The 72,089-nt window shown below is 34.1% G+C and overlaps 1 non-coding gene and 1 pseudogene across 1 annotated transcript; both read right to left on the bottom strand.

Annotated features, from left to right (window-relative positions):
* Positions 1–3,019: 3,019 nt before the first annotated feature.
* Positions 3,020–57,013, bottom strand: LOC141718494 (L-Ala-D/L-amino acid epimerase-like; annotated as a pseudogene).
* LOC141722019 (small nucleolar RNA R71) lies at positions 26,925–27,029 on the bottom strand. The gene has a single exon (XR_012575056.1). It is a non-coding gene; the product is annotated as a small nucleolar RNA R71 (small nucleolar RNA).
* Positions 57,014–72,089: the final 15,076 nt, after the last annotated feature.

The raw sequence follows: 72,089 nt of genomic DNA on the forward strand, positions 1-72,089 counted from the left end.
CTTAATATTATTAATTAAAGGATTTAATTTTTGGAAATTAAATCAAGAGAGAGAATTATTTCTGAAGTGTTTAGAAAAAGGATTAATAATTAAAAGATGTTTTAATTATTAATGAGAATAATAAATGGGTTAATAATAATAATATTTTATGGGAAAATTTCAGCTGAAAATTTTGCCTATAAATATACTATTATAAACCCTATTTTTATTCTAACCCAGAACCACGATTTATATGCTTTTATTTGGATTTTGTATGTGTAAAAGTGTTTTACCATGCCTCCGCTGCGATTAAATTCCAACATCTTCATCTTGCAACTCATCTTCAAACAACAAAGTGTCTTCCTGCACCATCTTTCCTTGGGCTAAATCTTTTAGATGTTTCCACCTTCTCTGAGCAGGATTAGAATCTTGGAGTCTTTTCCATCCAAGTCTTTTGCAATATTTATTTGTTCTATCAATATTGGCACTAGAAAGGTAGTATATCAGCAATCCACTGAAAAATATCACATTATCATCAAATTACAGTTACACTGAGTTGACTTGCTTTGTAAAATTACGAGCTATTGAAGGTGTTTACAGTAATACAGCACAACCATAACTAGTCACTCCACCTACGCCACCATACTGCCCCACCGCACCTGATCCGTGCACCACACCCGACCCCTGGACCACACCCGCTTGCTGCGCCCAAACTCCATTCCCTTATACATCACCCTGACCAACTTAAACACAAATTGTACACTAAATATATGATCCCTTTTCTTTAAGCCAAAGAGAATTATGAGAAAAACATATAATTGTATAACAAACAAGAAGAAAGGAGTAATTAAGAACTTATACACTAAATTCCACTTAAACACAACTTGTAGACTAAATTTGAAGATTATAGATAACAAGAAACCAATTAAATTGAAAAGTGAGGAAGCGAGGAAAAAGGGATGTTGCTTACCAATCCTAATCCAGAATCGCATGTTTGAAGGACTCATGCCTCCCATCTACTTGATCTGTGAAAATGAATATCAAAGGGTCCCAATACTTTCAGTTAACAAAGGTTATACCATATACGAGCTCGAAAACACAAAATAACCTAAGATTAACACTAAAAATATAGAAAATCCGCAAATTACAAATAAATAAAAATAATAAAAAAATTAAGGGAAAATAGAAAGAGTACCTTCGGATCTTATTACCCTGGCCGACCCCATACATACCCCAAGAGAAGGTACCAAAAGCAGTGAAGAAGATTTGAATTAGATTTGCAACAATACTCGGACCTTTACTAGGGATCCGACGAGCGTAACGAACCAGAGCGAACGTAAATTTTCACTTGACACAAACATAAGGGCCGCATCTACAATTAAGAAACAAAAAAACAGTAATTAATAGTAATCCCGCAAAGTTTAAGCCCTAATTGAAAAACCAAAGTCCTAGTTGACAAAACCCTAATTCAATTGAACCCTAATTTGGAAAGTAAATCCTTAATTATACAACATACATTACTGGTAGAGACTAAGAGATCAGAAAGAGATACAAAAAAAGAATAGAGATTAGCCAGAGAGAATATGGAGATAGAAATCTAAAATGTTGGGAGGGAGAGAGGAATTGCAAGAGAGGGACAGGAAATGAGAGTGTTTGAAGTTTTCAAAATTTCTGAGAAAATTGAGCGGCCGTTTGCTAAACTTTTACCCACTTGAGCCCAAATATTCCCCCTTCGGATTGACCAGTAATATACATATAATTATCATTATTATTTTAATAAATTAATAAAATTTAACTTAATATTTTTAAAAAAATTAATTATTTATATTTATAAAATTTATAATTCTTAATTTTATATTTTTGATTTTTAAAACTTGTATAGTTGTATATTAGTGCTCATATCAAAAGCAGGGGAATTTATATTATTTAATTTTTTATTACTTTTAAAATTTCTATCTCAAATTTTTTGAAATTTATTATTTTAAAAAAATTGTTATATAAAAGATTTGTGTATCATGTATCTCATTTATTAAATTGGTATATCAGCTTATATCTTTGAAAAATAAATTTAAATTAATATTTAATTTTAAAAAAATAGAATATATATTTTAATACTCTAAGGTAACACTTTGACAAAAGTGTTACAAGCTGCAACACTGTCTACCTAATGCAATGCCACATTTCTGGCTAAGGTAACACAAAAAACACAATGTTAAATTAGCTCCTAAGTATCATATCTAGGGTAATATTTTAAGTAACATTTCTTGAGGGGGCGGTTGCGATAGGCCATCTATGACGTAGTGTGAATTGCCTTGCCAATGTTTTTTGGGAAATTTTAATAAATTCCTTCAAACCCGTTGCCGAACTCGCATACTTATCAAAGAAAGAATTCATCCCCTCACTCCTCGATGTACTATTTTGAAATGCCGAAAATGTGTTTCTAGTATATGCAAGAATCCACTTGCGCTTCAACTCATATAACCCATTTAACAATTTATGCTCTTGCAAGTGATACTTTTCCACAAACGATGCCCATCTAGCCTCAAAAATACATTCAGTGAGATATTTATAAATACAATTGTTGCAGTCTATCTTGAATTCCGGAAAAGCTGAATAATAAGGAGCTAATTTCTCGGGGAATTTTTGACTTATGTGCCAAGAATACAATAAATGGGTAGTATTCGGGAGTACAGCTGCAATAGCGCTTGCCATGGCTTGATCTTGATCCGTGATTATAGTCAATGGAGGCTTATTTTCCACACCTTCAATCCAAGTACAAAGAATCCACTCAAAAGTCAATGCGTGTTCATCCCGCATCAATGCAAACCCAAAAATCACCAATCGATAATGATGATTGACTCCGGTAAATGGGACAAATGGCATTGCATATCTATTTGTCCGGTAAGTGGTATCAAAAGCCGGAACATCGCCAAAATTTTGGTAGGCCATTAAACATCTCGGATCAATCCATACTAGACACTTAAACAATTCTCTTCATCAATTTCGGTCCTAATAAAATATTTAGAACCACTTTCTTCATTCAACCTATGCAGTTCAATCCCGCTTGGGCGTCACTAATCTCAAACCTTTTCTTCCTCTCGCCTCTTAACATATTCCTAACATGTTGAACATTGAAACCAACTTTATCGTTACCTCTATGAATGTTACCAATCAAATTCATCACTTGACAATTACGAACCCCCGAACCATAAAGCGTTTTAATCAAACTGCGGGTAGCGTTGTTGACATGTCTTTCGCGTTGTACCAAACTCATCTTACTAGGGGAAACAAGACCGTGGTTGTGTACCAATTCAAGCCTAGTTAACCCCCAAAGACGTTTTTTCTTTTGATAATTGACATACATCCTCACCTTGCACTCACTTTTAGGAAGAACCTCTCTACGCCGTTTACTTTTACTACTCTCGGTGATGACATTTTTTCCATAAAGCATACAAACATATAAACGACCATATATCTCGTTGTCTTTATTACGATGGCTCGCTTGAATTTTAATAGCAAATCCATTTCGTAAAGCATAAGCCCTAAAAAAATGATCGGCCTCATCCACACTTCGAAAATTTGATTCAAATATGGAACTCCCCCTCCATCAACATTTTCATACATACACTACACCATAAGTGGGCTATTGTAATACCTAAATGGTGTTACAATAGGCCCAAAAAGCATTACATTAAGTCTATTATAACACCAATGAGCGTTACGTATACGAGAATTACAATAGACACCCTAATATAACACTTCACTGATCTATTATAACAGAGAAGAAAACATTACAATAGGCAACTATTGTAGCACTAAAAGGCTCAAATGTAACGCAAAATGAGTGATACGTTAGGTTTGATCAAGATTTCAAAAGTGAGCCCCGCTGGTAGGTCCCATTTTTTTGTGGGGCCCACATAGCCTATTTTAATAATTAGTTCTATCAATTATAACACCAGTTTGTTATAATTAAGCAACAATAGTATATATTATGTAACACTGTATATAATCATAAATTACACTTGAATAGGCAAATAGCACGGTTAATTTTAAAATACTTAAATTACATGCTCTTGTTAAAAATAACAATCTAACAACAATCCCAGTAGCAACATGACATCAAAGTAATAATACATAATAGTCTCATCTCTAAGCCATACTAGTACATCATAATCTAATCTCCAAGCCATATTACTAGTGTTAATCATAACCGAGCAGAGCTGCCATCTCTTAATTCTTTCCTTGGAGCGGAGTGGAGCTGTCCAACATATCATCAAACATAAATATTTATAAATATACATTTTATATCTACAACATGCTAACATCACTAGAATTTTTTTGAAAAGAGTAGAATTAATTATTTTATAGTTCGATACAAGTATAACTAACAATCCCTATTTAGTTATCAGAAAGAGTCGTACCCAATAGTTAGACATAATTTGTGCCTGTATTTCATCTTCTTTTTTATCTGTAAAATGGCAATACATAAATTTCAAACCTCGTTCAAAATATATGCAAGTAGAAAGATATCTCACATAAAATACATCAAAAGTAAAGACAGTAAAATGTAATGTTTTAAAATAGACATGCATCAAAGTGCACTTGTAATTAAATAGAATATAAGCTTCTAGGCATGCTAGAATACAAGTAAGTCTCTGCATATATTTAAAGTAAATATATGTATGCATGTTTTATATAATTTATTATGTCATTCTTATTATCTAAATAATATTCGAGTGAGACACAAAATTTGATCAAAAGAATCAACCTTTTATATTCCAGCTTTTGAATAACTATACCATTTAGCAGTAGCTCAGAACTGTAAATCGAAGCTCCTGCAACATTGAATAATACATAGATAAAATAAATAGAAACTTTTTTTTAGAGTAGTTTCATTGTATCAAATTCAAAGTAATTCCATGATATAATAATGTATGAGAACCATTAGGTTCTTGAAACTAAAGCACTTCCAACAATATAATTAATTAACAACATACCCTGCCCTAAAGAACTAAGAACACATGAATAACTAAAAAAGAATTATGTCAGTTTTCTGTGATATAAACGATTTAAATAACCCATATAAATATTTCAATGTTGCGTAAATTTAGGATTAGAAGATCTTATTCCAGACTGCTGATTTTATTAGCTAATTGCGTGGATTCCTGATGGGGTGTCCATGGATTTGTTTGAATTTTGAAGAAATTAAGGATTAAAAATCCACTGGTATAAAATAGATAGTTCTTAAATATGGCTTAACTAATCAAAGGACTATGTTGGTATGTCTAAACAATTATTATCCACACTTTGCTTATTGGCCCTCATCATATTTTCATGATTTTCTACTCTTATACCACTCTTATACCAGCTCTGAGAATAGAGAGTAAATAATATTGTTACAGGCATGGCACATCATTAACAAATAAATATAGTTAGGAATTGGTCTTACACCCCTGACCTTTTCATCCACATAAAAAGTTCAGGACTTTTACCTGGATCTATTCTTATAGAGAAATTGGCCGGAGCTAGATCATCCCAGTCTTTCCAAGAAGTGAGTTGTACTTTGTTAATCAAGCTCCCATCAATTCCAAGTTTCCCACCGGGCAACCAAGTATATGTAGGATAGTCAAAGCTCTGCCATATCACAATGCGTTCATCACTCAAAACAAAATTTTCATCGTCATGAATTATGCCCTTTTTAGGAATTGAACTTAAAAAACAGAAATATTTTGAGCCTAAAGTGTCTCATTCAAATCACTAAAGATTATCAAACTTCCATCCGCGTCTAGTACCAGTCTGGGGTTGGAATTTTTGCGGATAGCCTGTGTTAAAAAGGTATGAGACTCTGAAATCAACAAATAGCTTGACTAAGTCCTATGTAACAAAGTACTCTGTACTCTTTCGTGATAAGACAGACAATTTACAAAGCAAAGCCTCAATACCTAAATACCATCTCAACTACCCCTAAAATTGATAATATAAAACCATGAGATCCAAATACCCAAATATTTTGTAAAGGAAATCAAGCACAGATATACAGAAGGATTAGGAAGTTACTCAACTGCAATAATGTAAAAGTGTAATTCTACATTGTAACTATTATTAATGTTTCAGTCTTGAGGTGTTATAAATTACAGTATATGAAAAACTCCAATATAAGAATTGAAGTGTAATAAGTTATTTTGAGTCTAGCTTTTTATTTTATTTATAACCTTGCGATTGCCTTGATGAGTAGTGAATCATGATTATTGATCTAGTTGCGATAGTATATCTGCAGCATCTTCACACACGCACGTCTCTAGTTTATAAGTTGATTTGTATGATTTGATTGATCTTCATGCGAGTAACTGCATTTGTTGATATGTTGCTTGTTGATTGGTTGAGTTATTCTATTGGGATCGTTGCATTCATATAGTTGCATTCATACATTTTTGTTTCTTGTTATTTGAGTCTGTTTATTCTTGAGGACAAGCATCGATTCAAGTTTGGGGGTATATTGAGTGGCATTTATGACACTTATTTATGCTCTAATAAGCTTTGAATTGATGCATTTGTACTCAAGTTGTTAAGTGTTTTAATGTGTTTTCTAGTGTTTTTGCATTTCAGGCATTATTCAGGTAATTAGGTGAATTAATATTATTTTGGTGCTAATTTGGTGTCCAGGTGATGTTGGAATAAAAGCTCGTGGAAAGCCGGCTCGAAGCAGCAAGATTTAAGAAGAAATCTGAGTTTTTCCCAGAAGGACGTCGTGCCCGCGCTGTGATAGCGCGCGGCCGCGCCAATGCCGAATTCAAGAATCCTGTTTCTAATACAATTCTAAAAGGGAAGGCTTCCATATTGTTGAGGGCTTCTATATATATTATATATATTCATATTAGGTCATTTTAATAAAGAGACTTACCAGAGCGCAAGGAGAAGACGACAAGAGACCTTTAGCTCAATTCAACAAAGGCGAAGACGATCTAGTTTATTCTTGTGAATCTTTGTTTTGAGTTGTAATTTAGATGCTTGTTTCTTATTTTACTGAACATATACTCTTTATTGTACTTGGTTTAATTATGCGTATAAAGACTATGTTTTATATATCATGATTTCATCGGAACCCACGTTGATGATGAGTCTGATTATGGGCTAATTGTTATCGTGGGATCTAACGGATTTATTTATGGATTTTTTTAGTTAAATTGTTTTGATACTTTAGTATGTGGTGATTGTATGATATCCTAGTAATGGTTTTGCGTATTCATCTTATGAGCGTCGTGAACTTATAAGATAGTGTTTTAATTGTTAATGAAGCGAAAGTGAATTTAAGGATTTAGAACTTGCAATGCTAGCATAGGTTCATGTATTTGTCATGCATGATTCGTAGGTAATTTTAACCATCTTACTTTTCCTATGTAATCAAGATAGATAACTTGTGGTATGTTGTCAAATTCTATAGACATATAGGGTCTCAATATAATTGGTGCCTATTCAGCTTCTATCTCTTTTGTGGATGTCTCGTAGAATGGTACTCGTGCAACGAAAGTTGGTGTTTATCAGTTTCGTGTTATCTAATTAGTATCATCATTATTGTATAATAAGGTTAAGAATAATAAGGCTATTGAATGAAGTATTTAATGAAGTTAGAATCTCATGTTTGTCATAAATATTAATTCAGTCAATCTTATTATCCTAGTTATAATTATTAGTTAATTCTTAGTTATAAACAATCTCAATTTGTTATCGTCTTAGCATTGGATAATAACCATACATTGTTGCTTAGGTGCATAAATTAAACAGTTAACCAATACAGTCTTTGTGGGAATGAACTAGAAAAGATTCTATACTACTTGCGAACTCGTATACTTGCGTGTATTATTAGCGCGTGTTTAGCGACTAACAAGTTTTTGGCGCCGCTGCCGGGGACTGCAGTGTTAATTTAGAGTTTATGTGCTTTCCATCGGTGGTTGTTAAAGTTCATTGACTCGGATATTGTTACTTATTTGTTCCTTGTCTGGTTTCAGGTACTCTAGCGGGGGTGTATGCATACGCGTTCACGTACTCGTAAGAGAACACTGGATAAAGCCGAGGAAGAACTTGTGGTAGTTTGGAGGGAAGTTTTTAAGGATAAACAGAAGTTAAAGGAAGAAGAAAAAGTTGAAGAGCCAATTGTAGTAGTTATGGGTGATCAAGCAGAAAATCCGAAGACTTTGATGGACTATTTTATGCCTAAGATTAATGACATTCAGTCTAGCATTATCAGACCAGCCATCAGGGCTAACACTTTTGAGATCAAGTCAAGCACGATCCAGATGATACATGACTCAGTTCAGTTTAGGGGTTCTCCAACAAGACCCCAACATGCACATCAGGGATTTCGTCGAGATCTGCGACACTTTCAAGTTCAATGATGTGACTGAAGAAGTGACGACCTCAATCTCGGGGTTAGGAAATGAGGACTCACACACCTCTAATCTACTAATTAAATATGCATAAACCCCGATTAACTACTAACAGGATCAACAGGATAAAGTATGAGACAAGATTACAACTACCAATCACCGAATATAACTTACAAACCCAAAATATTATTAAATAATCAATATCGATTCTGGCTGGGAACCGACAGATAACCCATTGTATCTTTAAACACCTCTTTACTAGGCGCGAGCTCACTCATAACCTGTACTACCTGCTCTGGCAACTGGAAGCCCTCAACACGGTAGGGACCACCAGGTACGCTCTTACGAGCAGTGCGCCTAAGCCTGGCCATCTTCTTGCTTAACTGCCATGGTTAGATTAAGACAAAACAATGAGTATAAAACTCAGCAAGTAACTAAATAGCAGTTCTACAATAACAATTCTCAATATGCTTTGAACAAACTAGGGCATTCTATTTTAGCCAAACTAGGTGGCAGATTTCCGTATATTCATTTTTTTTTTACTTTCTTTGAGATAAGGAAAGGTATCTGAAGAATAGCTGGGCTTTCAAGAAACAAGGCTCGAAACAGGATGAAAGCCGACATTCAACACAAATCATTATAGGATCAAAATAGATCTTTCGGTAGAGGAAAACAACAGTATTTCAAGATATAGAATCATTCATATGATCAACAATTTCAGGAATCAGGGTTCTGAGATCTAAGCTCCATAATAACATAATCAACTCTTTTCAAAACAGAATAAACCATTTTCATTTCCAAAAATCAATTTACTGAATAAAAGTTTCAGTTCCTTTTCTTAAATAATCATTTAGAACCCTTGATTGGATCACTTATCTTTCCATTTCATTATATACGGGTGATCAGCCCGTATCGACCTCCATTCCGGTCTTTAAGGTACCATTCGGCATAATTTCAGCCTTAAATTGGACTAGTCCCACTAGCCTCTTACCATGACTGGACTAGTCCCACTAGCCTCTTACGTCTCAATCCAATCCATCAGGAATTCATTTGGAAAACCTTGAGTTGGAAAACAATAGGTTTTCTAAAATTCATTTTATCATTACCAAGCCTTTGAAATCATTCGGACTCTTTCAAGTCGAAACTCATTCTTAATTCAGATTTTTAAAGAAACAAAGTTCAGGGAGTGAATCAAAGATACGCAAGGAACAATTCTCAAGAATTCTGTATCAAGGTTAATAAGGTACTAAATTTGAAGGATCAGAAATAACTTAGGGATCATTAGGGCGATCAAGAGAAACAGGGAATCATTAAACAGAGTTAACCAAGATAATTAAAGGTTCAATATGATCATGGCATTATAGGAAACTTGAACAGAAAGGCAGATTATCAACGGGTGAAATCAATAGGATTATCAATAACAGGTTATCAAGAACAAAGGGTACTTCAAATCAATATCAGGGTTTCATAAAGCAAGGGTTTCATACTTTAACAGTTCAATACTCTACATGGTATGAACAACATTTCCTTATAATCATTTACACAAGTAATCAGAGTTACTTGCCTGAAATTGCTTTCCTGAGGGTTGAACTACTGCCACCTAGTATACTTTTCCCTTTCCTAGCCTGAATGCCCTCACGGTCCGAATCTACAATAAAAACCAAAATCTTAATGAGATTCCCAACTCTCATTCCCGGAACGATCACTCTATACGATAACTCGATTATATTCTCGAACATACGAATATAGCTTATACAAATAAGCACACAACACGTAGCACATAGCACAATTCTGTCTCATAGTTTTCATATCCTTATATACCTAGCAATCAAAGCATACTCGCTTGACCTAGGCTATTTCTCAAATCAAAATAACACGACTCTTTTACGAGTACTAGACCCATTTACAACCAAACATTTACGTGGATACTATCACTTATATCAATCGACTTCATTCCCTTTTTTTTTCTTAAATTCGAACCACATAATACAATCAACTAAACAATCCATAGATATTCACATATACGCATCCAATCATTTCATATTTGATTATCAAAAACCAAGTTTTGACCTTAAGTTCATATGGCCTATTCGGCCTAATTGCAAATACCACAATAAAATCAATCAAATACTCACTTTAATTCACATAAACACGTATCTCAATTAACAACCTTTAAAGAACCACTCTCCTTTCTTTTAATCATAGAAATCCGAACCATAATTATACATATACAATCAAATTTCTCAAAACTTACACCATACAACTTTAGTTCTAGCATGATCCAACATTTAAACTAGCACCATTTTCTTTATTAACAAATTTCGAACATAAACACCACTCAATCATGGTCATGCAAGCAAGTTCTCATTAGTCACTAAGATTTTTAGCAAAAATCAACTCAATTCTCTTTTTAAGCCTAAGACCCATTCGGGTTTATCAAGAAAACACACATGCAAAGATCAATCTTGACATGCAAAGTCTTATATCACATTTTCGACTTGATTTAAACCTTAACTTAGTCATTTAACTCATTCTCATCAAGATTTCTGAAGCACAAAGCCAAACATCACCTAATGACTCAACTTTAATCAAATTATTCAATCATCATGCATGCATTCACTTAATCACAAATTAATCTCTTTTAAACCCATTTTCTATTCGGCAAAAATTCACAATCCAAGAACCAAACAAGGACATGCACATCTTGATCCTTTTTAAAACTAACATGCAATCACGTTTAAGCCACATAAACTTAGTATTCAACAAGATTAACCCGCAAAAACCGATTCCCTCTTCTTTATTAACAAAAGCCGAAGCAAAAGTCCACAAAACCCGAAGCAAAGATTCACATGTAACCTCAATTTTTGATTTTTCTAAACACAATCATATGCACACATTCATTTACAATCAAAGGAATCATTTAATCAAACACCCGCTCGATTTTTATCAAAGAAGCCAAAAACCCTTTTCCAAATTTTCAAGAAATCTTAACATGCATGCATCATTTCAAGTTTATAAATTTCAACCTTTTTATTAACAACTATCCACTATTGATTTCATGGTCAAAAACCAACTTGATCACTTTAAGAACATAAACCCATTCGGTTATATAGAAAAGCACCACATGCATCTACTAAAATTAAAGTGTATTTTGTGTAGAGTTCAGTTTTCACATCACAACTCACCACCGGTTCACCGGAGTTCATCACCGGTGGCGGTGGCTTCACGGTGGTGCCCTCATTCGAGGGTGTCCAACCATGAGCCCCCGATTTCTTAACCAAAACCAATGCAACAACACCACATGCAATCTAAGTTCAGCATGTTAATCACATAACATGAACTAATCAAGCAAGCCCTCGGTTCTTGGCTTGAAACCGAACCCAAAACACACACACTTCGGCATGCAAGCATCAATATACACATGCACATACTTCTACCTACACATAAGTGTTTATCATGAAGAATTAAGGATAATTGATGAGTTTGATCAAGGAAAATGGAAGGATACCGAGAGAAATTGATGAGAGAGCCGAGAGAGAGTTGTTCGAGTGAGAGAGAGAGAGTGAAAGAAAAAGAGGAGAGAAAAGAGTGAGTGCACGGCAAGAAGAAGAAAATGGGGGGAAGAAAGGAGTGTTTTATACTCCACCAAATAAGGGTAAAATAGTAATCTACTAACCCCCTTTCTAATTTGCATTTTGTTTCTCGTTTTACTCAAATGTAACAAAATTCAAAATAAAAATATTTCTCTCTCGGATAGTCGAGAATTATTGAAAATGACATTTTTAACGCGTAGGTCTCGAAATTAGCTTTTCATCCATTACTCATAATAAGAATTTGAGCGAGCGGTTGATTTTATATGAATTTCGCAAACTCGCTTTAATAAATACCTTTTCCACATAAAAATCAATTTAAAAATGCAAAGACCCACAATTAAATTCACTTATCATTTTTAAAAAGTCTCTAAGACCTCTACGAAGATAACAGAACAAATCCCATGTTTTAATCTATCTCAGATGATTTTATAAAAATGCATGAAGGTTAAATAAACCCTTATATAAATCACATAATTCCTTTAAAATTCACAAAAATTATCACAGAACATATAATCATGCACACAGTCTAGCAATCACACGCATATAGTCACAAAACGACTCAGGTCTGATCATAGAATCTATTCCTCTTTAATCTTTATTCCCTTTTTACGCGTACCGGGTCACGTTCAGCCTGACGGCCCGACGCTCAGCGTTTCGAATACGCTTCTCATTACCTTTGTCAATCAACACGTCTCTTAAGACGAAATACTTCATTCATTTACTTCACATATAATTCACATTTTTATATTATTTAATTTCCATTTTAGGACGGGTTCCGTTCTACCTGACGGCCCGAAACCACAGCTTGACTTCTAAGCTGACTCTTTAAATTGGAATGTTTTTATCCACGCTCCTTAACTCTAGTATACAGATAAAACAAATAATCACCACTTAATCACATAATCTCATCACATAACACATACTTTACTTTCTTAATTACGACGCAAAATTCTCGGTCGTTACAATCTACCCTCCTTAAAAGGATTCTGTCCCCAGAATCTAATCTAAGCAAATAGATGGGGATACTTTTCTTTCATTTCGCTTTCTAATTCCCAGGTCGATTCCTCGACTAGTGGATTTCTCCACAACACTCTAACTAGAGGTACAACTTTATTTCTATGCGTCCTTTCTTTTCGATCCAAAATTCGCACTGGTTGTTCCACATAGGACAAATCTGGTTGGATTTCTACCGGTTCCAACTCGATCACATGGCTCGCATCAGCATTATACTTCTTCAGGAGAGATACATGAAATACATTGTGCAGATGTTGCATTTGCGGCGGTAGCGCTAATTCATACGCCACTTTCCCAACTTGTCGCAATACTTGAAATGGTCCAATGTACCTTGGACTTAGCTTTCCTTTCTTTCCAAATCGAGTTAAACCTTTCCAAGGAGATATCTTCAACAAGACCTTGTCTCCAGTTTTGAATTGCACATCTTTCCGCTCTTGATTCGCGTACTTTGCCTGTCGGTCTTGAGCTGCAATTAATCTCTTTCGTATCATTTCAACTTTTTCCTTCATTTGCTGCACTAGCTCGGGACCAATTAACTTGCGCTCACCAACTTCATCCCAATAAGTAGGGGATCTACACTTTCTTCCATACAACGCTTCATAAGGCGGCATGCCAATACTTGCGTGATAACCGTTGTTGTAGGAAAACTCAACTAAGGGCAAATGATCGTCCCAATTTCCTTTGAAATCTATTGTGCAGGTTCGCAACATGTCCTCAATTGTCTGAATTGTCCTTTCACTTTGTCCGTCTGTCTGCGGATGATATGCCGTACTCATTTTCAATTTTGTTCCCAAATGATCGTGGAATTGTCGCCAAAATCTCGAATTAAACCTTGGATCTCTATCAGACACGATAGATACAGGAACTCCATGACGCATCACGATTTCATCCAGATACATTTTGACCAGCTTCTCTAATGAAAACCTTTCGTTTATCGGCAAGAAATGTGCTGACTTTGTCAGTCGATCAATTACCACCCAAATCGCATCATGATTAGACTTGGTTTTAGGTAATCCTACCACGAAATCCATTGTGATATGTTCCCATTTCCATTCAGGTATGTCCAGTGGCAGAGGCAGTCCACTTGGCCTTTGATGTTCCGCTTTAACTCTTTGGCACGTGTAACATTTGCTTATCCATTCCGCAATTTCCTTTTTCATGTTTGGCCACCAAAAATTTTCTTTCAAATCCCGGTACATCTTCGTACTTCCAGGGTGAATTGAAAATCTCGAGTTATGCGCTTCTTGCAAAATCTCGTGCTTTAGTTCCACAACATCAGGTATCCAAATACGTGAGTTAACACGATATATCCCTTTTCCATCCTTTTGAGCTTTAATTTCTTCTCCCGTCAACTTATTCCTTTCGTGATTCATCACTTGCACTTGATAGCATCTAATTTTTTCCAAAATTTCAGGTTGAAACAGCATTGCATAAATGGCTTCACCTCCACATTCTGGAGTCTGCACCACTATTTCCATCTTTTCAAAGTCCTTGATTAATTCTTCTGATGACGTTAACATATTCAACTTTTCCTTTCGACTTAAAGCATCGGCTACCACATTTGCCTTTCCAGGATGATAGTTTATCGCACAATCATAATCTTTGATCAATTCCAACTACCTTCTTTGTCGCATATTCAGTTCTTTCTGAGTAAATATATACTTTAAGCTCTTATGGTCCGTATAAATCTCGCACTTTTCCCCGTACAAATAATGCCTCCAAATCTTAAGGGCAAACACTATTGCTGCCAATTCCAAATCGTGCGTTGGATACTTTTGCTCGTGCGGTTTGAGTTGCCTTGACGCGTATGTTATCACCTTCCCGTGTTGCATTAACACGCATCCAAGTCCTTTATAGGAAGCATCACTGAATATCACAAATTCACCTTTATCATCTGGTAATACCAACACAGGGGCGGTTACCAATCTCTTCTTTAACTCTTGAAAACTTTCCTCACACTTTTCTGTCCAAACAAACTTCTCATTCTTTCTCGTCAATTTTGTCAATGGAACGGCAATCTTTGAGAAATCTTGCACAAATCTTCTATAGTATCCGGCTAATCCCAGAAAACTTCTGACTTCCGTCGGAGTCTTGGGTCTTTCCCAATTCATTACAGCTTCTATCTTAGCTGGGTCCACTTTAATTCCTTCTTTATTAACTACATGACCAAGAAATTGCACTTCTTTTAGCCAAAATTCACACTTTGAAAACTTTGCATACAACTTCTCTTTTCGCAGAATTTCCAAGGAAATCCTCAATTGCTCCTTATGATCTTCCTCCGTTTTGGAATAAATAAGTATATCGTCAATAAACACAATCACGAACTTGTCCAAATACTGCTTGAACACTCTGTTCATAAGATCCATAAATGCAGCTGGCGCATTCGTCAAGCCAAATGCCATCACCAAAAACTCATAATGTCCGTATCTTGTTCGGAACGCTGTCTTGGGTATATCTTCCGCTTTGATCTTTAGTTGATGATACCCAGATCTTAAATCAATCTTTGAGAAACACGAAGCTCCTTTCAATTGGTCAAATAAGTCATCGATCCGCGGTAGAGGGTACTTATTCTTGATCGTCAACTTATTCAGTTCACGGTAATCGATACATAATCGCATACTTCCATCCTTCTTCTTTACAAACAACACCGGTGCGCCCCACGGGGATACACTCGGTCGGATTACTCCTTTGTCCAACAATTCTTGCAACTGGGCTGCCAATTCCTTCATTTCAACCGGCGCCATGCGATAAGGAGCTTTCGACACTGGTTCCGTACCAGGAGCCAATTCAATCGTAAACTCAATCTCTCTGTCTGGTTCCGTACCAGGAGCCAATTCAATCGTAAACTCGATCTCTCTGTCTGGAGGTAGTCGAGGCAATTCATCAGGAAACACGTCCGGAAAATCTCTTACTACCGGAATATCATCGATCCTTACAGAATCTTTCTCCACGTCTACGACATGAGCCAAATAAACTTTGCATCCCTGATGCATTAATCTTCTTGCCTCAATAACCGTCAGAAATTTCTTCCCTTGCCTCTTTCCTTTAAATATCACTTCCTCACCATCCTTGGTTTTTAACTTCACTTTCTTACTTTTACACTCTATTTGCGCCTCATGATTTGACAACCAATCCATTCCTAGAATAACCTCAAATTCTCCTAACTTAAAAGGAATTAAGTAAGCAGAAAAATGCCGACCTTCTATAGACACATCACAATCGGGACAAATCTTATTAACAACAACTTTCTCTTGATTTTCTACCTCTATAATCAAATTAGGCTCTAGAGGGTACGCAACACAATTTAACTTATCAAGAATGCTTTCAGAAATAAAAGATCTGGTCGCTCCAGAATCCATCAAAACTTTTACTTCTACTGAGTTTAAGACAAGCATACCTGCTACCACATCCACATCTTGCACCGCATCTTTCATTGACATGTTAAAGGTCCTAGCTCTGGGTTGAGCTGATGGTGCTGGGAGAGACGATGGTCCAGCAATTCTGAGAACATTAGCCTTCTGCACAGGCTCCTTGCAATTCCTAGCCATATGGCCTACCTTACCATACTTGAAACAAGCCAAATCAGGCTTCCTTATTTCATTTGAACATTCTGAAGAATAATGCCCCTTCTGGTTGCACTTAAAACATGTTATATCCAGCTTATTAAACCTCCCCGGGTGTCTCTTTCCACAGTTCCTGCATTCTTGCATCTGGGGCCTGCTATCCTTTCCCGGTTGTCCAGCTTTCTGGAAACGGTTCTTCTGAGCTCCATTCCCGGGTCTAAACTTCTGAAACTTTTTGTTTTGACCTCCACCATTCTTTCCAAACTTTCCTCTGAACTTTGAACTTCCTTGCTCTTGCTCAGAGCTTCCAAACTTCCTCTTTCTTCCTTCATTTTCTCTTCGAGCAGCTTCCCGCTCACCTTCCACTATCATTGCCTTTTGAACCAAGGCAGCATAGTTCTTGATCTCCAACATTGCTATTTGACTCCTAATCCACGGCTTAAGTCCCTGCTGGAACCTCTTAGCCTTCTTTGCTTCAGAATTCACGTACTCTGGCATGAACCTTGCCAACTCCGAAAACTTCACCTCATATTCTGCTACCGACATTTCCTCCTGTCTAAGATCCAAAAATTTCATCTCCAACTGATCTTGCATATAACTTGGCAAATATTTTTCCAAAAACATCTCAGTAAACTTCTCCCAAGATAAGTTTTTACCTTCCAACAACGCCTTAGAAGAATCCCACCAGAAACTTGCTTCATCCCTCAAGTAATAACTTGCATACTGAGCTTTCTTATCGTCCTTAACTTCGGCTAGCTCAAAGGCTTTTTCCATCTCTCTCAACCACGACTGTGCTTTAATCGGATCTGGCAAACCTAAGAACTCTGGAGGGTGAACAGATTGAAAGTGCTTGAAATTTCCAACTTTTGGGGCCACAGGTTGTTGCAAAAGCTGAGCAAGTCTGCTCATCAAAGTGGTTTCTGGGTTTATTTCTGGGTCTTGGGTGGGAATTTCTTCTTCTTGGTGATCTGGTGAGTTGGCCATTTTTTACAAACCTGATTGAGCAATTATTTAGCAATACGATAGCATGACATACATATAACAACAATTTTTATGAAATCTCTTTTGTGGGTTTTAAGTTTTACCCAATTTGCACATGCAATCCTATTACTACATAATTCTCATATCAGTGTTGTTTTATCATGGCACGGAATAGGGTTTTACGATCTTTAGACATGGTTGTACGAAAAACATGGTTGTATTTAAAACATGGCATTGAGATCAGTTTATAAGATAAACAAGGTGCACAAAGGAAAGCAAGATAATAGATTTATTTAAATCAAGGGTTACATAGGAAATATTCTGGATTTTAAGGTTCTGAAACAAGGTACAATAAATAGCAGGGTTAAACAGAGGAAAAACTGGAAAACATCCCCCTATCTACCCCTAACTTCCAACTACTACTACTACTACTACACTGGTCTGAGATACAACAAGGTAAATGAAAAAGGGATCCCGACATCTAACCAAGTATCCCAAAGCCTACCGGCGCTGAAAACAACAACAACAATCTACGGGCTCAACCAACAGTCCCGTCTAATCATCTAGGATCTCTCTCAACACAACCAACATCCAGTGAATGATCTTATGCAGCCTCCGGGCCTCAGCATCAGCATCACTAGTGGATGGTCCCTCATCCAATCTCCTCCTGGCAACCTGCTCCACCAACTGAATCCTAGCTCTCCATTCCTCCACCACCACGGAGGTCCTCTGCCTAGAGTCTCGAATCAACCTATCTACCAAAGCTCCCAACTCAGGAATGCGGGAGTACACAAAGTCTCGATCCTGGGCTAACTTGCCACCAACACTGACAGGAACAGTCTTAGGCATCTCCGACTCTGGCTCAGGGGCAGGGGTCTCTGAATCAAGCCTCAAGGGTGAAATCTGCATGGGGATCTCACTACTCTCAGAAGGGTCCTCCTCTGGGTCTGAACTAACATATACAGGCTCCTCTGGAGAGGGTGGAATAGGATCCACAGGGGTACCAGTCAAGCTAATCTCTGAGTCTGAATCACTACCACTACTAGGATCCTGAGAGAAAACATAAAACAGCAACCAAGAAACAACGTTAGGGTCAAATAAAGCTTCCAGCTAACTCACACCCTAACTCTAGTTTCTGCTTTACCAATCAGACACTTTCCTTAGACTATACCTAATAGTCTAACTCAACTCTACATGAGTCGAACTCTCTCGCGATATAGATATATTCCCAAAATACCCCTTTTTTTAAAAACCTAACTTGTCTCAGGGACTAGATCCTGTAGCTCTGATACCAACTTGTGACGACCTCAATCTCGGGGTTAGGAAATGAGGACTCACACACCTCTAATCTACTAATTAAATATGCATAAACCCCGATTAACTACTAACAGGATCAACAGGATAAAGTATGAGACAAGATTACAACTACCAATAACCGAATATAACTTACAAACCCAAAATATTATTAAATAATCAATATCGATTCCGGCTGGGAACCGACAGATAACCCATTGTATCTTTAAACACCTCTTTACTAGGCGCGAGCTCACTCATAACCTGTACTACCTGCTCTGGCAACTGGAAGCCCTCAACACGGTAGGGACCACCAGGTACGCTCTTACGAGCAGTGCACCTAAGCCTGGCCATCTTCTTGCTTAACTGCCATGGTTAGATTAAGACAAAACAATGAGTATAAAACTCAGCAAGTAACTAAATAGCAGTTCTACAATAACAATTCTCAATATGCTTTGAACAAACTAGGGCATTCTATTTTAGCTAAACTAGGTGGCAGATTTCTGTATATTCATTTTTTTTTTTGCTTTCTTTGAGATAAGGAAAGGTATCTGAAGAATAGCTGGGCTTTCAAGAAACAAGGCTCGAAACATGATGAAAGCCGACATTCAACATAAATCATTATAAGATCAAAATAGATCTTTCGGTAGAGGAAAGCAACAGTATTTCAAGATATAGAATCATTCATATGATCAACAATTTCAGGAATCAGGGTTCTGAGCTCTAAGCTCCACAATAACATAATCAACTCTTTTCAAAACAGAATAAACCATTTTCATTTCCAAAAATCAATTTACTGGATAAAAGTTTTAGTTCCTTTTCTTAAATAATCATTTGGAACCCTTGATTGGATCACTTATCTTTCCATTTCATTATATACGTGTGATCAGCCCGTATCGACCTCCATTCCGGTCTTTAAGGTACCATTCGACATAATTTCAGCCTTAAATTGGACTAGTCCCACTAGCCTCTTACCATGACTGGACTAGTCCCACTAGCCTCTTACGTCTCAATCCAATCCATCAGGATTTCATTTGGAAAACCTTGAGTTGGAAAACAATAGGTTTTCTAAAATTCATTTTATCATTACCAAGCCTTTGAAATCATTCAGACTCTTTCAAGTCGAAACTCATTCTTAATTCAGATTTTTAAAGAAACAAAGTTCAGGGAGTGAATCAAAGATACGCAAGGAACAATTCTCAAGAATTCTGTATCAAGGTTAATAAGGTACTAAATTTGAAGGATCAGAAATAACTTAGGGATCATTAGGGCGATCAAGAGAAACAGGGAATCATTAAACAGAGTTAACCAAGATAATTAAAGGTTCAATATGATCATGGCATTATAGGAAACTTGAACAGAAAGGCAGATTATCAACGGGTGAAATCAATAGGATTATCAATAACAGGTTATCAAGAACAAAGGGTACTTCAAATCAATATCAGGGTTTCATAAAGCAAGGGTTTCATACTTTAACAGTTCAATACTCTACATGGTATGAACAACATTTCCTTATAATCATTTACACAAGTAATCAGAGTTACTTGCCTGAAATTGCTTTCCTGAGGGTTGAACTACTGCCACCTAGTATACTTTTCCCTTTCCTAGCCCGAATGCCCTCATGCTCCGAATCTACAATAAAAACCAAAATCTTAATGAGATTCCCAACTCTCGTTCCCGGAACGATCACTCTATACGATAACTCAATTATATTCTCGAACATACGAATATAGCTTATACAAATAAGCACACAACACGTAGCACATAGCACAATTCTGTCTCATAGTTTTCATATCCTTATATACCTAGCAATCAAAGCATACTCGCTTGACCTAGGCTATTTCTCAAATCAAAATAACACGACTCTTTTACGAGTACTAGACCCATTTACAACCAAACATTTACGTGCATACTATCACTTATATCAATCGACTTCATTCCCTTTTTTTTTTCTTAAATTCGAACCACATAATACAATCAACTAAACAATCCATAGATATTCACATATACGCATCCAATCATTTCATATTTGATTATCAAAAACCAAGTTTTGACCTTAAGTTCATATGGCCTATTCGGACTAATTGCAAATACCACCATAAAATCAATCAAATACTCACTTTAATTCACATAAACACGTATGTCAATTAACAACCTTTAAAGAACCACTCTCCTTTCTTTTAATCATAGAAATCCGAACCATAATTATACATATACAATCAAATTTCTCAAAAATCACACCATACAACTTTAGTTCTAGCATGATCCAACATTTAAACTAGCACCATTTTCTTTATTAACAAATTTCGAACATAAACACCACTCAATCATGGTCATGCAAGCAAGTTCTCATTAGTCACTAAGATTTTTAGCAAAAATCAACTCAATTCTCTTTTTAAGCCTAAGACCCATTCGGGTTTATCAAGAAAACACACATGCAAAGATCAATCTTGACATGCAAAGTCTTATATCACATTTTCGACTTGATTTAAACCTTAACTTAGTCATTTAACTCATTCTCATCAAGATTTCCGAAGCACAAAGCCAAACATCACCTAATGACTCAACTTTAATCAAATTATTCAATCATCATGCATGCATTCACTTAATCACAAATTAATCTCTTTTAAACCCATTTTCTATTCGGCAAAAAATCAAATTTCACAATCCAAGAACCAAACAAGGACATGCACATCTTGATCCTTTTTAAAACTAACATGCAATCACGTTTAAGCCATATAAACTTAGTATTCAACAAGATTAACCCGCAAAAACCGATTCCCTCTTCTTTATTAACAAAAGCCGAAGCAAAAGTCCACAAAACCCGAAGCAAAGATTCACATGCAACCTCAATTTTTGATTTTTCTAAACACAATCATATGCACACATTCATTTACAATCAAAGGAATCATTTAATCAAACACCCACTCGATTTTTATCAAAGAAGCCAAAAACCCTTTTCCAAATTTTCAAGAAATCTTAACATGCATGCATCATTTCAAGTTTATAAATTTCAACCTTTTTATTAACAACTATCCACTATTGATTTCATGGTCAAAAACCAACTTGATCACTTTAAGAACATAAACCCATTCGGTTATATAGAAAAGCACCACATGCATCTACTAAAATTAAAGTGTATTTTGTGTAGAGTTCAGTTTTCACATCACAACTCACCACCGGTTCACCGGAGTTCATCACCGGTGGCGGTGGCTTCACGGTGGTGTCCTCATTCGAGGGTGTCCAACCATGAGCCCCCGATTTCTTAACCAAAACCAATGCAACAACACCACATGCAATCTAATTTCAGCACGTTAATCACAGAACATAAACTAATCAAGCAAGCCCTCGGTTCTTGGCTTGAAACCGAACCCAAAACACACACACTTCGGCATGCAAGCACCAATACACACATGCACATACTTCTACCTACACATAAGTGTTTATCATGAAGAATTAAGGATAATTGATGAGTTTGATCAAGGAAAATGGAAGGATACCGAGAGAAATTGATGAGAGAGCCGAGAGAGAGTTGTTCGAGTGAGAGAGAGAGAGTGAAAGAAAAAGAGGAGAGAAAAGAGTGAGTGCACGGCAAGAAGAAGAAAATGGGGGGAAGAAAGGAGTGTTTTATACTCCACCAAATAAGGGTAAAATAGTAATCTACTAACCTCCTTTCTAATTTGCATTTTGTTTCTCTTTTTACTCAAATGTAACAAAATTCAAAATAAAAATATTTCTCTCTCGGAAAGTCAAGAATTATTGAAAATGACATTTTTAACGCGTAGGTCTCGAAATTAGCTTTTCATCCATTACTCATAATAAGAATTTGAGCGAGCGGTTGATTTTATATGAATTTCGCAAACTCGCTTTAATAAATACCTTTTCCACATAAAAATCAATTTAAAAATGCAAAGACCCACAATTAAATTCACTTATCATTTTTAAAAAGTCTCTAAGACCTCTACGAAGATAACAGAACAAATCCCATGTTTTTATCTATCTCAGATGATTTTATAAAAATGCACGAAGGTTAAATAAACCATTATGTAAATCACATAATTCCTTTAAAATTCACAGAAATTATCACAGAACATATAATCATGCACACAGTCTAGCAATCACACGCATATAGTCACAAAACGACTCAGGTCTGATCATAGAATCTATTCCTCTTTAATCTTTATTCCCTTTTTACGCGTACCGGGTCACGTTCAGCCTGACGGCCCGACGCTCAGCATTTCGAATACGCTTCTCATTACCTTTGTCAATCAACACGTCTCTTAAGACGAAATACTTCATTCATTTACTTCACATATAATTCACATTTTTATATTATTTAATTTCCATTTTAGGACGGGTTCCGTTCTACCTGACGGCCCGAAACCACAGCTTGACTTCTAAGCTGACTCTTTAAATTGGAACGTTTTTATCCACGCTCCTTAACTCTAGTATACAGATAAAACAAATAATCACCACTTAATCATATAATCTCATCACATAACACATACTTTACTTTCTTAATTACGACGCAAAATTCTCGGTCGTTATAGAAGATCCTATCAAGGTGCGACTCTTCCCATTCTATCTGAGGGACAAAGCTAAGTGCTGGTTGCATTCTCTACCAGCAGGGTCTATCACTGTAATGTCTGGGATATATCGTGTAACTATTTTTGATAATAAATAAATATTATGCATATCCGATATTTATTCTGTGAATTATCTGTTAAGTGGTATATGTGTTTGGATGTTTAAAAATAATATTAATTGAGTATTTTGATTTTTATATGTCCAAAATAAAATATAGATAATTGTCATATCTTCCTATTTATTTTTATGTTGAATTATGATTTTATAGGAAATTTATGGATTTTATAAAATCTTTTTCCGAGTATCTATAAACTATTTGATATAATCGGGAACCAACCGATGTCACCCGTTTTTACGTTTTTATAACCCCAAATTCTTCCGAGAACTCCTTTCAAACCTAATTGCAATATTCCGAGCATTTTCCATGTTTCGACTTTTTCGATCCGGCGTACGATTTGTCCTGCGCGGGTCCCGGCGTAATATTTTCGATACATTATTTGTTTCGGTAAATCAATAAAACTTGTATTTTCGATAAACGGGATCTTTTTATTAAACTATTATAATTATCACCTCGTAATACGTGTAACCAGGCGCTGAGACCAAGACCGCAGTATAAATTGTACTGATTTGGATAATTATCCCGAAAACCGGTACCGTTTGGATCTGTTTTTATAAATAAATGTACCATTTTATATCCGGAATGATCCAACGGGATACTAATTTTCCGTAATTATAAATAGCCTTTACCGTATTTTATTTCGTACCGAAAATTATTTGCAAACAGTAATTATATAATTTTACAGAGAAAATCTATATATTCATATAAACTTTCAATAATCAAACAGCAATTCGGAGGTGTTATTGAAATCCGTTTGGAAAGCTTGAGTAACCAAAACGAAGGGTTTGAAGAGTACTATCGGATTATACAAGTTCCAGAACTGCAGAATCAAAGGTTTATTTTCTATATTTTTATTTATTTTTGAATTATTTTGATTAAAAATATGAATTTTTGTTCGGATGATTATTTGAATGCTTTGATGATTGCATGTTGTAGAGCTTGTTTTCCTGATGATTTTCATATGTCATATGACTGATTTGGAGTTCAATAACATGTTCAATATTAAGTTTAATCTTCGAATTTTAAAATTAGGGTTTATAACCCGTATGAATGTTCTTAATTGAAATTTAGGGCTTTTTGTTCTAGGGGTTATTAACTGTTGAAATAAAGTGGGTTCTGGTCCTTATGAAATTTGCAATCGATTGGTGTATAGCTCGTTAACAGAGGATTCCTGAATCGAAGGGAGTTGTGTTTTTAAAGTTACGCCGAGCTCGCCGGAAATCGGCGAACTTCCCGGCCAACTCAGGGGTTATTGATGTGTTTTGATTGCATGAATAGATTCCTGGTGATGTATAGATCATATCTGGAGGAGTTGGTGGTGTGAAGATATCGGGAACGTGTTCTCCGGCCATCCCCGTAATTTTTCGGCGACTGAACTGCAAAATTGCAGTTTAGTCCCTGTACTTTTGAAGATGGTGAAATTTAGTCCCTGAAGTTTCTGGAAATTGCAGAAATAGGATTCCTGTTTTAAAAATGTTTAAAAATTATATTTCTATTTATTTTAATTATAAAAATTCATTTTTAATTTCTGAAAATCCCAAAAATTATTATTTTAATTTCAAAAATTATTTTTTAATTCAAAAATAAATCTGAATTAATTAGTTAATTAATTTTAGTTAATAATTAATTGATTAATTGGTCAATTAATTCAAAAATTAATTGATTGATTTAACTAATTATTAATTAATTTTAAGCAATTATTTAATTAGATTTAATTATTTAAAAATGATTTAAAAAATCTGAAAAATAGTTTTGAGCTTTAAAATATTATTTTAAATTATTTTCAAGGCTCGATAATTATTAGAAAATTATTTTGAACCCAGATGTGGCCAACCGAACCCTGTTTATTGCTTTAAAATGGATCCAACGACCCGTGTTAATTCTGAAAAATGTTTTAAAAATCATATTAAATACCCGAAAGCTTGTTTATGACCCAAGACTCCTTTATAAATGATATATCATTGAATGTTTGACTTGTTACGTGTTATATGTAACTTGTTGTTTGACTGTCGGTCTTTATGTTCGGTGTTTACTTGTTTATAGCATAACTTTCAATCCGTTAGTCGGATTTGGGTAAAACGAAGGGTAGATAGAAGTGTATATCAAATAGAATCGTATGGGTTGAGTATTGATAGATTCTTATGATATGTGAGCAAAAGAGGAAAGGCTTAGGAAAGGAAAGCAGATAGTCGAGGAGTAAGACGGTTGTAATTGAAAGGTAGTGAAGTATATCAAGCTAGTATCAGGCAAGTGTTCTGAACTTTCTCGAGATATATTATAGTTGATTAATAGTCTTGTTATATATTGCAAGTGCTTTAAAGCACTGAACCCTAAACCTAGATTCCAGTTATTGATCTTTGAGCCGTAAACCTTATTCTTTATGAACCATTGATTGTTGCATACCCGAATACGAACCACAGATATACGATACTACTCCACAAATGCATACAAACTAAATGCCAAACACGGAATCAAATTTCTTACATATTCAAACCATTGTACCTTATGCCTTGAAAGACCAAATCCTTGTAACCTTGAAACGTTGATTCCTTTGTTATCTAATTATTTCATTACATAACAGCCATTCTTTGAAATTGACATATTGATCCTTTATGAAGACTGAAACCATTTCAGTGTTGAATATCCAATGTTGCTTATGATTTTGTTTATTTCTTTACATTGTTTATTCTGTTATTATGTTTGAATTGGATTATTTTATAAAATTATGGACCAGATTCGTGGTCAAGTTAGGCCAATGTGTGCCTTGGATCCAGTAATTAGAGCAGAGCTGTGTGCCTTGCTCGGGGTTAGTGCTTAACTAATCAGCATCCTAACCTTGGTTTTTAAAAAGAAAATATAATATCCAATTCTAAATCATTATTCATTGTTCACTTGATATCATAACCCTTTTCACTTGATGATCATTATTCTCAGTCTTGTCATTGTGACTTGTTGAGCTAGTTAGCTCATTTATGCGATGTTGTTTATGTTCTTTTCCAGTTAAGAAGGAACCAGTTGGTAGTGAGGATCCCCAATCCAGTGCGAGAGCTAGGGGTCCAGGTTGATCGAGTTAAGCTAGCTGGAAGCTTTTGAGATAGTTTAAGTTTTAAAAGTTTGTAATAATGTTTAATGTTCAGTTCTAATTTTGAATAGTTGGGATTTGGACATTATAATATAAAGTGTGTGTGTGGCTTGTGTGCATACTTTAACCTATTGCGATCCGTGGTAGTTGATAAGTAGGGTCACTGCATATTATTATTATCTTTATTATTGTTATAGGCAGGTTATAAATAAGGTGTGTGTATGTAGACCCCAAACTTCTGACCCGGGTTTGGAGGGCGCCATAATCACCACTTGGGAAGATCTTGCTCAAAAGTTTCTCACTAAATTCTTCCCCATGGCGAAGACTGCTGCAATCAGGAATGCTCTTACCCAGTTTGCGCAGCAAACTGGCGAATCTCTGTGTGAGGCTTGGGATCGATATAAGGAGATGCTAAGAAGTGCCCACACATGGCATGCCTAATTGGATGATTATCAACTATTTCAACAATGGATTGGGTGCTACTTCTAGACCCATGCTTGATGCAGCATCAGGAGGAGCCTAGTAGGCTAAGAGCTATGATGAAGCTTATGAACTTATTGAACTGATGGCTCCTAATGAGTACCAGAATCCTTCTCAGAGACCGACTTAGGGAAAAGTAGCAGGAATTTTGGAGTTGGATGCAGCAAGTGCTATCGCTGCCCAACTTAAGGCTTTGATGATGAAGGTAGACACATTGGCGAATTATGGAGTTAATCAAATCACTAGTGTTTATGAGCTTTTTACTGGTACCCATAAGACTGATCAGTGTGCAATTTCTAGTGAATCAACTCAGTTTGTGAGCAACTTCCAGCGATCGCAGCAACCTGTGCCATCCACCTATCATCCTAATAACCGCAGTCATCCTAATTTCAGCTGGAGCAACGCTCAAAATGCGGTTCAACAACCTTTTCCGCAGTATCCAGTTAAGCAGTACAACCCCTCTGGTTTTCAGCAACCGTAGTATGCACCAAGACAACAACTCCAGCTGCAACAAGCTATGAAAAATTTGAATTAGACGAGTTGAAGCTTATGTACAAGAGTCAAGTTGTTTCTATCAAGACCTTGGAAAATCAAATAGGGCAAATTGCCAATGCCTTGCTAAATCGTCAACCTGGTACATTGCCTAGTGACACTGAAGTTCCAGGAAAGAGGGAAGCTAAGGAGCAGGTAAAGGCAATCACTTTGAGGTTTGGGAAGGTTGCGAATCCCGAACAAACTCAAGAGTTAACTGAAGAAGCTGGGGCTGAGAAAATGCAAAGCAACAGGATGAAGAAGTGGAACCAAGGAAGACTACTGTTGAGCACACTCCGCCTGAGGGTAATATAGGGGAGAAACAGATCTATCCTCCACCACCTTTTCCTAAGCGGTTGTAGAAGAAAAAGCTGGAAAAGCAATTTGAGAAGTTTCTGGAGGTGTTCAAGAAACTTCATATCAATATACCTTTTGTCGAGGCTCTCGAGTAGATGCCTAGTTATGCAAGGTTTATGAAAGGTATTCTCTCTTAGAAGGTGAAGCTAGATGATTTAGAGACTGTCGCTCTCACGGAGGAATGCAGTACTGTGCTGCAGCAGAAGTTACTTCCGAAGCTTAAAGATCCAGGAAGCTTCACTATTCCATGTACTATTGGAAAAGTGTCTTTTGACAGATGCTTATGTGACTTGGGAGCTAGCATCAATCTGATTCCCTTGTCAATCTTCAAGCAGTTGGACTTACCTGATCCTAAACCAACTTAAATGACCTTGCAGTTGGCCGACCGTTCTATTATATATCCGCAAGGTATTGTGGAAGATGTCTTCGTCAAGGTTGATAAAATCATCTTTCTTACTGATTATGTAATTCTTGATTTCGAGGAGGATAAAAAGATTCCCATAATCTTGGGAAAACCTTTCTTGGCCACTAGCTGGACCTTGATAGATGTGTAGAAGGGTGAGCTTATAATGCGAGTGCTGGATCAGGATGTGACTTTTAATGAGGAGTGCTTAAAAGTGGAGTTGGTCGATGCGGTGGTCACATCGAAACTTGATCAATTGCTAAGGTCTAATGCCTTAGAAAAAGCCTTATTGGGGAATTCAGATAGTGAAGATGACGAAGGTGAAGAGCAATTGCTGTATTTGAATGCTTTTCCCTGGAAGAGGAAGATTGATATGACTTTGAATCTCTTGGAATGGAGGAATTGAACAAAGCTCCTAAACACCTCAAGCCTTTTATTGAGGAAGCCCCCTCTCTTGAGCTTAAGCCTTTACCTGAGCATTTGAGGTATGCGTTTTTAGGTGATGCATCTACTCTACCTGTTATTATTGCATCTGACCTTTCAGGTAATGATGAGGAAAAACTTTTGAGGATTCTGAGAGAGTTCAAATCGACAATTGGATGGACTATAGCAGATATCAAGGGGATCAACCCTTCTTAATGTATGCATAAAATTCTGCTAGAGGAAGGTAGCAAGCCTACAGTCGAGCAGCAAAGAAGACTTAATCCTATCATGAAGGAAGTAGTGAAGAAGGAAATTCTGAAGTGGCTAGATGCAGGGATCATCTATCCTATCTCTGACAGTTTATGGGTAAGCCCGGTTCAATGTGTACCAAAGAAAGGTGGAATTACTGTGGTAGCAAATGAGAAGAAGGAGCTTATTCCGACAAGGACAGTCATGGGGTGGAGAGTCTAAATGGACTATCGGAAGCTAAACAAAGCCACTAGGAAGGACCACTTCCCATTTCCCTTCATTGATCATATGCTTGACAGGTTGGCCGGTCATGAGTATTACTGTCTTCTGGATGGCTATTTGGGTTACAATCTGATTTGTATCGCTCCAAAAGATCAGGAGAAGACTACCTTCACTTGTCCATTTGGTACTTTTGCCTTCAGACGAGTTTCTTTTGGTCTATGTGGTGCACCATCCATATTTTAGAGATGTATGATGGCCATCTTTTCTGACATAATTGGCCAGAATGTGGAGGTGTTCATGGACGACTTCTCAATCTTTGGCGATTCTTTTCATGAATGCTTGCAGAATCTGGGACACGTTCTCAAGGGGTGTGTTGAGACTAATCTGGTTTTCAATTGGGAGAAATGTCATTTTATGGTGCATCAGGGCATTATTCTCGGGCACAAGGTTTCTAATAAAGGCCTAAAGGTGGACAAGGCCAAGGTGGGGGTCATTGAGAATCTTCCCCCACCAATTTCTGTTAAGGAAATTCATAGTTTTCTTGGTCATGTGGGTTTCTACAGGCGTTTCATCAAAGATTTCTCAAAAATTTCAAAGCCTTTGTACAGTCTGTTAGAGAAAGATATTCCTTTTAAATTTGATGACGAGTGCCTTGCAGCTTTTAAGACATTGAAGAAGAGTTTAATCACGGCACCTGTCATAACTGTACCTGATTGGAATGAGCCGTTTGAGATGATGTGTGATGCAAGTGACTACGTAGTTGGAGAAGTTCTTGGGCAGAGAAAGAACAACATATTTCATGTGGTCTACTATGCTAGTAAGACTCTAAATGGTGCTAAACTGAATTACACTACTATGGAGAAAGAACTTTTAGCTATTGCCTATAGTTTTGAGAAATTTCGTTCTTATCTACTTGGGACTAAGGGGATAGTTTTCAGTGATCACGCTTCCATTCGATATCTCGTCTTAAAGAAGGACTCGAAGCCTAGATTGATTCAATGGGTTCTTTTGCTCCAAGAATTTGAACTAGAGATCAAGGACAGAAAAGGAACTGAAAATCAAGTTGCTGATTATCTCTTGCGTTTAGAGAATCCTAATGCTACTTCATTGGATAAGACATTGATAAATGAGTCTTTTCCCGATGAGCAGCTGTTTGGAGTGCAAGAAGAAGAGCCATGGTTTGCAGACATTGTGAACTACCTTGTGAGTAATATCATGCCTCCCGACTTATCTTATGCTCAAAGGAAGAAGTTTCTTCATGAAGTGAAATGGTATATGTGGGATGAGCCATTTCTTTTTCACCAAGGAGCTGACCAAATCATCAGGAGATGTATTTCTTACAGCGAAACGGGGGGAATCTTACAATATTACCACTCAATGGCTTATAGAGGACATTATAGTGGAGAAAAGACAGCAGCTCGTGTTCTTCAAGCAGGATTCTTTTCGCCAACATTATTTAAAGATGCTCATCAGTTCGTTTTAAAATGTGATCGATGTCAACCTGTGGGTAATATGTCTAAGAGGGATGGGATGCCTCTTAATGTGCTTCTCGAGGTTGAGGTCTTTGATGTTTGGGGAATTGAATTCATGGGGCCATTTGTCTCATCTTGTAACAATCAGTATATCTTGTTGGCGGTTGATTATGTGTCGAAATGGGTTGAAGTTAAGGAATTACCAACAAACGATGCAAAAGTGATGCTTAATTTTCTTCACAAACAAATATTCACAAGGTTTGGAACACTAAGAGTCATAATCAGTGATGAGGGGTCGCATTTTTTCAATCGCAAGTTCACTTTAATGATAAAAAGGTATAATATAAATCATCGCATTGCTACGGCTTATCATCCTCAGACAAATGGTCAAGCTAAGGTATCTAACAGAGAGATGAAGCACATTTTGGAGAAAGTGGTATGTCCATCAAGGAAGGATTGGTCTTTGAAACTTGATGAAGCTGTTTGGGCATATAGAACAACATATAAGACTCCATTGGGAATGTCTTCATTTCAGTTGGTGTATGGTAAGGGGTGTCATTTTCCTGTGGAGCTCGAGCATAAAGCATATTAGGCTTTGAAGAAATTGAATCTGGACTTGGATGCAGCTGGAAAGAAGAGGATGCTTCAGTTGAATGAACTTGACGAATTTCGACTTCAAGCTTATGAGAACAACAAGATATATAAAGAGAAAGTCAAGAGGTGGCACGATCGGGGTCTAGTGCTCAAGAAATTTGTTCCAGGGCAACAAGTTCTTTTATTTAACTCTCGTCTCCGTCTTTTTCCTGGAAAGTTAAAGTCAAGATGGTCAGGGTCCTTCATAATCAAAATGGTGTTTCCACATGGTGCGGTGGAAATTTTTGAGAATGATTTGGGCCAAGCATTCAAGGTAAATGGTCAATCGGTTGGGTGACACAGAAACCTGCGAGGTGGTTAGTGCCATTTATTTGTCCACCTGATCTCAAGATTCTACGTCGAGCTAGCGATGTTAAAGAAGCGCTTCCAGTCTTCTAACTCTTTTCATGCATATCTTCTTTTGTTTTAGTCTCAATCTTCTCCTGTAAATCAGCCACATTCCTTATCTGAAAGTCTTCCCGCACTTAAGTTCTGATATGTATCTTCTGACACCTTAAGTTCTGATATTAAGCTCTGACTTCAGTAAGTTCTGATTTCAGTAAGTCCTGATATGTCCTGTTGTAAAGTTCCGAAAACTAAACACAAATCATATTAGACATGACATCTCAAATATATCTAACAATCTCCCCCAACTTGTAAATTATGCAAAATATACAAGTTAATAGATTTGATGATGTCAAAAACATTTAAGTACAAATGTAAATAAGAGTTTAACTAGATAACTAACTACGACTTACAGTCCTTGTAGCTTTTACCAATCTCACTGAGTCAATCTTAATCCAAAATGATTCTTGACAAAGTTTGATATCAACTTTTCTTCTTTATTCCTCAGGACTTGAGCTATTGTAGTCTTGACTTATTTCATCTCTTCATCTTGACTTCCAATCTGGTAGATTGCAGTTCTTAGAGCAGAAATATGGTTTCTTTCTAAACCATCACCCAGTCTTATTACCTTTGGATGATAAGAATCTTCATTGTAGCATAGACATTTCTCTTTCAATATCACTTCAAGTTTAGCAGAATCCTTCTTCATTGGAATTTCACTTCCATCATCTTCAATTATGTTTGGAATGAATTCTGTAACCCTTGAACCAGAAATTCTAGCTTTATCTCCTATGGTCTTCATTATGAACTTTGACCATCTTCTGGTAATATCAGACTTTATCTCTAAAAGATAATGAAAGAATTGAAGTTCTTTCAAGGATTTGTTCAGCACATCTGATTCTGACATTTGATATGTCCTTCCATCTTCAAGAAATAGAATCAGATTTTCCTTGACATTGTGCTTGTCATGACATCCAGTACCACTTAAACAGAGATAACCTTATCAAGGTGTTTCTGTGTAACATCTTCAAGAGGTTTGCCAGTTAGCAAAAATGGATCTCTAGTAGAAACTTCAACTCCTGTCCTGATTTTAGCTTCATCAGAACCTAGTCTAGCCCTGTCTCTTGGTTCTCTAGCATTTAACACAATAGTCATGAAATCAGACAGCAATTGGCTTTTCTTTGGATCTGATGGTTTGACATTTTTCCATAGAAGTTTCTTTTTATCAGCTACTTTCATCTTGTCTAAATCAACTTGAGCTATGTCAGAGATTGATGTCTTGATGACTTTATCAGAACTTGCTGTTTTTGTTGTAGCTTGTAGTTCTTCACTTTGAACAACTTGAGCTCTGTCAGAGGTTGTCTTGGATTTTTCAGAAATCTTCCTTCTTTTCAGAGGAATTTTCATCTCCTGTGGCTTTATTGGTTCATTAACTTTTCCCTTTCCTTTATCTTTGGGATCAATCTCAGTTTGTGATCTTGTATTGGGCTTTGATGCCTCAGTATTTGACTTCTCCTTGATCACAATGCCTTTTTGCTTAGGCCTTGGAGGTTTCTTTGCAACAGAAGCTTTTGGCTTTAGATTTGTCTTTTCAACTTTAAATTTAGCTTCTTCCTCCTTGAGATTTTCTAAATCCATTCCAGGATTATGTTTTAGAAATAATCTTCTAGCAATCTCTTCATCAAGTGTATGCATATTGGGATCCTTGTAGTAGACAGTAGTCTGCTTTCCCTTGAGCTTCAGAGTTTGCAGAAACTTCTGAGAGTCTTGACTTCCACCTTGAATCAGAACATCAGGCTTTATCATCAGACTTTGCTCATCAGAACTTGATATCAGATTTTGATTATCAGCACTTGTTATCAGATTTTGAGTTTGAGCAGCTTCAGAACTTGTCTTCTTTTGAGTAAAAGATTTGCTTGCATCAGTAATTAGTTTCCTAGAAGAAACCTTGCTGCTCTGACCTTGACCTTGACCTCTGCTCTTATCAGAGTTTCCCTGGTCATCACCTTTGTCATCCTTCTTCTTCAGTATCTGAGTGATTGAGCATTTGGACTTACTTACCTTCTCCCCTTTTTGGCATCATCAGGTAGTAGGAGAGAGAGAAGAAGTTCAACTGAAGATTGGATTTCATCCAATTGAGCTTTTTGAGAGGCTTGATTCTGTAAGACCTCAGAAATTTGGGCCTGTTGCTTCTCTTGAGCTTTTTCAATTGCTTCAACCTTCTCATGTATAGGTATGATAAGTCTTGACTTATCTAACTTGAGAGTCATATCTAGCTTTTCAGCTGAATCAAGAAGTTTATCAACCTTAGCATGAGTTTGAGAGTGTAGACCTTGAAGATTTTTGGTAGACAGAGCTGTGACTTTGAGTTGTGTCTTGAAATCAGAATTTGTGAGAAACTCATCAGCTTTTCCAATATGGTCTGTCAGTACTTTGGAGTTTGGAATAAAATCAGTTTCATTCCACTTCTTGGTCCACTCCACACCTCTGTGAGTAACTTCCCAAGGAATAGGTGCATCCTGTTCAACAAATTTTTGGATCAATGCCTCCTTTCCAATAATAGGAGCTGGAGTATGTACTGAAACATTGTCTTCAGAAATAGAAGAAGAATCATTATCCTCTGACAGTACAAGAGTATGTGATGAAACTGGAGATTCTGGAACAACTTCATCTAAATTCTGATCATCAGAATATTAGTTGTTGGTATCTCAGCCTGTAGAATAGGAGAATTGACTGTAGATGGCTGAGCTGCTGTGGTTGGAGCTTCCAGAAATAAAACAGTAGGAATAATCAGCATTTGATGGTCAATTTCAGGACTTAATCCTAAATCTTCAATTATTGTTTCTCTGACTGGAGAGACAGTAGGAGTGATCACTGTATCATTAGCAGTGTCTTTAGCTTGAGCTGGAGATGGCAAAGATTCAATTACAATTGGCTTTGAGATCAGAGATTCCTGATCCCCTTCCTCAGCTTCAGTAGTATCATCAGATGGAGGCTTAGCCATGTGCCTTCATGCCCTCATTTTCTTTAATCTCCTTGATAGTGAAGGAGTTGCTTCATCTGCATCAGAACTTACAGTTTCCCACTTCAAATTACCTGAACCCGCAGCTTCATCTAAATTCTGATGGGTTGACCCTTCAGCTTCTTCAGGCATAAGTTCTGATGCATGAACCTGTGCTTCTTCATCATCTGACTCATCCCTTAGAATCATCTTCCTTCTCTTTGGTGGAGGTTGAGGAACAAACTTTGCCCTCTTAGGCCTGGAAGATTAAGGTCTGATGGTAGGTGCTGATGGTTGTTGTTGTGAGGATTGAGCTGGTTGGAAGTATGTTCTGATGGTAGGTTGAGTTAGTTGAAGTTGAGAGGTGGTTGGTTGTGTAGTGGTTGGAGGTGCTGATGAAGGTTGGGTTGGTTGTACATCAGGATATTTAGCAGTGTATGTGGCTGGGTCAGAGTTTACTAAAAACTGTTTGACTGATTGTGGAATTTGGAGGGGTCTTAGAACAGTTTTCTTATTATTAGTAGATAATAAGTCAGTAAATGCTCTCTTAGCAAGTTTAAATGGTGAAATCAACTCACTTGCTAGTTGGGGTGCATCAGAGTTACAAAAGCTGTAAATAAGTTGACATAATCTAGCCAAATATACAGTATTTCTAACTTCTGTCATCCTATCCCCTATGAATCCTAGTACAACAGTAGCATAATCAAAATGAGATTGAGTAATCAGAGCATACCCAATTTGCTAACTTAGGATAGAAATTGCATCAAAGTTTGAACATTTGTTTGCAAAGGTTCTGGTGATGTAGTTAAAGAAGAAACTCCATTCCCTCCTGATGTAGGGTCTCTTCAACTGCCCAAGCTTTGACAAATTCTTCTCATAGCCCAGATTGGCCATTAGCTGTTGAAGATATGGCCCCTCAACTGTTGAATAAGTGCAATTTTCTGGCAATTGTAGCGCTTGGCGAACTGTAGCCATAGTCACTGTATGTTCATCCTCCCCTGTTGTGAAAATAATACTAGGGGACCCATTTGCTTCACCATCATCATACACACCACTCCTCCAAAACTCCAGCACTTAAGTTCTTGAGAGAGATTGAGGTTGGGACAGTGCATACCCAATATCGCTGTTAGCAAGGAAGTCCTGAATGAAATGAAGATCTGATGGGGCTTCATCCTTGCGGAGTATAGCTAAGTAGTTGTTAGTATCAAACTTAGCTCCATTGAAAACAATGTCTTTTGGTGCCATTTCTGTAAGAAATAAGTGAGAGAATAGAATGTACACAAGGTGTTTGTTAAAAGGCCTGTAAGAAAATAGCTTCAGAGAATATTAGTGAGAGAGAGAATAAGAGAGATTAAAGAAAGAAAAGTAGGTAAAAGATTATAAAATCTTTTAACTCCCATATATATAATCTCTTTTTGACAATTGTTATGATTGAAGTAGAACAGACTTTAGACACCTGGCAGCATATCATTAGTCAAAACATTATTAGTGGGAACGAGTAATAAGCAGTAATAAATGTGCACATGCAGTGTTTCAAGGAAAACACGCTTCCCACTTACTAAATGATTATGACTATTTTTATCTCACCTAATTATATTCTGATAAAATATGACTGTTACAGTATTTACCAAAAATAAGTCAAGGAAATAAATAATGCCACGTAAGCATCAGAGTTTGCATCAGGATTTAATATCAGAACTTGACAATTATCAGATTTTAACGTTAATCAGAACATGGCTTCTGTACTCAAAAAGTGAATTTTGTATCTGTGATTCTTCATACAAATACTGACTTGTATCTTCAGAGTTTAATCATCAGAACTTCCATCAAAACTTGTCCTCAGAATTTATGCATATGACACTTAACTGTTTGTCTAAAATAACTTAATCACCACAGTAATTTTCATCATTCAGATGGAGTGATGGTGTGTGCATTAGCAAAATATCAGATAAAGATTAAAGTATGATAAACTTCAGTACATCTTAGAAAGAAGTCATAACTAAGAAAAGTGCTTAAAATCTGTTATTAATAATGAAGTCTACTATAGAATAAATTTATGCAAGAATTCACCTCAACTGTTTGTGCTCATTTTATGCATCTTTTGAAATTCCTTTTTACAGTGGCTTCTCAGTGTAAGTGAGTCACAACTGCTATCAGAAATTATGCTATTATCAGAGTATTTCTCCCGTAATTAGAGAATGTGAAAAGTCACCAAGAAAAATTTATTTTCTTTTTTAATGCATATTACTTAATACCAGCAATGCACTTGGGTCTTCCCTTCCACATATTTACTCTAGATCTCAAAGGAGTACCTGACTTCAATTTTCTTTTCTTTTCTTTAGATAAGTGAGGCTTATCAAGCATGTGGTTCATCCTTAAGATTTACTGACATCATAATTTGACAGATAAGAAGCAAGAATCTAGTTTCTGACCTAGTAATAAGATACACAAAGTAAATTTGACTAAGCTCAACATCTGAATTTGCTTGTGTTAATGAATTTTCACATAAACAACTAATTCAAATATGGGATTTCTAGTATGTTAAAGACTACTAGGTCAGCATCTAGCACAGTTATCCTCATTGGATTAAATAGTTATAAAACATTCAAAACACTATCAGGGTATATAGATCCACATCAGATAACAATCAGTATTTAATGTATTACAATTTAAGCACATATTACATGAAGATAAGACAATCTGTAAACACTGATCATAAAGTCTGATGCATGAGAATAAAAACTAAGCAGATTTAGAGAAAGAACCTGAAGCCATTCCAAGTTCATTTACTAGTCTTGTAAAAGTAGCTTCACATAGTGGTTTTGTGAAGATATCTGCTAGTTGTTGATCTGTTGGAACAAAATGCAATTCCATTGTACCTTCCATCACATGTTCCCTTATGAAATGGTACCTAATGCTGATGTGCTTTGTCATTGAGTGTTGAACTGGATTACCAGTCATAGCAATTGCACTTTGATTATCACAGTAAATAGTATTTTAGAAAATTCTAACCCATAGTCCAGAAACTGATTCTTCATCCAAAAAATCTGTGCACAACAGCTTCCTGTAACAATATATTCTGCTTCTGCAGTTGATGTGGAAATTGATTTCTGTTTCTTGCTAAACCAAGAAACCAATATGCCTCCAAAAAATTGGCAACTTCCACTAGTGCTTTACCTGTCTATTTTGCATCCTGCAAAATCTGTATTTGACTAACCTATTAGCTTAAAATCTGATTCTCTAGGATACCACAATCCTAGATCAGCTGTACCATTGAGGTACTTGAAAATTCTTTTCACATCTATTAGATGAGGTTCTCTTGGATCAGCCTGAAAGCTTGCACAAAGATAGGTATCATACATGATATCAGGTCTACTTGCAGTTAAATAAAGTAAAGAGCCAATCATACCTCTGTAGTTAGTAATATCTACTAATGAACCAGTATCTTTATCTAACTTGGTTGTAGTGGCCATGGGAGTGGATGCAGTTGAACTGTCTTGCATTCCAAATTTCTTGAGTAAATTTCTGGTGTACTTGGATTGATTTATGAAAGTACTTTCTTCATTTTGCTTGACTTGAAGTCCCAGAAAATAACTAAGTTCTCCCATCATACTCATTTGATATCTTGACTGCATTAGCTTTGCAAACCTTTCACAGAGTTTGGCATTTGTAGAACCAAATATAATATATTTGTACCAAAAGTAAGTCTTTTCCATGGTTGAGATAGAACAGTGTTTTATCAATTGTACCTCTGTTAAATCCACTTTCCAGAAGGAATTGAGCTAAAGTCTCATACCATGCTCTTGAAGCTTGCTTAAGGCCATAAAGTGCTTTGTCAAGTCTGTAGACATGATTAGGAAATTTTGGATCTACAAATCCTGAAGGTTGTTCAACAGATACCTCTTCTTCAAATTCTCCATTGAGAAAAGCACTTTTCGCATCCATTTGAAAGACTTTGAACTTTTTGTGAGCAACATAAGCCAAAAAGATTTTATGGCTTCCAATCTAGCAACTGGTGCAAATGTTTCATCATAATCAATAGCCTCCTGTTGAGAGTAGCCTTTAGCAAACAACCCTGCTTTGTTTCTTGTAATTATGCCATCACTGTCAGTTTTGTTTCTAAACACCCATTTTGTGCCAATAATTGATCTGTTCTTTGGTCTTGGCACTAGGGTCCAGACTTTATTTCTTTCAAATTCATTTAACTCTTCCTACATTGCTTGTACCCAATCAGAATCTTGAAGAGCTTCTTCCACTTTCTTTGTTTCAGTCTGAGATAGAAAAGAATGATAGAGACATTCATTTGATGTTGATGTTCTAGTTCTGACACCTGCTTCAGGATCTCCAATTATTAAGTTAGGTGCATGTGCCTTAGTCCACTTCCTTGCAGATGGAAGTTGTTCTCTAGAACTGGATCCTCCCCCATGATCCATGCTGTCTCCATCAGCATTTTCTGATGCTCCCCCTGTAGTTATGCTCTCCGAGACTTCAGAATTTGAGTTGGAACCTTCAGGATTTGAAGAATCAGAGTTTTCAGAATTATCAGAATTTGGCTCATCAGAACTTGATGAATCAGAACTTGAAGAGCCAGTGATAGGTTCTGATGCTTCTTGAGTGTCTTGAGTGGAGGTAGGATCTTCAGCTTGCTCCCCCTGGACAGGTGCATTTTCCCTTGGAGTAGTTACCACAGTTTTAATGACATCAGAACTTAACCCGTCAGAACTTACAGGATCAGGATTTAAGTCATCAGAATTTACATAATCAGAATTTAAATCTTCATTTTCAAATCTCAGCTGATCATGATCATTGAAATCTTCAAGTCCAGTAATCTTCTTATCATCAAAAGATACATTGATAGATTCCATGAAAATCCTTGTTCTTAAATTGTAGACTCTGAAGGCTTTTGTGGAAAGTGGATATCCAACAAAAATTCCTTCATCAACTTTTAAATCAAATTTTGGCAGCTGTTCAGGATGAGTCTTAAGAACAAAACACTTGCAACCAAATACATGAAAGTATTTCAGATTTGGCTTATTTCTCTTCACCATCTCATATGGTGTTTTTCCATGCTTGTTTATGAGTGTAGCATTCTGTATAAAACAAGCAGTCTGCACAGCTTCAGCCCAAAAGTAGGTTGGTAGCTTTGCTTCATCAAACATAGTTCATGCAGCTTCAATGAGAGTCCTGTTCTTTCTTTCTACAACTCCATTTTGCTGTGGAGTTCCAGGTGCAGAAAATTCCTGCTTAATTCTATGCTCTTTGCAGAACTATTCTATTATTGAATTCTTAAACTCAGTGCCATTATTACTTCTTATAATTTTGACAGAATCTTTGATCAATTTATCCAGCTGTTTGACATGATCAGTTAGAGTAGATGCAGTCTCATTCTTCTTGTGCAAGAAATACACCCAAGTGTACCTTATGAACTCATCCACTATGACCATAGCGTATTTCTTCTTTGCAATAGACATGACATTGACTGGACCAAATAGATCAACATGCAGTAGGTGATAAGGCTCAAGAATTGAAGATTCAGTTTTGCTCTTGAATGAAGATTTTCTTTGTTTTGCCTTTTGACATGAATCACAAAGGCCATCAGGAGCAAATACTGATATTGGCAGTCCTCTCACAAGATCTTTCTTTACTAGCTTATTTTTATTGTTGAAATTTAAATGAGAGAGTCTTTTGTGCCAATTCCAGCTTTCTTCAATTGATGCCTACTCAACAGACAGATTGCAGAACCATCAAAACTTGTTGAAAGTATGGCTTCATAAATGTTATCATGCCTGTAACCTTTCAGAACCTCATTTCCTGTAGAATTGCTTACAACTTCACAGTATTCTTCAAAGAAATCCACATGATAACCTCTGTCACAGATTTGACTCACACTTAGCAGATTGTGTTTAAGTCCTGAGACAAGAGCTACTGATTCAATGATGGCATTCCCAAGATTGATATTTCCATATCCCAGAGTTATTCCCATGTTGCCATCTCCATAAGAAACTCTTGCGCCAGCTTTCTCCATAAAGTCTAATAGCAGGGCTTTATTTCCAGTCATATTTCCTGAACATCCACTATCCAGCACTAGGATATTTTTCTTGTTGCCCTGCAATCACAAAGACCACTATTGGTTAGTTTTAAGGACCCAGACTTGCTTGGATCCTTTGGCCGTTTTAAGTTTGTTAGCATTTGCAGCGGATTTAATTTCAGAGTTTATGCTAACATGCTGTTTATCAGAATTTATATCGGACTTTGCATCAGACTTTATACTAGAAGAAATTAAACTAACTTTCTTCAAAGAAGGTTTTATTTGATAATAATCATAGTACAGACTATGATATTCCTTACAAGTATAAATAGAATGCCATAACCTACCACAATGAAAACAAGGATTTTTTGGCTTAAACCTAAAATACTAACTCTTAGCTCCTGATCTAGGAGGTAAAGAGTTTATATCTTTATTTAACCTGCAAAAAGAAGCAAGATGGTTAGAGTTTCCATAGTTATAATATTTCTTTCTAGGAGCATTAGGAACAGGCCTATAATTATTGCTTTTATTCACACCTTCCTTTCCATTCCTATTTTTCCTAGCTTCCTTTACCTTGTTCACATTTCTAATCTCTTTCAGCTTATGCTTAAGCTGCTTCTTTGTCATTAAGCCTATGTTTACTTCAACTGGTTTATCCTGTTTATCAGAAGTTGACTCTTCTTTAACTTCTGTCCTAGACTCTTACATCTTTTCAGAATCAGACTTTACAGTTTTTGCTACAAACTTAACAGGATTTACCTTTGGCTTAGCAGTCTGTTTAACAACAATTGGCTCAATTTCCACAGTTCCTTTCTCACTTTTATCATCTCCATAACCTAAGCCTCTTTCCAGTTTCCATAACTTAGTAAATTCTGAGTTGTTCTGCCAGAGTTAGTCCAAGTTCTGATAATCTATTTTTCCTTTTCTAAGTCAGCCTTTAGAGATTCATTCAATTTTAACACTTCATCTCTAACATACCAAGCATTATCTCCTTCTTTCTTAGTTTGATGAAGAAAAACTAACTCCTTTTCTAAATAGTCATTCCTATTTTTAAAAGCAAGATTTTCACATATTAATCTTTCACATGTTAAAGTCTGATCTCTATAACTAATGAACATGGTTTTAAGTTATAATCTCAACTCAGTAATATCATCAGTATGAAAAGCATAAGTTGTTTGAGGTACTTTCAATTCAGCAGTTTCAGTACTGCTATCAGCATTTGCCATCAAGGCATAGTTCACCTTATGTTCGGAATCTGAAGTGTCTGTCCAACTTTTCTTCTTTGTGACAAGTGCCTTGCCTTTGTCACTTTTTCCTTTCTTACAGTCAGGAGATGTGTGGCCTCTTTCACCATAATTGTAGCATTTGACATTTGAGTTGTCTCCTCTATTAGACTTTCCCCCTTTGCCTTCAGACTTTCTGAATCCTTTCTTATCAGAACTTCCACCTTTCCTGAAAAACTTCTTTCCCTTTCTGAATTTCTTGTAGGCTATCTTTGTGATACCCTTTACCATAAGAGCACATAGTTGCATCATCTCTTCATCAACATCAACTTTAGATAAACTTTCAGTTTCTGGATCATCATCATCAAAATTTGATGACTCTGAATCAGACTTTATGATGAGAGCCTTTCCTTTGCCCCTGTTTGAGGCAACCACTTTAGGAGATTCCTCCTCAGTTTTAAGAGCAACTGTCCTTGACTTTCTTCCATGCCTCTTGTTCCTTTGATCCATCTCAAGTTCATAAGTCTAGAGCATACCATAAATTTCATCAAGAGTAGTTTCAGTAAGGTCATAGTTGTCTCTTATGGTAGTAGACTTTAAATCCCGATTTTCAGGAAGAGCTAAAAGGAATTTTAGATTTGAATCTTGAAGATCATATTCCTTGTCCACCAGTGACAGATCATTCAAGAGTTTGACAAACCTGTCATATAAGTCAGTTAATGACTCATCAGCTTTTGAGTCAAAGTGCTCATACTTTTGAGTGGGTATAGTCCTCCTGTTCTTTTTGATTGCATCAGTTCCCTGGCATCTTGTCTCCAAAGCATCCCATATCTCATTTGCAGTCTTGCAATGAATTAGCCTATTTGACATGACATTATCAATGGCACTATGCAGCAAATGCCTTACCCTTGTGTCCTTGGCAATAGATGAGATGTCTTCAGCTGTGTAATCACCTTTCTCCTTTGGTATGGACTTTGCTGGTTGATCTGCAACTGCAACTGAGAGTTTGGTAGGCTTATATGGTCCTTCATTAATCCTATCAAAGTATTCTGGATCTGTAGCTTCCAGAAACATAGCCATCTTCACTTTCCATATGGGATACTCAGAAGGTCTCAGTATGGAACCCCAATAGTCTCATATCGACTATGGGTTTGAGTGTTTTGAGTTTCTTGAGTTTTGGTGGGCTTAGTTGGGGTTTGTGTTTCTTCAGACATGATTGTTTGGATCTTTACTGTATATGTGTTAACAGAAAAGCTCTGATACCAATTGTTAGGTCACACAACACTGTAGAAGGGGGTTGAATTCAGTGTTAATACAATCAAATCGATTTCAACACAAGTATGTAACAAAGATCAAGTATATTTAATAAACTCTGTTACAATATAAACTGTTGTTCTCTCTCAGTGATGAACAAATATCACTAAGAGCTGCTAGGTTACAATGTATAATCTTCTCTATAATGATAACACATATAGTGTAAACCCTAAGTCTGTGTTTATATAGTACACAGTTACAAGATATATTCTAACTGATATTGAATATAATTCTGTCTCCAAAAATATATCAATTAGATATCTTCTACAAGTCTTCCAGTCTTCTAATTTTTTTCATGCATATCATCTTTTGTTTTAGTCTCGATCTTCTCCTTTAAATCAGCCGCATTCCTTATCTAAAAGGCTTCCTGCACTTAAATTATGATATGTATCTTCTGACACCTTAAGTTCTGATATTAAGCTCTGACTTCAGTAAGTTCTGATTTCAGTAAGTCCTGATATGTCCTGTTGTTAAGATCTGAAAACTAAACATAAATCATATTATACATGACATCTCAAATATATCTAACACCGAGTATTCTACGTTCCCCGCGTTCGGCATGAATAGGGGATTCTGAAGTTCTTGAGGGGGAGCACTACGGGGTCTATTCTGTATGCGTCCATGGTGACAAAGCTGTGTGTGGCAGTTGGTGTGCATTGGCTCACACATGGGCAGTTGCAAATTTCGAGTGCTCCGATCGATAGCACTACTTTGGCTACGATGCAGGAATGGGATGGAGGCAAGCCCGATCTGAAGGGGCTTGGGTATTCTTTTGACCACCTACCTGGTAAGAGGCCAGCTGCTAGTTAGGCGAGCAGGACTGCATGGAGATCTCAGTTAGAAGATGAAGGAGGACCATTGCAGCAGCAGCAGGAGGCAGCCGGAACAGAGATGGGAGCTGGTTTGAGTTCGACGCAATATAGGTGTCTTGCGAGGAGGATAGATGTGATGCACGGCATCCATAGTCATTTTGCACAAGATCTCACCCAGGCACTTGGGACTGCATTTAGAGCCACCATAGTTGACATTCAGTGGCCAAAATTTGGTGAAGACTCTATGTATCCGCCTCCTAACACGCCTGACACTCCACCCCTTGAGGGTGAGGATTCTGATTCAGAGTAGGTATGCCTGATTCCTTACTGATTACCTTTACTGAGGATAATGAATATTTTAAGTTTGGGGGTAGTAGTTGAAGGAATATGTTTGTGTGAGTCTCATATAGTTGCATGTTCATGATAGTTTAGTTCATATAGTTGCATATTTTGCCATGTAGTTTTTTATTTTGGTAATTTTATGATATTTTGTTCATGTAGTTTCATGCATTTACATTATAACATGATCCCTTAGATAATTTTTCCGATTGACTTGCGATATTGATGCTAGTATAGTGATGTCGTCTTTAGAGATATTAAGTCATATTAAATTGATTTGCATGCTAGAGACACTTGTATTTCACTAAGTCTTATAGGTTTCTAGAGTGCTAGATCATGATCATGGTTTGTTGATTTGTCGAGGTTTAATCGTTTGTTTATATATAGAATTTAGGGTATTCTCTTAATAATAAAAGACATGGATATTTAAACATTGGAGAAATTGGATTTTATTGCTAGTTGTGTGGCTAGGTGTCAAATGGCTAGTATCCGACTCATATTTTTATGAGTAGTCTAGGATTGGATGAGATGGAGCGAAACGCACTCATTCAGAAATTGTGAAAAGAAAAAAAAAGAAAAAAAAAAGAAAAAAAAAAGAATAAGTGTTATGTATAATTGATCACGAGTGGGCTCTTTAGTACTCGAGTTATTAAGTTTTTAGGGGACTTTGTGCCTAGTGACCTAAGGCTTTTATGGTCTGGGATCCGCTAACCTAACGCTCACTACATGGGTGCTATTATATAAGTCTTTTGTGGACCTCACTCATTGCACGATCAAATAAGCATACTTGTGTTGTTTTGTTGTGAATAAAAGCATGAATCTGTATAAAACTCCAATATAAGAATTGAAGTGTTATAAGTTATTTTGAGTCTAGCTTTTTATTTTATTTATAACCTTGCGATTGCCTTGATGAGTAGTGAGTCATGATTATTGATCTAGTTGCGATAGTATATCTGTAAGCATCTTCACACACGCACGTCTCTAGTTTATAAGTTGATTTATATGATTTGATTGATCTTCATGCGAGTAACTGCATTTGTTGATATGTTGCTTGTTGATTGGTTGAGTTATTCTCTTGGGATCGTTGCATTCATATAGTTGCATTCATACATTTTTGTTTCTTGTTATTTGAGTCTGTTTATGCTTGAGGACAAGCATCGATTCAAGTTTGGAGGTATATTGAGTGGCATTTATGACACTTATTTATGCTCTAATAAGCTTTGAATTGATGCATTTGTACTCAAGTTGTTAAGTGTTTTAATGTGTTTTCTAGTGTTTTTGCATTTCAGGCATTATTCAGGTAATCAGGTGAATTAGCCTTGTTTTTGTGCTAATTTGGTGTCCAAGTGGTGTTGGAATAAAAGTTCTGGAAAGCCGGCTCGAAGCAGCAAGATTTAAAAAAAAATCTGAGTTTTTCCCAGAAGGACGGCGCGCCCGCGCTGTGATAGCGTGCGGCCGCGCCGGGGTTCCAGAAATACAGCGCGCCCGCGTTCTGATAGCGCGCGGTTGCGTCGATGCCACATTCAAGAATCCTGTTTCTAATACAATTCTAAAAGGGAAGGCTTCCAGCTTGTTGAGGGCTGCTATATATATTCATATTAGGTCGTTTTAATAAAGAGACTTACTAGAGCTCAAGGAGAAGAAGACAAGAGACCTTTAGCACAATTCAACAAAGACGAAGACGATCTAGTTTATTCTTGTGAATCTTTGTTTTGAGTTGTAATTTGGATGCTTGTTTCCTGTTTTGCTGAACCTATACTCTTGTTCGTACTTAGTTTAATTATTCGTATAAAGACTACATTTTATATATCATGATTTCACCGGAACCCACGTTGATGATGAGTCTGATTATGGGCTAATTGTTATCGTGGGGTTCTAGCGGATTTACTTAAGAATTTCTTTAGTTAAATTATTTTGATACCTTAGTATGTGGTGATTGTATGATATCCTAGTAATGGTTGTGCATATTCGTCTTATGAGTGTCGCGAACTTATAAGATAGTGTGTTAATTCTTAATGAAGCGAAAGTGAATTTAAGGATTTAGAACTTGCCATGCTAGCATAGGTTCATGTATTTGTCATGCATGATTCGTAGGTAATTTTAACCATCTTACTTGCCCTATATAATCAAGATAGATAACTTGTGCTTAAACCGTTATGTTGTCAAATTCTATAGACATATAGGGTCTTAATATAATTGGTGCCTATTCAGCTTCTATCTCTTTTGTGGATGTCTGGTAGAATGGTACTCGTGCAACGAAAGTTGGCATTTATCAATTTTGTGTTATCTGATTAGTATCATCACCATTGCATGCTAAGGTTAAGAATAATAAGGCTATTGAATGAAGTATTTTAATGAAGTTAGAATCTCATGTTTGTCATATATATTAATTCAGTCAATCTTATTCTCATAGTTATAATTATTAATTAATTCTTAGTTATAAATAATCTCAATTTGTTATCATCTTAGCATTGGATAATAACCATACATTATTGCTTAGGTGCATAAATTAAACTGTTAACCAATACAGTCTATGTGGGAACGAACTAGAAAAGATTCTATACTACCGGCGAACTCGTATACTTGCGTGTATTATTAGCGCGTATTTAGCGACTAACACAAAGCCTCATTTTTGCTTTTCTGCACAGATTAATACAACTTAAATTAATATAATTAACTAATATACAACAAGGTTACAGATCTGTTGGCTTGGCTATTAGCGTTGGATATAGAATTACAGATACGACAGCCTTGGACCAAAAGAAATTACTTATTTTTATGGTATGATACTCTCTTCGCTTTTGATTTTAAAAAATATTCCCAAATTTCATTTTAGTTCTATTTCCAATTTTATAGAAAAAACAATTTTTTTGTTTTAGATTTTAAAATTCAACTAGTCATTCGACCGATACTTTCAACTAATTTTTTGAACCGGATTCGTATGTTATTTTTTAAAAATAATTTTATATATGTTAGTGATATTTCAAAAAATTTAGAAAAAACGTATAATTTTATTTGAGATTTTAAAAGTTAACGCATCATTTTCTTGAAACTTATACTAGTGTTTCATCTATGTTGATATTTCAAAATTTTTAAAAATATTTGTCGACTATAAAACCGCATGAATATGAAATATATATATATATATATTTTAAAGATATTTCCAATTCCTTAGAAAAAGTAAATTTATTTGATTTGGGATTTTAAAAGTCAACAAGTCATTTGATCGGTACTTCTAACTATTACTTCATCTTGGATTGGTGATTTGAATTTAAAAACAAAGTCTCGTCGATCTAATCGTACGAATGTCAGAAATTATTTATTTAAGTGATATTTGAAACTATTTTGAAAATAATGATTTATTTAATTTGGGTTTTTTTGCGGTCAGTGAGCATTTGACTAGTATTTTATAACTAGTGTTTCATCCCAGAATGGTATTTCAATATTTTCAAAACCATTTCTCGTCCATATAACTGTTTGGATGTGAAGATTTAAATTATTTAGTGATATTTTTAAATTTTAGAAAAAACTTAATTTGCTTCGTTTGATATTTTTACAATAAATGATTTATTTAACTAGTACTTGTATCTAGTGTTTCCTCCCAGATTGGTGTTTTAATTCTTTTTCAAAACAGATCTTGACGATCCACCTGTATAGATGTAGAAATATTTATATTTTTGATAATATTTTCAATTTTCTAAAAAATAAATTAATTTTGTATTAGATTTTAACAGGAAACGAGTTCATTGACCGGTACTTCTAACTAGCGTTTCATCCTGTATTTGTGTTCTAAATTTTTATAAAACAAATCTCGGCAATCCAACCGTATGGGTGTGATGACTTATATTTTTAGTGATATTTCCAAATTTTTAGAAACTAATAAATTTATTTAGTTTGTGATTTTGCACGGTCATCAAACATGTGACCGGTATTTTTGTTTAATCCCCGAATGGTATTTTAGTTTTTTTTTTCAAAACTATTTCTCGATGATATAACTCTTTGGATGTCAATATCTATAAAATGATATTTTCAAAATTTTAGAAAAATATTAATTTATTTGGTTTGAGATTTTAACAGTCAACGAGTCATTTGACCATATCTAATGTTTCATCCTGGATTGATGTTTTATTTTTTGAAAACGGATCTCGACCATCCAACCGTATCGATGTGAAAATCTTTATATTTTGGTAATATTTTCAATTTTTAGGAAAAAATAAATTAATTTGGTTTGAGATTTTAATAGTCAACGAATTAATTGACTTGTAATTTTAAATAGTGGTTCATCATGTATCTATGTTTTGAAATTTTTATAAAAATAAACTCGACGATCCAACCGTATGGATGCGAGGACGTGTTTATTTTAGTAATATTTTCAAATTTTTAGAAAAAAAATAAATTTATTGGATTTGGGATTTTAATAGTCAACGAGTTATTTTTCTGGAATTTATACTAGTGTTTTAATCTAACCGTACGGATACAAAGATCTATATTTTTTTATTTTAAACTCATGTATTCATTGAATATTACATATATCAAATCTATAAATTAACTTTTTATAACAAGTTCCTAAACTCCTTGAAAACAAAGTTTTCTATATTTGAAAACAATTGCTTTGTTATCATTTTCAAAAATTGTTGTACCCTTAAAGTCTTACAATATGACAAATGTATTTTTTACAATATGAATTATCATTTTCAATAATTTTTGTACCTTTTTCTCCTTACAATATGACAAATGTATTTTTTAACCCCTTGTTTGTGATAAAGGTGAAAAAACAGAAGATCACAAATCGGGCATGGATAATTTGTAGTTTTGTCAATGAAGCAGGGAAAAAAGAGGAACTGTCACTTAACCACACCTAAATTTGATTGCCACTTCGGTCTACATGAAATGGGGTAGTGACAGGTATTGTAATTTGACCCGACTTAAAAATAGGATATCTATGGTATAATCTCCCCATAAAAGCTATATACCTCCCCACATAAAGCCCTCCCGCCCAAATATTAATTATATATATATATATGTTATATAAATTTATATATATGTTTATACATACTTTTTATAGACAGAAATTTTATGAAGATCACATTTTTATAGAAGACCTTGGAGACCAGGTTCTGCAATCAAATATGAAATATATTATTTTGTGAAGTATGTTCTACAAATATCACTAATTCATTAAAATTGTTGAAAATCATTTAAGTTTAATAAGTATAATCTGTATGTTCTGCAATTTGAACAAATGCTCCGGAAACTTAACATTTTTTATAGAATAATACATTTTGTAATGTTTACATGCAATACATGTATGATTTTTAAGATTTTGAATAAAATAATGATATTTGTAGAATATTATTTCATAAAATAATATGTTTTGCAATGTTTTTATGCAAGATTATTAGTGGTCTCCGTAGTCTCCAACAAAAACATGTCTTCGTTGAACTTGACAGTTTATAATCTGATCTAAACAAAAACAACAATACTAATTAGAAACTTAAAGCCACTTTATTTTTCAAGGAAAATGATTCATGTAGCAAAGGTTCCTTTTTACCTCAAAATATAAATTTAAGAATCTACTCAACCATAATCAAAATGTATTCAGAAGAAAGGGTAAAATTAAACTTCAACTGGAGAGCAAAAATGTAGCCAGTCAAGAACTAGAAATTGTTCAAAAAGTAAAAGGTATATGGAAGAGACACATCCATGAAACATGTATGTCTAACCATTCCAGAGACATGATACATGTGTGTTCCTTGTACACGAAGAACCCAACCATACTAGCAGCACCACCGCAACATATGTTATCTTCAAAATCAAATATCTGCAGAAATATTCACAGACTAGTTCTTTTTCATGAGGTGGTCAGCAGTTTAATATGGTCTATAATATCCCATATTTTCAGATATTATTTTTATAATTATTTGGAATTACTTATGTGATTTTATGTGAATTTTGGTGAATTATCTGATAAGTGGAATTGATGTGTGGGTGTTTAGATGTGATATTATTTGAGTATTTGAATTTTTATATGTCCAGAATAAAATATAGATAATTGTGATATTTTTCTGGTAATTTTTGGACTGTTAGATGATTTTATATTGATTTATGAATTATTAATTATTTTCTGAATAATTACCAAAATTATTTTATAAAGCCGGGAATCATCCGACTTCAACCGTTTTTGCATTTTTACAACCCAAAACTCTTCGAAAAACTCCTTCCTAACCTAATCTGGTAATTCCGGACATTTTCCGTGTTTTAACTTTTTCGATCCGGATTACGGTTTGACCCGTGCGCGGCCCGGCGCAAGATTTTCGATACGATAACCATTTCGATAAATCAACAAAACCCGTATTCTCGAGAGACGGGATATTTTTACATTTTTTTCGTGTATAGTGTTTTATAAGAAGCCCAGTTTTGATAATTATCCAAATCTGGTATTAAATTGTATCGTTTCTATAGTTATTTAACGGCTAAGTAATTTATTTTCGGATCCGATATGATCCAGCGAGATACTCCTTGCGTGTTTATTAGCGTCTTTATCGAGTTACTTATTTTATCTTGTTTTGTGTGTGTTTACATGCATTATTTGTGTTTTCGGGATTTTCAGTTAATTTAGGAATCGTTTCCGTTTTTCAATGGTTAAAGGACCGGGACCCCACCAGGACGTCAAAACCCACGAAAATCGTATTTTTATTTTATAAAATTTCTGGACTATCAAATATCCAATATCTTTGCATTTTTGGATTATTCATAATTTTGGGAATTTTCGATATAAATTTTATATTTATTCGATTAAAAAAATTATTCCCCATAAATATTATTTTTGGGCCTAATTATTTTAATTAAGAGATAAAACACCCTTAATTGATTTTGGGGTATTTAGTTTTCCAAAAATATAAATTGCTGGAATATTATTATATATATATATATATATATATTTCATATAATTACAAAATATTAAAATAAAATCAGATAAGGTGATTTTGGGGGTGAAAATTCGTTCCTGAACTTCATCTTGCGATTCTGGGAGATTGATTCATCCGTTTTTGACGTTCTACATATCAAATCGAAGCTCTCATCGAGCCCGTTCTTTTGATACTAGATTCATCAATTAAGGTTGAGTATTTCTCAAAAAACGATTTGGTTCATTTTGGACGAATTTGAGTTTAGCTTTCTGATGATTTTTGGTTGTTGTTGATGTTATAGTTAGCTTTAACACGATGATTGGAGTCGATATATGCTATTAAATCATGTGTTGTAGTTCGGGATTGCTTAAGTAGAATTTTTGGTTTTGTTAGTTTTTATATTTTGATTTTCCGGATTATATGAACGTTGGTTGTTGATTTGGATAATAGTTATAGATTGGTATGATTCTTAGCTTTAATTTGAGCTATAAACCGCGTTGTTTGGTTTAGAGATTGTCCAAATCGTGAATTCACCGGAAAAGCTTGAAGTTGGTTTGAATCTTGATCGGAAAATCTGTTTGCAAGTCGATGTCATATTTTTATATGTTGAATCGTGTTTCGGGTTAATTGTTTATAAGTTTAGGACTGAAAATCGTGAATTTTGGTGTTGTTTTGGCCCCAATCGAGGTTGTGGTGCTTCGCCGGAGATGACCGGACTCTGGAAAGAATCCAACGAGTTCTTGAAGAACTCCGGTCATCTTCCTCCTCTACTATCCTTTTGATCCAAAAACCCCCAACCCCTTTTGCTAGAAAGTGTTTCTAGAATTTTTATTTTAAGAAAAATTCAAAAATATCTCTTTTACATTCGAAATCAAGTTAGTTAATTATTTAATATAATTAACTAAACTATTTAATTCCATAAAATTTTTTTCTTTTATTATTTTCAAAAATCCAAATTTGATTTAATTATTTATAATTTATTTTAGTTAATTATTTATAGATTTAATTGATTGATTAATTCAGTTAACCAATTAACTTTACTTATAAACAATTAAATAAAATATAATTATTTATAATTAAGCCAAATAATTCTTAAAAAATACTTTTGAGCTTTTAAAATTTATATTTGGATATTTAAAAATCAATTAATATTATTATTAGTTGATTTATTCTTATTTTATTCGTAGAAAATAGACCGTTCATCCGTTTAAAACGAAACAAACGCGTCTAGACTCAAAAAAATATTCCGCTTTCATTAAAAATAATTTCGAGACCCAAATCCTCTTTTTTCGAAAGGTCTCTTATTTTACGAATCATTCTGAGTCAATTTTTGATCGATAAATCATATTTTGACCTGATTTCAATTTTAAACGTATCGAGTCGAACCTTCTGATGAACCGAGTATTATGTGATATGAATTATGTGATATATGAGTTATGTGCTTCTTGTGCTATGTGAATTATGTGTGTATGTGGATCAAGGGTCCTGTGTTTTTTTGTTATATTTATGTGTGGGCTATCGTATGGGTAGTCGATAGGCTTTGAACGCGTAGTTCGTCGAGTGGTTATCGTTTAGGCGATTAAAGTTGTATATTTTAATTTATAGATGCGGATCATTCGAGTTGATCAAGACAAGATGTTGGATAAAGAGTGAGAGGGAATGGAATTGGATAACTGGCTTCTAGCAATCGCAGGAGCAACATATCAGTCAAGTGTTGAAAAGGAAAAACGATAATGTTTTGAGACAGAATGTCAGAATAGATGCGTGTTTGTGAGTGTGTTTAACTGCTAAAAACTCAAAGGCAAGTACCCCTGACTTCACTTATCGTTCAAGTGACGTTTATTTCGAATCATATTATGCAAGTATCCCTATCATCACTTATTGTTCAAGTGATATTTATTTTGAATCTTATCATGTAAGTATTGCTTTCCCTATTCAGTTCAAGATAGATAAATGTTTTACATATCGCCGAATTAAATAATTCTGTTTATGCAAGTTTTCATCTGCTATTCTAGGTTCAGAATAGCTAAGTGATTTTACGTATCAAATTACCGGATTTATAAATATTTTGGATTTTGAGAAAGATGATTTTGTTGCGAGTATTCCTGCCCAAGTGAGTGGGGGAATAAAAATTATTTTGGATGTCGAAGGATTCTGCTCCTTTGTCAATAAAAAAGGGTTTTAAGATTGGAATGGTTACTGGTTATTGGTTACAGCGTAGGCGATCGAGATATCGGTCCAGCTGTAATATCTTTCAAGGCTAGTTATGCCTTTTCTGGTGCCCTATAGGTACCGTATGTCTTCGGGGTACGGGTAGTACCTATATTTACGGTATGGCTGCGGGATACCGGTGTTGTTTCACGACTGATCATCGGGAACAGCATGAAATGTTATTGGTTCCAATCTAAATTGATATCTAAATTTCTTTATTGTTTTGATAATCATAGAATAAATGATTTATCAACTATTTCTGTTTTGGAATAATGGTAAAATGCAGTTTTGATTCCGATTCTGATTTATGCTTATACTTACGTTGTTGTTAAATATCAAAGGTGGTGTTAGTATAGATGATTGATGTTGACTTCAGTATGGGATGTTTTGAGCATCAAAGTTCGTATTGATATCTAATTTGATATGACAGCAAAATAAGTATTAATTTCAAGAGTTCGGTTTTAAGTAAAGTTTATGATTCATTCCATGATCATTGTTTCATGTTATTGTGGTTTACGGTATTTCCGTAAACACTGTTTTACGAGTTTTATTCTCGTCAAGATTCAAAGTATTGCTGAAGCATCTCGCTCAAAAATATCAAATTGGTTTTCAATACAATTAAGGAATTAAATCTGGGATTCCTCAACTATAATTTTATGATTCAGCAATTATGATTTTTAAATGTTTTGCGCTGATGCAGATGTCGGTTTTATATCAAACGACCCTATATTTACTATAATGATCTTGCTGAGCATTTCTTCCGCTCATACTTGCCTGTTTTTAAATTTAACCTCCAGTGAGGATTAGCTTGCGCTGTTGAGCTGCATAATTTGAGGAAGCAAAGAAGAAGCTCTTGGAAGGTGGTTGATCCAAGGTTTGCGGGCTAGTGTAAGTTTTATTGTGTTATATTATATTATATTATATTATAGTTTTGTATTTTATCTGGGCCTAGTATACTTCATTTCGAAGTTATACTAGTGAGTTTAGTTTTGAGTTGGAATTTATTGAAAAGAGTTTTAAAAGAAAGTGAAAAATTTATTTATGGAATTTGGAAATCTTGTTTCTAGAACTGTAACCTTAAAAGATCTTGGATTAGTTTGGGGTCATTTATGTCAAATATCTTCCGCTGGCATTTATTTATCGATTAAACAGGTTAATTTGGGTTGAAGTTTTATAGTGACGACCAAATCCCTAGACCCCGGATTTGGGGGCGTTACATAGTCGGCTCAAAATGGCTGCCTATACACAACTTAATTACAACATATATGTGTCTAGAAAGCTCTTTAGAAATTACATCATGTCCCAAATTCGCAAGCACGGTTAATGAACTTCATGTGAAGCTCTGGTGAGACTTCAGTACAGGATAAAGAGTCGAAATGCACATTAAGAGATATATGTGTCTAGACTTCTGGTATATATGACTGATATTGGCATGAAATGCACATTAAGAGATATAGGAAAGAGCCGAAATGTCTACTTACTACTCAATGTTGTCCCAATGGAGAAAAGCGCCACTGCCTCTTGCATTTGTAAACGTATACGTAGGACCATAAACTATAGTAAAAAATATGTTAAAGAGTTACCAACTTGACCGTTGCTGAAACTAAGTCTTAAATACACAAAGTGAACTGTGAATACATCATCCATACAAGGACTTGAAATGAAAAGAAAACTTTACCTTCACAACCCTCAATAACTGGATCTTCTGATAGATGATGCGGTGCATCTAAGTCAATAAATCTGCATAAATATTATGTTATAAAGGTCATTGTCACCCAACTAAACCAAAATACGGGCTATGTCCCACCTTGAAAGTAGGTTGTAGGGTCATTGATATCACCCCTTTTGATTAAACTGAAAAGAAAATTTTCATCCAAAATGTATTTTCTGGGGAAAAAACATCAAGCAACTGTAATAGAGCTTGTTCAAAATCTTGAAATGTAAGAAAATATATTTATCAACTTACTTTAAACATCCAAGCCTTGCAGCAAGGTGACCAGCGAAGCCCATGGCAATTCTAGTCCCAACCATACCACCAATCATCAGATGCAAGCCTGATGCACGTGCTAACTCAATGATTTGAAGGCACCTAGTACCCCTAGTTTGGCGAGCTTGATGTTAATGACATCTGCTAGATTACCTTCAACTATCTTTTTTACATCAGCTAAAGAGCGACAACTTTCATCAGCGGCAACAGATACCCCATATTTTTCTTTAGCAATCCGAGTTACATGACCAAGACCTTCCCAGTCATCTTTGTGAACTGGCTGCTCAAACAGAACTGGACTCAACTTCATCACTGGAATAAAGTAACAATTAATATAAATTGACTTGTTAGAAAAGTAGACAATGTTAAGATCTTGTAGCAACGGATTTGATTATTCCTGATGAAATTCGAAAACTCACCATGTAACATCTCAAGAACTGAATAGCTTCAGCAGAGGTGTAACCTTCATTAGCATCTAAGATAAACAAGCAATACGGGTGGGCCGCGCGAATTGCTTGAAGCACTTCAATGTCTCCGTTCAAATTCTTACCCACCTTAAGCTTCAAGGTTTTGAATCCTTTTTTGCTATGATGAGAAGCCAATTGAGCAGCTTCCAAAGAAGAAACAAATGGAATCTACGTACACATGATATCGTTTTACATCAAATTAAAATTAAATAAATAAAACATACTTTAAGGTAATAAAATGATCCACAAAAAAACAAGTGTTTCTTAAAAATAGCATCTAAATGTATGTTTTAATTAAAAAGTTGAATCACATTGGAACCCAAAAAGCAAATTCTAAAGACTCCTAAAAAGAATAAAGATGAATTAGGAGATAAAATTAACAAAAATAAAGGGAAATTGAACTGTCATATCCGTGGTTACTGTATTTGAAACTCCACTGAACACTTTCCACAAAGGCATGCCAATGCTGTAAGAAACTGCATCAATCAGCGCCATCTCCACTCCTGCTCTAACCTTCAATTATACAATGGAAACTATAAATCAGGAATCGCAAGAACTCAAGATTTACCTTTATTAAATATCAACAAAAGAGAAAGATTTCAGCAAGTAAAATAATAATTGTCAGCAACTTGAACTCGAAAACTGTATGTAACTTACAGAAGTATAGGCATGCCCGGGTAAGATCCTACCAATCTCTTCCAACAGTAAACCCAAAGTCATAGCAGGAGTATTCCTCAAAAACTCGCATATATCCGCAACCTTTGCCATAGCAAGTGGCTGATCTTCGGCAGTTATGGGTTGGAGAATAGGAGCCTCACCCCACCGGACACTTCCATCAACCAGCTCAATCCTGATTGCCACGTTACCAACTTTTTCGATCCTTAATGTTGCACCACTAATAGGGGAAACCAATGGAACATTCAATGCTTTTTTCCCCGCCCTTTTCACGTTAACCATGAATGTCTCTACCAAATTCTTGAACCCAATATTTGTGCTCGTCACAGTGGTCGCCATTATTTTCCCAATTTTTTTATCACCTCCTATATGATATGATGCATACCAATTTATGATCTATATATAAAATATATTGGAATATTTCCTTAAAAAAATACTAGTAAGATCTTATATAATATTTTTTCAGTAAAAGAGATAGCATGTATTTAAAATACTTTTTCTAATGCATATCTTCATTAGAGAATTTAATATGATGGAATTCCATAAATGAATAATCTAATCAAATATATAATTTTGTTTTCTATTCGAATAAATAAGACCAATATCTTTTTACCACTGGTGCATGAATAATTTCGAAAAATGAATCCAATTTTTCGGATATTTATTATATAAAACAATATTATCTTCAAAAATGGAAACAATTTTCCAATCAAAAAATATTCGTTAGTAGATAGATTATAATTACTAGATATTCTATATGATTTTAATCTTATATTTATGATATTTTGTCATTAATAAGATATTATTAGTTATAGTTTATTTTTATTTTTTCAAAAAAGAATAAAGAATAAATAATTAATGTAGTTACATAAATAAGATGGAAATTTATTGGTCATATGGAAATCACAGACGCGCAAAAACCCGGTGGGCCAGACATTTATTAGGTTCCCATTATTTTTGGTTAAAATCCACGTCAGTATTTGATTTTAACCGCGCCTACCCGGGATTTCAAAAAATAACTAAACCTTCTTAGGCCCTCGAGGCGGTCGATATGAGGTTTTTTCGAGCCCGAACAAGGTAGAATCGTGTGTTTTTCGCGCCCGAACTGGACCCGCCCGACTAATTTCGGACTTAATAATTTTTATTTATTATTAATATTATAATATACTATTATAAGTAAAATATAGGATAATTGGTTGGTATGGTTGGTTGGTGAGCACTTTTAAAAAATTTACCACCATGTTTTAAAAACAAATTGAGATAAAAATATTCATTATTAAATCTTAATAAATACATACATTCAACACTAGTAGAGTCCTAATTCACCAGGACAATCCTTCACCTCCCAACCTATCCTACATTATGTATATTAATTTATTAATTCCATCGATTGCTTCCTAACTGCATTATATCACTTTTATCTATCGTGTATACACGAACAAATAATATATCTGTATTAATTTACGACCGTACAAGGTATTTAATCATATTCTAAGTAGGAGTAGTAAAAATATATAAATTTACTACTCCAATTTAATTTAATTAATCCAATAATTTGTGGAATATTAATCAAAAATAATTTCATGGGTCACTATAATTTGAACCACCTAAAGCTCACTATTGCAATGACTTACTCTAATTACTCTAAGCGTCCATTGAACCATCATCTTTCTTTGATAAAGCATCTGTCAACTAATAGTTTAAATTAAAATAATTCATTATAGAGTAATGTAGATAACTTTTATGAAGTTTATCTAAAAGGAGTGTTAGAAGTAGTGTTCTGAAATTTGGGAATGGACATTTTTTGGTTAAGGTACCTTTAAGTGATTAATCAGATAATTGGTAATTAATTAAATTGATTAGTTTGAAGTATTAATCAGAAACAATTTAATTAATTAAATAATAATATATAGTTCAATTTAAATTTTATTAATCTTTCATAAGATTTGCAAAAATAGTACTACCTCCATCCCCCTCATTTTATATATTTTTTTCACATGCTTGACACACATTTTAAGACAACTATAAAGTATAGTTTCGTAATTCAATTTTAATTTTTTTCTATAAAAATTTGAACATTATATTTTAATTTAAAAGAAAAAAATTGTAAAAAAATTATGCAACTATATTTAATAAAAGCATTAAAGTGCGTGTCAAGTCCCCGTCCGCCTATGTAAAGAATTGAGGGGGACCGAGAGAGTATCATGTAACATTAGTTCATATTTGATATTTAAGTAGTTTATACTTTTTTTTTGTATTTGATCTATACATAATAATTGATAATCACTACCTAATAGTTAGAAAGTTAGTGCATTTCTTCAAAAAAGAAAGAAAGTTAGTGCATAATATATATATATATATATATATATATAAATTTGTGATGCACTAAAATTTCGTTGCATAGAAAATTAACTACATGAGATTGTGAAATAAATGAATCATTCGAGTACATTTTTGAGAGAAATAAGAATAATATAAATGAAGAAACTTATTCAATTGTCAAAGTTTAGGTTTTAGGCCATATGATAGTCAATATAAGTAAATATATTATTATTAAATATTCATAATAATTTTAAATTTTAAATTTTCTTTAAAAAAATATTATTTTTATTAATTTTCATTCTTTCACTAAACTGACATATTTTTTACCAGAACAGATCGATTGTTGACCAAATTAGCTATTTTGACCAAATTTTTTTTTAAAATATACTTTGACCCGATTTTCGACTAATCAAGACGAAAATCATCCGAACTCCGATTAATCAGTTAATCGGCTGATTTTTAAAATACTGGTTAGACGTACTAAACTCAAATGAATAAACAAGGTTGAAAAAATACATATTAATTACATTTTTACAAGTGTAACTAGACGAGAGCAGTTTGATATTTGAGCTCTCTTGCCCTTTCCCCCTTTGATTAATATCTCATAGCGGGGTAAGCCTAACTATTTGTGGAACACTAATTAGAAGTAACTATCAATAAAAATAACTTTAATTACAAGTAACTATTAATTAAAATTTTGCATATGGAGTATAAGTTTCTAAAATAATTTGTTATTTAAAATATTAATTAAAAAAAATTTATTGAGTATTTTTTTAAAATTATAAAGAAACTTATTTTTTTTAAAAATTACACATGTTAACAAAATTTTAATATTAAAAAATTATATTATTATTTCTAAATAATATATGTAATTAACTAAATAAAAATAATATTTATTATTATTATGAATATTAATATTATTATTATTAATATTTTAATCTCTTTAAGTCACAATATTATTCGATATAAATTTTTTTACTAATTTATTATAAAAAAGAAAATAATATTTATATTTACCCTATCAGTATTTTGAATAATTAATTGCACAAAGATATCTCATCGCACGCCCGAACGCCTAACTATTCGTGGAACATTAGTTATAATTTATAAGTAACTAACAATTAATATTTTTCTTATAATATTAAAGTATATTTTTAAAAATAATTTGTTATATAAAATTTTAATTTTCGAGAAGAAATAATCAATATATCAATATACATATATAAAGGAGAAGATGAGGGCGTTTAGGTGGCGGATCTCAGATTGGCTCATTCTATTTTTCTAATTTTCTCAATTTTTTAATTTAATAAATATCAAAAATTACAATTACCTTATATTCGTAATATTCTCCTAAAGTTTTTACAAAATCTTTAATTAAAATTTTTGAAATCAACTTACCATCATAACATTTTTCTAAAATTTCTCCTTTCCATTTAAATATAAAGGAGAAGACGAGGACGGTAAGCTTGCGACTCTCAAATTGTTTAAGTCTATTTTTTATAATTTTTTAAAAATTTTATATTATTAAATAGAGAAAAATATTACATTAATTATTAACTAATACATAATATAACTATATAATAATTTATAAAATAGAGACTCATTGGAATAAAATTTTTTAAAGAGAAAACGATTTTTCAAACTTTTTAGTTTATTGTATTTATTTATTACTCATAATTTTCAAAGACATAGATTAAATAAGAAATACAAAAAGAACAGAAAAATTATTTTAGAAGGCCGCTGCGAAACGTGGCTCAGTAAACTGGTTAGGAATAAGTTGTAAGCATGTGAAATTCTTTTAATTAGTATTTTCATAATATTAAAATTATAAAGAAAAATCGACACATGTTAACAACATTTTAATATTGAAAAATTATACTATTATTTTAAAATAATATATGTCTTTACCTAAATAACAATGATTAATCTTATTATTTTAATTATTAATAATATTTATATCTTATTAAGATACAAAATTAATAATAATTCTTGAACCCAAAATTTGTGCTTGTCGTAGTGGTCTACATTGTTTTTCCCAATTTTTTTATCACGTGCTATATGATATGATGCATACCAATTTATGATCTATGTATAAAATATAATGGAATACTTCCTTAAAAAAATACTAGTAGGATCTTACATAATATTTTTTTAGTGAAAGAGATAGGCATGAATTTAAAATACTTTTTCTAATGAAGATTTTTATTAGAGAATTTAATATGATGGAATTTCGTAAATGAATAATCTGATCAAAGATATAACTTTTTTCTATTCGAACAGACAAGATCAATGTCATTCTATGCTTTTCGATTAAAATCCAGGTCGGTCTTTGATTTTGACTAGGCTTAGTCGGACTTTCAAAAAATAACTAGACCTTCTTAGGACCTTGAGGCAGGCCGTATGAGGTTTTTCGGGCCCGAACCTGGTAAAATCATGTGTTTTTCGCACCCGAACTTGAACCACGCGACTAATTTCAGACTTAATAATTTTTGTTTATTATTACTATTCAATACCCTACTATTATAAGTAAAATATAAGATAATTGGTTGGTATGGTTGGTTGGCACTTTTCAAAAATTTACCAACATGTTTCCACAAAGATAAATTAAGATAAAAATTTTAATTATAAAACCTTAATAAATACATACATTCAACACTACTAGAGTCCTAATTCACCTTCACATTCCTTCACCGCCCAACGTATCCTACATTACGTACATTAATTTATTAATTTCATCGATTTCTTCCCAACTGCATTATATCACTTTTACGTATCGTGTATATACGATCAAAATATATATTCATATTAATTTACATCAGTATAAGGTATTTAATCCTATTTTAAGTAGGAGTAGTAAAAATATATAGACTTTATTACTCCAATTTAATTTAATTAATCCAATAATTTGTGACAGATTAATCAAAACAAATTTCATGGGTCACTATAATTTGAACCCACCTAAAATTCACTACTGCAATGAGTTACTCTAATTACTACGAGCGCCCACTCAACCATCATCTTTCTTTGCTAAAGCATCTCCCAACTCATAGTTTAAATTAAAATAATTCATTATAGAGTAATGTAGATAATTTTTCTGAAAAGGAGTGTTGAAAAGGAGTGTTAGAAGAAGTGATATTCGAGAATGGACATTTTTCAGTGAAGGTATCTTTAAGTGACTAATCGGATAATTGGTAATTAAATAAATTGATTAGTCTGAAGTATTAGTCGAAAAAAATTTAATTAATTAAATAATAATATATAGTTCTATTTAAATTTATTAATCTTTCATAAAATTTACAAAAATAGTATTATATAATATTAGTTCATATTTGATATTTAAGTGGTTTAGACATTTTTTTTGTAGTTGATTTATACATAATAGTTGATACTCGCTACTTAACAGTTAGAAATTTAGTGCATTTCTTAAAAAAAGGTTAGTGCATAATATATATATATAATATAAATTCGTGATGCACTAAAATTTAATTAAATAGCAAATTAACTACATCAGATTGTGAAATAAATGAATCATTCGAGTGAATTTTTGAGAGAAATAAGAGTAATTTAAATGAAGAAACTTATTAAATTATTAAAGTTTAGGATTTAGGCCATATGATAGTGAATATAAGGTAATATATTATTACTAAATATTCATAATTATTTTGAATTTTAACGTTTCTTTAAATATTTTTTCTTAATTTTCATTCTTTCACCGAACTGACATCTTTTTAACCAGAACAGGTCGATTGTTGACCGAATTAGCTATTTTTTGAACGATTTTTTTTAAACAAATGCACTTTGACATAATTTTCGACTAATCAAGATGGAAATCATCTGAACTCTGATTAATCGGTTAATCGGCTGATTTTTAAAATACGGGCTAGAATTACTAAACTCAAATGAACAAACATAGTTGAAAAAACACATATTAATTAGATTTTTCCAGAGTGTAGCTAGAGGAGAGCGGTTTGGTATTTGAGTTCGGCTGATTAGAAGACTGAGTGCATATACAATTTTTTATTAAAATGAAATCAGTCTTTACATTTATCTTATCAATATTCCAAATAATTATGCATATACCGATCATTTATCCAAAATATCTCATTGCTGGATGAGCCTAACTATTTGTGGAACACTAATCACAAGTAATTATCAACAAAAATAACTCTAATTACAAGTAACTATCAATTAAAATTTTGCATATGGAGTGTAAGTTTCTAAAATAATTTATTATTTAAAATTTTAATTGGAAAATTTTTATTTAGTATTTTTTAAAATTATAAAGAAACTCATTTTTTTTTAAAAAATGACACATGTTAACAAAATGTTAATATTAAAAAATTATATTATTAGTTCTAAATAATATATGTAATTACCTATATAAAAATTATTATTATTATTATTATTACTATTTTAATCTCATTAAGTCACAATTTTTTTCGATATAAATTATTTTTACTAATTTTATTATAAAAATCAAAATAATATTTACATTCATCCTATCAGCATTTCGAATAATACCCTATCTAATAATTAATTTCACAAAGATATCTAATCGCATGGGGGAATGCTTAACTATTCGTGGAACATCAGTTATAACTTATAAGTAACTAACGATTAATATTTTCTTTATAATATTGGAGTATATTTTTTAAAAATAATTTGTTATCTAAAATTTTGATTTTCGAAAAGAAATAATTAGGAATAAGTTGTATGCGTATGGAATTCTTTTAATTAGTATTTTCATAATTTTAAAATTATAAAGAAAAAAAGACACATGTTAACAACATTTTAATATTGAAAAATTATACTATTAGTTTGAAATAATATATGTCGTTAACTAAATAACAATTATTACTCTTATTATTTTAATTATTATTATTAATTAAACCTAAAATAATTTTCATTTAAATGTATTGGAAATAATTTTCATTGACTAAATAATATTTAAATTAAATAAATAATTTTCTGGAAATTGTTTGATAAAGTTTTGAGGTCTTTAATAAACCGTAGTGTGACATCAAGCCCTCTAGAATATTTACTATTATTATTGATTAAAAATAGGTTATAATTATTGCGATTTTTACTGCTAGGGTTCGAGAGCTCAAGGTTTTTAATGGCCGCACTGGTGTTTCGTAGCTTAAATCTCCTTCATAAGATGCCTACGTATCTCTGTGAGTTTAGAGAATCAATCCAAAAACGTAGTTCTTTATGATGGGGTAAGACCTTTTATATAGATACTGGATGTCCTAGAATTAGACTAGGATTTGAGACTTGATGAATAATTCTCCGTTATAGAATAGACTTTAGAGTAGATTCCTTGTTGGTTTAGGTGCCTTAGAGGCCACTCAATAAAGAATTGTATCCTCTATTGGATATACTTAATGAGCTATTATTTCACCCTATTTATTAATTATAAAATTAATAAATAATCAAGGATTCGGGCTTCATTAATTGGGCTTCGTTACTGGACCGTATCAGGTCTAATTAATTCAATATTAAATATATTTCTAGGCTAATTTCAGGCCCATATCATTCCCACCCCTAACTTTTGTGAAACTCGGTAAAGATTTCGCAGAAGTTAAAGTTTATACCTTTTATGTTTATCATTTTTATCGTAAAGTGTGGATCAACCTACACATTTACAACGATTCTCCCTTTAGGAATCATCTGTATGGATTCCCTAATTTTCCAGCTATTTTTTGGTACCTTTTGGTATTTTTCATGATTTTTCCTTAATTTTTCAGGAATATTTCGGTACTCACTGGTATTTTCCTTCATTTTTCAGGAACGCTTTGCCCAAAAATTATATTTTGAAATATTTTTCTAATTTTCTTGAATATTTGGGATTTTCCCTCATTTTCCCTATTTTTGGGAATTTTTAGCTATTTTTCCATTTTTAGCCTATTTTCTGATTAATTAAATAATCAAAACATGGGTTGTATGGTAATGATACATCCTAGGCGTGGGTCACGCCTGCCTAGGAGCAAGTTTGTGAACACAGCCTAGGAATTATGCTTCCTAGGCGTGATTTGGCTTCCCATAGATACAATGCATCCTAGGCTGGGTTAACCCGCTTAGAAGACAATCTTGTGATCAACCCCTAGGAATTATGCTTCTTAGGCGTTGTTTGACTCCTTGTTTTTTCAAGCCCTCATACTTCCTAGGCGTGGATTACCTCCTCCTAGAAGACAACTTTTGCAGAGCGCCTAGGAATTATGCTTCCTAGACGTGGTTTAACTTTCTGGACTTTTAAAGCCCTCATACTTCCTAAGCGTGGGTTACCTCCGCCTAAGAGACATCTTTTGAACAACGCCTAGGAATTATGCTTCTAGGCGTGGTTTGACCTCCAATACTCCAATAGATCGTGGCGTGGGTTACCCCCACCTAAGAGACATGATTTGAACAACTTTGGAATTATGGAATTATCTTTTCAAAAAATATTCACTAGTAGATAGATTATATATTTCTAGATATTTTATATGATTTTAATCTTATAGTTATGATATTTTGTCATTAATAAGATATTATTAGTTATAGTTTATTTTTATTTTTTTTAAAGAAGAAAGAATAAAGAATTCTTGTAGTTACTTAAATAAGAAGAAAATTTATTGGGCACATAGTATTAGAGATGCACAAAATCCCGGTGAATCGGACAATGACCGGGCCCTGAAAAACCCATGCTTTTCGGTTATAATCCAGGTCGGTCTTTGATTTTGACCGGGCTTAGTCGGGCTTTCAAAAATAACTAGACCTTCTTAGGCCCTCAAAGCGGGCCGTATGGGGTTTTTTCTGGCGCAAACCGGATAGTGTTAGGCCCTTAATCAACTATAGGGAGGGTGAATACAGTTAATACAATCAATTCGATAAAGCTTCAACAGAATCAACAGTTTTTATATTATCTGATAAAAACTTATTACAAACGTACTCTCTCGAAAGGATGAACAAATATCCTTGAGAGCTGCTAGGTTAGGTGAAAGATATAACAATATCGCAATGCTTATAGCATGAACCTAATTTATACTTTATATAGGCACATCTACATAATGTATAAAAAATCCTATTCTATCAACAAGAAGGAAATATATACAATTGCTTCTGAGATAAAGTCCTTCACCGCCTTGAGTTCATATTTCCTTTTCCTTATCAAAGATCAACTGATGTGACAAATAATGATTTTATCATCCGTTGACATCATCATCCGTCGATATCCTTATCCGTCGATTATCAATATCCGCCGATGTCATCATCATCCGTCGATGTAAGTTCTGATATGAACTTCTAATAGTTTCTTCTTGATATCATCAATTGCTCCTAACAGTCTCCCCAACTTGTTCATTATGGAAATATGGACAAGTTCTAGTTGATGATGTCAAAACTATCTAAATGCAGGAATCAAGTATGCATATTCAATCTTGCTTCAGTGAATATCATACTTTATTCTTCATGAACTGCTTCTTTAACTTGAGCAATGTCAGAGGTTAATTCCAGTTCTTCAGATCAGAATGCTTCAATAATCTTCATTCTTCTTCTTTCCAACAGCTTTTTCTTTAAACTTTAAAATCTTTGACTTTTCTTCTATCTTCTCTTTTCCTTTAAGCTTCTTGTCAGCAGTTCCAGTAATTTGTGATTTGAGATCTTTTGCCTGACTGATTTCCTTTATAACTACACCTCTGGTTGGTCTATTAAAAGGATCATCTTCATAAAGTACTTGAGAAATAACAACAATATTAGCATTTATTATCTTCATAGAATTCTTAAAGTCTTCCTCCATTTGCCTTAGTTGTTCAAGATCAACTCCAGGATTTTCTCTTGTAAATATTCTTCAACTCACCTCAGAGTCAAATAATTGAATCTTTGGATCCTTGTAGAATAGAGTTGTCTTTCTTCCTTTAACTTTCAGAGTTTGGAAAAACTGACTTGTTTCAGCAACAGCTTCTATCTCCAGAATACCATGGTCTTCATCAGCAATAGTTGTGGCTTGTAAAAATTTTTGCATTTTTGTAGTCACAGTCAAATCTTCAACTCTTCTTTTATTCTTCTTACTTTCTCCTCCTTCTCTAGATTTAAATCTAGTGATTACTTTTGATGAACCACTAACTCCAACTAGCTCTTCACCTTTTCTCCTTTTACTGTCCTTCTGTCCCCCATTATTACCTCCATCAGGATTTTCATCATCAGTACTAGTCAATGTCAACTATTTGCATTTAGATTTAACAATTTTCTCCTCCTTTTTGGCATCATTACCAAGAAGTAGAGAAATAATCAGCTTCATTGAATTCTGTACTTCTGTAAGTTGAGCAGACATTTGAGCTTGCTTAGCTTCCAATCTAGCTTGACTGGCTTTAATTTCAGTTTGCCTTGTAACGACTCGCGTATTTTTGTATTATTTAAATATGTGATTATGGAATTATTAAATAAATAAAATATGCGTATAGCTTCTATCAGCTATGTGTGTTTTATTATTATCTATGTGTGATTTATGGTGTACTGGATTGTTCGTGTAATTAATTATTGAGCTATACTGAATTGTTTTCACTTTTAAAAGTGGATTTAATGCAAATTTATTTGCATAAATATTTGGAATATCTCTAAAATTATTTTTATGATCTTTTCAATTACAATAATTATTTTTGGGATTTTATAAAATTTAGAAATCAATATTCCATTCATTATTTAGCCCTGTATGATCTTCTGATTGCATTTATTTGTAAATCCGTATTTAATTCCAGAATTCTTCAAAAATTCTGAAACTCATGTCTACTTAAGTTTGGAATATTCTGAGAATTTTAAATATATTTTGGAAGTTTTTGGGATTAATTTTACCCGCACGTTGATTCGTTAATTATTAAAAAGAGGGTATAAATTGCACTTCAAAAATTGTTTTCAAATTTTAAAATTTATGTCTTATAAACTTCGGGATATTTATAACATTTTAAGACTATTTTCGTAATTTTCTGAATTTGTTTTAAGTGCAGCTCGGTTCGTTAATCGTTAAATGCGGGTCCGAGTTGCGTTTCAAAAATAGTTTAAAAATTATGAAAAAATTATTTTACTAGTTTTTAATTATCCTGAGAATTCTAAAATCTGTTTGGTAATTTTTCAGATCATTTTCATTCGCACATTTGTTCTGTAAAAAATGCGAGGTAAATTCGGGTTCAAAAGAAAATCAGGATGCAGGGAATAAATAAATAAATTATATGTAGTTAGATAAGTATGTATATACTTATCCTGTTATTTATCTCTCTCTTGGCTGGATCGAAAGTCTCAAGGGGAGGGGGTAATCTCTCCTGTACTCTCAATTTCACCCCTTAATTTCTCCTTCTTTTCATTTTTTTGCTATCTTTCTATATCCTTGTTCCTTCCTGCTGCCTTTTGCTTCCCGGTAATACATTGATGCCGCTGTTCTTGTTTTTTCTGATGATTGTGCTTTTCCGTCCGCCCTTCCTCGGTTTCCAACGAGGCAGTGGGGGCGTGGTCTGTGGCTGTAGTCGCGTGTGTATGTTGTATGTATACACTCGTGTGTCTGCTGCTTTTTTGCATTTTTAGTTTCTCCGTCACCGCCCCTCCTCATTTTTCAGTGGGGGGAGGTGGCGCGTGTGTATCCTGCGCCGTGTGTTGGTTCCTGTTTGCGTTACAGTGGTTTTGTGACTTCAATTGCAATTTTTTTTATTATTTTATTTTATTTGCGGATTATCTGCAGAAAATATTGGAGTAATATTCGTGACGTGAATTAATATTTCGTGCGAGAATCGTTAGTAAATAATCGGTGAAATATGTGATTGGACACCCAACTCGGGTACCTCCGGATTTTACCGCCGTCCGCGATGAATTTCGATGAGCGGGCGGTGGACTGTGATGATGCGATTCTGAGTCCTAAAATGATATAAATAATATTTAGTACGTAAAATTATTATTTTTCCAATACGAAAATTAGTTATTTCAAATCGAAGTTGGGCACACAATTTGGATTGAGAAATGTGACTGTTGGTTGGATTGCCTGATTGATTGGTTATTGTTGTGTTTTGACATTGATTGTGTTCGACGGGTAGTCCGATAAATAAAGGAAACGCTGCCCGATTTTTGGGAATGTATCCTGTAAAATATCGGGAATACCAGTTGATTGTATATAGCTATATAATTATAAATAAAATATTTTGTAAAATATAACTAACAACCAGTTTTCTAAAGCGACAAGTATATGTGTTCTTCCGAGAATGGTTATCGAGTCGAGTTTTGAGAACGTGAGCTGTGGCGCCCTCCAAACCCGGGACAGAAGTTTGGGGTCCACACACACATACACCTTATTTATAACAATAATAAAGATAATAATAATATACAGTGACCCTACTTACCAACTACCACGGACCGCAACAGGCTAAAGTATGCATACAAGCCACACACACACTTATATTACAAACATACAAATCCCAACAATTCAAACTCAAATATGAACACTAAACATTAATACAAACTTTTACAAACTTAAACTATATCAAAAGATGCCAACTAATTTAACTCGATCAACCTAGACCCCTAGCTCTTGCACTGGATTGGGGATCATCGCTACCAACTGGTTCCTTCGTAACTGGAAAAGAATATAAACAACATCGCACAAATGAGCTAACTAGCTCAGCAAGTCACAATGACAAGACTGAGAATAATGATCATCAAGTGAAGAGGGTTATGATATCAAGTGAACAATGATTAATGATTTAGAATTCGATATTATATTTTTATTTTTAAAACCAAGGTTAGGCTGCTGATCAGTCAGCACTAACCCCGAGCAAGGCACACAGCTCTGCTCTAATTACTGGATCCAAGGCATATATTGGCCTAACTTGACCACCAATCTGGTCTGACCACGAATCTGGTCCACGAATCTGGTCTAATTAAGGTACAATGTTTTGAATATGTATGCAATTTGATTCAGTGTTTGGCATTTAGTTTGTATGTATTTGTGGAGTAGTATCGTATATCTGTGATTCGTATTCAGGTATACAGCAAGCAATGGTTCAAAAAGAATAAGGTTTATGGCTCAAAGATCAACAACTGGAATCAAGGTTTAGGGTTCAGTGCTTCAAAGCACTTACAATATAGGACTATCAATAATCTACAATATATCTCGAGAAAGTTTAGGACACTTACCTGGTACTAGCTTGTTATACTGTACTAACTTCCAATCATAACTGTCTTACTCATCGGCTATCTGTTTCCCCTTCCTACGCCTTTCCTCTTCTGCTCCCATAACATAAGTATCTATCAATACTTAACTCATACGATTCTATTTGGTATACACTTCTATCTACCCTTCGTTTCACCCAAATCTGATTAACGGATTGAAAGTTACGCAATAAACAAATAAACACCAAACATATAGATCGACAGTCAAACAACAAGTCACATATAGCATATAACACGTTAAACAATTAATGATATATCATTTATAAAGGAGTCTCGGGTCATAAACAAGCTTTCGGGTACTTAATATGATTTTTAAAACATTTTTCAGAATTAAAACGGGTCGTTGGATCAATTTTAAAGCAATAAACAGGGTTCGGTTGGCCACATCTGGCTTCAAAATAATTTTCTAATAATTATCGAGTCTTGAAAACAATTTAAAATAACATTTTAAAGCTCGAAACTATTTTTCATAAATTTTAAATCATTTTTAACTAATTAAATCAAATTAAATAATTAATTAAACTCAATTAATAAAGAATTAAACTAATTAATCAATTAATATTTAAATTAATTAACCAATCAGTTAATTAATTATTAATTAAAATTAATTAAATAAATAATTTGGATTTATTTTTGAATTAAAAATAAATTTTAGAATTAAAATAATCATTTTCTGAATTTTTGGAAATTAAAAAAAAATTAATATGATTTTATAAAAGAAATCCAATTTTTAAAAGATATTAAACAGAAATTAAATTCCCGAAAGTTCTGGAAACTTTCAAGTACTAATTTGTAAAAATGCTAAAAATAACTTTGGTTTAGGATTAATTTGGATCAAAACCGGGGTTTTAATAAAAAAACGGGTCAGGAAACCGGGTCGCCGGGTCGGGATAAACCGTCGGACGAACCCAGAATCCGATGACCCCTTCCCGGATTCCGGTGACCTCGATTGGGGTTCAAAACGATTTCGTTTTTCAGGGATTTTAATGTAAAACGATTCTAAATCGGTGTAGGAACACAGACATACACAAACCAACTACGAACAACAGCTCTGGGACAAACTCCGGCCAAAATCGATATGAACTCCGGCGAGCTCGATTAAAAACCGGCGAAAACTTCAAATCACAACTCCCTTCTCTACAAGCCTCGTCGATTTGCAAGACTTATACGAATCGATTGCAAATTCCATAAGGAACACAACCCACCCCTCTAGAACATCTAACAATTCGGAAATAAGAAACCCCCAAATTCAATCAAGAATATTCAAACGAACTATAAACCCTAATTTCTAATTCCGAGAATCAAACCCAAAATTAAACATGTTATTGAACTCCAAATCAAGAGTATAATATACCAAAATGATCAGGAAAACAAGCTCTACAACATACAATCATTAAATCATACAAACAATCTCTCGAACAAAAATTCATAATTTAATTATCAAGAAATTCGAATATAAATAATTAAATCAGAAAATACCTTTAAAATCTGCAGTGAAACGGATGAAAAATTTGGATTCTAGATTTCAGTAGCTTCGTTTTGAGTATATGTTCGCCACAATCAGATATCGATAACGCCTCTGAATTTGTGTTTGATTACGAAGAACGAAATATAATTATAGTATTTTCTCTGTAAAAACTCTGTAAATACTGTTTGCAAATGATTTCTGGTACAAAATAAAATACGGTAAAGGCTATTTATAATTACGAAAAATTAGTATCCCGTTGGATCATTCCAGATGCAAAATTGTACAATTATTTATTAAAAACTGATCCAAACGGTACCGGTTTTCGGGATAATTATCCAAATAAGTACAATTTGTACTGCGGTCTTGGTCTCAGCACCTGGTTGCGCGTATTACGAGGTGATAATTGTAATAGTTTAGTAAAAAGATCCCGTTTATTAAAAA

This window comes from Apium graveolens, chromosome 4, assembly GCF_009905375.1.
Source record: "Apium graveolens cultivar Ventura chromosome 4, ASM990537v1, whole genome shotgun sequence".
NCBI lineage: Eukaryota > Viridiplantae > Streptophyta > Magnoliopsida > Apiales > Apiaceae > Apium > Apium graveolens.